This window comes from Rattus norvegicus, chromosome 15, assembly GCF_021556685.1.
Source record: "Rattus norvegicus strain SHRSP/BbbUtx chromosome 15, alternate assembly SHRSP_T2T, whole genome shotgun sequence".
Classification (NCBI taxonomy): Eukaryota; Metazoa; Chordata; class Mammalia; order Rodentia; family Muridae; genus Rattus; species Rattus norvegicus.
Window position 1 is genome coordinate 5,891,362 of NC_141548.1, and position 62,472 is coordinate 5,953,833.

The following is a 62,472-nucleotide window of genomic DNA, read 5'->3' on the forward strand; positions in this document are numbered from 1 at the left end:
CCTCTGATCTCTAAGACTTAGAAGCAATGGGGCGTGTATTCTAAACATAATATTATAGGGTTCAATCCCTCCTTGTATGGAGTACAGCAGTCCCAAAATAAGAAAAGAGCCTTTCCACCTTTCCTGGACTCTAATGAGAGTTTTCTTAGTGTCTCCTTTAATGTCTTGTTCATTATTTCCACCTACCCAGAATTCTGCACAACAAAGACTCCAAACTATTCATACATCTTTGACTGTTATTCATAGGCTTTGGCCATGAGAGCTGGGCTATTATAGGACAGCATTCCTAGTCAGTGGCAAAATTAGGAGGAAAGTTCCTAGCAGAGCTTTCTAGTTGCTCTATGATCAGTTTCAGTCCGATGTAGTGAGCTTCTACTCACCCAGAAAGGGTATCAATAAAAACAAGCAGGTACTTTTATCTGACTCTAGGAGGCCATGTGTCAGTTAATTCAGGTTCCCATAATTTATCCTAGCGTTGGCTACCTGTATGCAATCCTTTCTGGGTAAATGATCTCTGTTTTTTATTTACATAGGTGTAAATGTGACATCTGGCTTTGACATCTCCTTCTACACTGTCCAGTGTATGTAGGCGTAACATACCTTGGTGTTGGCAACTCAGAGAGTTCTGTGGACCCAAGACAAGTAGTCTGGTAAAGCTGAGTTACCAGAAACCTGCCAATTCTTTCTGGAAGAATGATCTTTCCCTCTGGTGTTCACCACTAACCTCTGGCCTCAAGCTATCCATTTGATTCTTTTGCATCCTCGCCTCTTAGTTATACTCAAAATACACAAGATCTAAGGCACAAACCACATGAAACTCAAGAAGGATGACGAAAATGTGGATTCTTCACTCCTTCTTTAAGGGGGGAACAAAAATATTCACAGGAGGGGATAGGGAGGAAAATTTTAGGGCAGAGAATGAAGGAACGGCCATTCAGAGCCTGCCCCACATGTGGTCCATATAGATAGATAGATGATAGATAGATAGATAGATGATAGATAGATAGATATAGATATAGATATAGATATAGATATATAGATATATAGATATATAGATATATAGATATATAGATATATAGATATATAGATATATAGATATATAGATATAGATATAGATATAGATATAGATATAGATATAGATATAGATATAGATATAGATATAGATATAGATATGGATATATATCCACCAAAACTAGATAAGATGGATGAAGCTAAGAAGTGCATGCTGACATGAACCGGATATAGCTCTCTCCTGAAAGACACAGCCAGAACATGTCAAATACAGAGTCAAATGCCTGAAGCGAACCACTGAACTGAGAACGGGACACCCATTGGAGGAACTAGGGAAAGGACTGAAGGAGCTGAAGGGGCTTGCAACCCCATAAGAACCAACCAGAGCTTCCAGGGACCAAACCACTGCCCAAAGACTACACATGGACTGACCCTGCGTAGGTAGCAGTAAATAACATTGTTGGGGCAACACTGGAAGGAGAAGCCCTTGGTACTACCAAGGTTGAACCCCCAGCGTAGGGAATGTTGGAGAGGGCAGTAATGGGGGTTGGACAGGGAGGGGACACCCATTTAGAACGGGAAGGGGAGGGGTTAGGGGGCTGATGGACAGGAAACCAGGAAAAGGAATAACATTTGAAATGTAAATAAGAAATGCCCAATTTAATAAAAATGGGAGAAAAAGAATAACAACAAACAAACCAACAGAACAATAAAGAAAATGTTCCAGGGGCAGTGCAGGGGAATAGTGGTGAACAATAAGGGGGATGTATAGGGGATACACATATGGGGAAGGGAGAGGGAAGGGAATGGGGGCTTAAGGATGGAAATAAGGAAGGGGAATAACGTTTGAAATGTAAGTAAAGAAATATACCTAATAAAAAATTTAAAAATATCGTTCCTCCAAAATTGCTGGAATTCAATAAATGTGCAGTTATAACCGATGCTTTATTATAAGGAATGCAGAGGCATACAGCTCTGTGTGTCCTGGTCGCTTTTTATATTCCTATACTGAATGTTTTTATTTCCTCTAATGTATTAGAGAAATACTTGTGTTTCTCCTTTGTTTGTCACTATAAAGGAAGCTAAATTTGTGAGCACAGGGATAAAGCAAGGATAATTTTCATCATGTATGTGGGATCCACAGAGCACGATACACTGTCTACATCAAGAGCACAGTTTCCTGTGCAGCTCTGGCTGCTGTGAACTGATGGTGAAGCCTAAGCTGCATGAGACTTGCAGAAAACCACTGTTGCCTTACACTTGTGCTGTTACAGGAGGAAGAACCACACACGACTCAGGACGGTCTTGTGAGTGAAGGGTTAAAGGTCACATTTTTATTTATTGGCAAAAATTAATTTATTCGAGAACATTTTAAAGTGGGGAGTCAATGAGTTCAATGTATATAGCCTTAAGAATATAGCATATTAATTAAAAAACTAAAGTTAACAAATAAATAACAAAACTTCAAACGTAAACAAATAAAACCAAATGCATAAAACCAAACTTCAAACTAAAAACAAATATAACAAGTAAATTAGTCAGCATTCAATTCCTGCTGATTCTTCAACATATAACTCCAGCCTGTTGCTGGCCTTGCAAACACAGCAGAACGGCAGGTAAGATGGTAAAAATCTCCTCAAGATGAATGTAGACCTGCCTCACTCGGAGTGGTTGGTTGTTGATGGACAAGTCGTCAAAAGGTTAAACGTGAGGCGTGTTCCAGGCCACATCTCAAGGTCTTTCAAATTTAGCCCAAGATTGGTATGGTTACAAGGACTGAGATGTGGGAGGTGGTGTCAATCTTTGCACCCTCAGTGCTCCTGGTGGACAGTTCTGTCTCTGAGAGCTGTAATCCTGCTCTGTGCCCTGGGAAAGCTTCTGCTGCAGTGTTCAGACCTAGGGGTGGAAAAGGCCTGGTGAGAACCTGCCATGTCACTTATCCCATACACAGCAGCACAATTCAGCAGGATAATCCAGGATGATCTTTCATCTGAGGTCATTCTCTCATGCCCAAGAGAGAAGGGTAAGAGATCCCACAGGCCTGCATATTTTCCCAGCTTTTAAAACTGCTAAAAATTAAACAGTGAACAGCAGATAATTCCAATCATACGTATACATTATATTTTAATATCATGTAGCAATGTCTCAATGTCAGATGAGGAGAGATATGAACAAACTAGAAAACAATAGGAAGGCCTTGGAAGTCTGGCCATCACTGAAATGAAGACTATTATTATTCCTCCAGTGCAGGAATATGCCTGGGGTCCACATGGCAACCTCAATATCTGCAAAGACCCAGAGAAACAATATCTCAAGAAGTACATGCACACTGAAGTGATATTATACTTGGCAAGAATATGCTGCATGGAAATCTTGCCGAGGGTAGGCATTGAAGTCCAAAGGAGATACTCATGCAGAAAATAAACTATACCACTCCTTTGTTTATGTGTATCGTAAAACTATTTGTGGGGAGACCTAAAGGCACTGGGCTCAGATAATACAAGAGAGCACAGACTGGAGGGATCAGTACACAATATCCAGAATCTCTATGGATCACATACACTTCATGGACGGAATTTCTTTTAAAATGGACAAGAAAAATATTCTGAGCTGCTCCTAGCTGACAGGTGCTGAGAACTATGGAGAAAGTCACACACCCAATAAGACAGTTTATAAGTACAGGGAATCTACTTGGGTCCTCTCATCCTGTGCTTTCAAATCCTCTCATTGACACTGAAATGATGCTGCATCTTCTCAGGCAAGGCCTTTTGCTCAGTGACCAGTTTTTGCTGATTCAGGGGGTCCTGCAGACTTTCCTCCATTCTCTCCTCATCCTGGTCATTAGAAGATTATATTGTCCATGGAGACATACATGTATACAGACACAGACAGACAGACACCCAGACATACACACTTTTGAACTCACCCAAATATATTTGTTCACATATACAAGCAGAGTATTTTGCAGAATGTGGTTAGTTTCCCAGTTAATGGTAATAGAAGGGTTCACCCAGTCTACTATTGTGGCATAAAAAAAAAAAACCTGGAGTGGGGTAAGTACACAGTGAGCATAGCCTAAAGACAGCTCAGCCAATAAAGTGTATTCCCATGAAAATCAGAAATTAGAAATGTGACATCTAGGCCTGTTAGCCAAGCCTGCTTAGCAAGGTCACAAGGCTGTGCACAGGAGGCTGATTTCAGGAAACAGAGCACTGGGGGGGGGGGGGGGCAGGTGAGCCTCTTCAGTCCTCTGGCCCACTGTTTCCCAGTGCATGCAAAGTGAGCTGCATTTTCCAATATGAGGTCCCTTTACCATACAGTACCTGACAGGGGAAACAAACTACCAGCACAAACAGCTAGGAAATCTCCATAACCACAATCCAAGGTAAAACTTGGACTGGGATGCTATCAGATATAATTCCAGTAAGATAAGGCTAATTCAAAGCCAAATGCTGGCAGGTATAATCAAACTCAGCCACAGTCCATGGAAGGGCTGGACAACATTGTACCTTTTCACTTTCTGACTGGTGGACATCTGGATAATTTTGCTGCATGGCTGCTCTGAGGTGAACCACTACAACACTAATGTGCCACAGTTTCTCTGCTCACACCTACTTCTTGTTCTGGAATCGCTGTGTCAAAAGGTTGAACTTTCACAAGAGTTGTACATGGCTTCTCACAGGGCTACCCATTTGACACCTCCAGCAATGTCTGAGGGTCATCACTGTTCTAAACCCTCCTTACAGATGATTTTCACTCAGATCAAATGATTTTGAATAACAATGGTTAAGATTGCCACAACACAACACAGGGTGAGTGCTTTGGACGATTTTGAGCCTAAGTTTCTGTCTGAGGCAAAGATGTGATTTCACCTCAGCATAACTCCTGGACATCTTCTGCCTGAAGATTCAACTCTAAGCAAATTAATCTTTCAATTAACAAATTCCAGGCCAAACTCCAAAGCCAAGGTATATTCAACCAATTAGGCCAATCTGGAGAGAAAGTGGTGGCAGGTAACGATTAACATAACCAGGATGCTGAGAAGACACAACAAGCCACATGACCTTCCAGTGTTACTATACACCGAGAGCAAAGAAGGCAGAAGAGCTCTGAGTCATCAGTTTCTACACTGAGGTATATAGATTTTACACAGCAGCCTCTCCTCACATCCCTGTACCCTATTCAAGTTTTCTCCAAGTAATATCAATGTTTATGAATAGTTTTCCCAGTGTAAATAGTTTGAATAGTGATCAAGACCCCATTAAGAACAGTTTAAAATGTAATTGGAAAGATTATGTTTTCTCTTCTTCTTTCTCTCTCGGAGTGTTTGTTTGTTTGTTTGTGTGTGTGTGTGTGTGTGTGTGTGTGTGTGTGTGTATACTTTTACATGTTTCTAAATATGCACATATAGACTTATACAATATATATATAAATATATATATGTGTCTGTGTTCAGAAACTTGATGACTTCACACACACATGTGAAAAAGCACACATATACACACACTTACATATATAAGACCCCCATATCACAAACAATTAAAACAAACAACTTCCAAAGTACAATATGCACCATAGTCATAAACATGATCACACATATATGTACCCACAAACACACAAAAAACACCCCCACACACAGAGTCAGAGAGAGATGGAGAGAGGGAGAGAGAGAGAGAGAGAGAGAGAGAGAGAGAGAGAGAGAGAGAGAGAGAGAGAGAGAGAGAAAACAGAAATCATAAGTGAGAAGCAGAAAAGAATGGGGAGGCCATCATGCTGGAAGAACAGTTGCTGAATACAGATTAGGCAAAGGAAATGTGTCAAGTGAGAGCTTAGACATTGCTCTCCATCCCTTATAGAGTAAACCTGTGTAGGGAATGCACTTCTTGGGCACACTAGGTTGAGAGAGCTGGAGAAAAATTTCCCTCTTATCCTCACATATCTCACACAAACCCTCACCCTGAGAGAAGTCTTTCTTACATCCCTGTTCATCCAGTCAGCTCCAGGACATAAGCCACAGGAAAGAACACTAAAACACTGACATAAAACAGGACGGACAAACTGCTTCTCAAGCTCTGTCACTGTAAACCACGATTTGGACAGGCAGAAGGGACCATTTTCAATGTACAGGGAAAAGGAGAGAAAGTCCACAAGCTCCATCATGACTGACAATGGGAGCCATTCTTTTGGCAATTGAACTGAACTCTAATCAGTTCTGTGCACTACAAAGACGGCTACCACATGGCATCCCGCTAGCATAATGGCATGTAAGTGTGCAGTGTGTGATCAACAGATCCCCCTTAAGGAAATGCATTTTCTAGTTGAGCAGGAGGATTTGGTTGTCAATCCTCCAGTTTCTTGCATGAAGCTAACATCACAGAAAGTTTTGTAAATGTTCAAAGAGATGAACAACTGGATGAGACCTAGGAGAGTGTCTGGATAAGTTGGAGAAGGTTAAACTGGTTTGACTTGGTTTATGCTTAGATATCAGGAGAACCTGCCCTTGATGCTTCATTCATCCTACCTGAGGCTGCTTGATACACGGATTTTCATACTGGCTTCCCCACAGATCCTTGTTGTTTCCTTAATGGACTCTTCCAGTGCAATCTGTTCCCATAGAAGCTCCCTGTTCTCATGCCGTGCTCTCTGGGCATTGTTCTTCAGCTCAAACAACTCAGTTAGGAGGGGGCAGAAGCTGCGGCTGAGACACAAAGAAAAAATGGTGACTCCCAGCCAGTCTCCAACTTCCTCCCACGTCTCCAAGTCCATTACTCCTTCTTGGGTCCTGATCCAAAGAGAGCCCCAGATTATAGTCCAAGTCCACAGTAGCCATGGAGCATGACCTAGAGACAGGTCAAATGGAGAAAAGAGCCACATTCCAGAAGACTCAGGGCACTTCTCAAAAACCTGACACCATTGATTCAAGTTTTTCTCAGAAGAGGACTTAATCCCTATGTGTGCTTATTTGTCCATTTTATTAGAATGTCGCTTGGAGGCCAATCTTTCTGTGTCCTGTGTGTCCTAGAGCCTTCCTTAGACACAGGCTTCCTGGTCTGCTTTAAACACTATAAAGCCTGATCCTCACTTTACTTCAAAGATAAGAATGGGCTGACACATGCTGTGCCCTGTGCTGGGGTCACAACCTTGTAAGTTACTCACCAGTACCAGTCATTTTCCAGTGTGAGGTGTGTACATTTGACCAAAGCTCTATTGACCTGCTCGCTCATTTTCTTCATGTCGGTCATCACTTCCTCGTGCTGCATCGTGAGCATCTCGGACTCAAAGTTGTTCCTGTGGTAAGGCATGGTCCAAGGATGAAATAACATTATGAATGAAGGATTCAAGAATTACATGAATTCAGACTGAATCCTGAACTACCCCAGCCTAGGACATGCCAAGCCCTTACTTCTTGGTACTGGGTCCATTTGGTATTTATTAAGTTTATTATTATGAACACGGACACAGCAGTCCAAGCAAACAAAAGGAGGGAGCTGATTTGCTTGAGCTCCCTGAGGGGGTTTGAAGGAATAGACTAGCTTGCCATGAACATTTGAGGACCCTGTGCCACGATCCAGGCTCCAACTTAAGCCCATGAAGACTATTGTCCTGTTCTTAGGTAACAATTCTCAATCATAGAATCTATTGCTACATGAAAACCCAAAGGAACATGAACAGTATTTACAGGGAAAAGAATTTATAACACGCACCAGGAGATTCCCATGTGCGTCCACCTGAGCAGATGTGAAATGTTCTACTGCTCACAGTGAGGCTCTCACCCTCATCATCATCATGCCATGGAAATTGACACAGGATAATTCTCAGGCCAAATCAGTACATAGAATACCCAGATCTTAAGTGATACACACAAACACACTCACACATGCATACACACACACACAAACTCACACAAAACACTCTCTCTCTCTCTCTCTCTCTCTCTCTCTCTCAAATACAATTAGAATGCCAATTAAATATAAGGATGTGGCATTATCTCCAAATACAATGAATAAAATCAGAGAAAACCAATGATACCCTGTTGTCAGTCCAGTCACACACTGTGAGGCACCAAGTGGGATTGGGCCCCTCCAGTTCTTCACAGGACCTATTGAACCCAAAGCACCTCCACGTCAATTACAACAATGATTGGTCATAATCAGAGCACCTAGAAATTCCCACAAGCCAACACCTGTCCAGGCTACTTAAATCACACAATGAGAGCTCACACACTACTACCCTCACTCCCAGACTGTGATTCAATCAGGCCACAGGCTATGATTTACGTTTGTAGGAATTAAAATAGCCTGTGCCACCATCCCATTCCCATCTGAACTTCACATTCTGATACAATCAGGAAAGTGCTTTTGACCATGAGGACACCCTGGAGTTGTAGCCTACTGCGATGTGAGGACATGTGGATTTAACAGAACTTGCATTGTGACTACCTGTCATTTAAATTCTTTCCCGGGTAATCCGCCAGGATTCTCCTGAGTTCATCTCTCTCCTTCTGCATCTTGTGGAGTGCAATTTTGAGGTTCTCCAGACGCTTCATTCTCTCCTCCTCAACAGGTGTTGTGGAGGGTTGGGATGATGCCTTCTGATCAAACTCTGTAGGTAGATAAACACCAGTGAACAGGCATATATGTGGACACAGTGTCAAGAAAAACTATGCTTACTCTAAACAGAAGTCTGAGGATGAACAGTTCTACAGATACAGTGAATCCCTGACAGAGCAAGAAAGCTATCTCTAAGCTGAACTCAGCTAGTTCCCTGTTCCCACCATCAGAGCCATATGATGACATATGCCATCATAGATATAGACCACACCTCCTAAAGCCATTCCTCTGGCGCTGAAATTCTAAAGCTGGCCTAAACAAGAAGAATTGGAGGACCTTCTCAGCTAATGTCTGATGTGAGGCAGGTAAGTCCTTGAGTCCAAGCTGCTTAACATCTTGAATCCCTAGTCTGTGTGTTCAAGGACAAAGTGACTGAGACCTTGATATATGACCAGGAGAGTATCCCTCTTGGCATCTATTACCCACGTAATCTACAGGACACTGCTGAGAATGAAGTGCTTCAACAGCCGATCCTGAGAGAGACACTTTGTTATTCTTACAGAGGCTCATCCTGGTATTCTTTGACACTGCCCATGATGTTAAAGAGATCCAAGGAAAGCCCCTTGACATATAACAGTTCTTGGTTTTCTGTCAAACTAATGATCAGAAATTGTGTCTGGGTCAGCCATTAGGAAGACTGGGGCTCTAAATCATACGTCCTACTCCTGGAAGGACCAGCTCAAGCCAACCTCCTCCAGGAATCCCCCTTGCCCTGCCCAGTACTCACTTGACCTCCTCCAGGACCTTTCCATTCGTCTTCTTCTCCAACGTGATGGAGGGCTGGCCTCCCTCTGCCTTGGTCTGGTCTCTGCATGGATATGATTGTCCCTCCGAAAGAGACTGAGGATCCTGGAGAACATGCCTCCTCGGGAACCCATTAGAAACTGAAGGGAAATCGCTCAGGCAGTTGGTGTCACCACAACACTGCTGACATCACAGAACATTCTAGTGTCTCCTGGATACAAGAGAATTTCCAGGGAAGACACTACCGGTGATGTCACTGGGAAATGCCATAGCTTACTTGCTAACTACCTCTACCAGACTGGCCAGTTTCTGCAGTGGCTTTTCCAGAGACTCACTTTTGAGCCAGGAACACCCATTCGCACACTCTCCTTCCAGAGCTTCAGAGTTCTCACTCCTTCATTACAACTCAGTTGCTGAGGAGAGGGAGAGTTGTATCCGGGCTTGAAATGGAGAAAACATCTTTGTTAACAGTCAAAGATCTAAAGACCGTGGATGATGGATATTCTTCTCCCTGAAATGTATAAACCCAGGGTCCATGCATGTGACATATAATCCAATTCCCACAATTTTTACTGTTCCCTAGAGTCCAATATTTTTTTTCCTACACCTTTAAATGTATGCAAGTTGGAGTACGTTGTTTCATGGATTGTGCCTTGAGAGGGGTCATGGTTTCAATATATTCACCCATGTTTTTTCCTGAAATCTTGGCCTTACCATCCCATTTTATGCAATGGAAACTCCCTTTTCCTGGCAAAAAAGCTTCTCAGGTATAGGTCAAACATCAAATTGTAATCTTTCTGTACATTCTGAAAATTTAAAATCCCCAAAAGTGAGGGAACTGAGACCCAAGTGAGAGCCATGGAGGGGCAGAACGCAAAGTGCTGCTGGCCAAGGAAGAGCAGGAGGAAGCAGAGAAGCTGTAGGACATCATGGTGCACACCTGGGCAACCTGCTGTCTTCACTCAGAGGACCTACAGGGTGCTTAACCATCATTTATAACTCGGTATCTGGTGCCTCCTCTGGCCACCGAGGGAATTGCATTCAGAGGAACCACAGACAAAAGTCAGCCAAGAACAATTCACCAAAATAAATAAAAATGAATACATTTTTCTTTCAAAAAGTCTTACAAATGTATGGTCAAGTCAAACAAAACCCAAGGAAACACAAGAAATGAAATATTTCACAACAACCCAAGAGTGCAAGAAACAGCATAAAAGCAATCTCTTAAATCTATAATAATTCTATATGTATTTCTTGAAATAGCAGTTGCAGTAAGCAACCGGGCTGTAATGCTCTTATGAGTTCCATAGCCTCATCAACCCTTGTCACAATCTCCACCTGTTTGATTTTTTCTTAATTACAAATATGTGTGAGTTAGAATCCTGAGTCTGTCTGGGATCAGACTGTAAACTGTAGTCAATGTAACACTGGCAATCATTAGCCAAAATCTTTAAGTTTCCCTCCTAACACCTGAGCACAGCCATAACTTTGGAAAGCAAAACTCACCCTCCACCAAACTATCTATCCTCCAAAATCCAGTCTCTTCAAAACACCAAGTCCATTCCTCATGCTATAAAGTATGACGGCCAAGCCTGGCATATGAAGGAACGATAGTGCAGGCTCTAATACCGAACCAAAGAGACACTGCCCTAAATTCTTTTATAAGTCCTGTTTCCATGATAAGAGTTATAGTAAAGTATTACCCAACCTAGACCTGTTTCCCTGGGTTGCCTCATGCCACGTGTTGTCTAGAATGACTCCTTTTTTAAGCCAAATTTCTGTTACCAATGTTACAAATTTTTAACCATACCCAATAACTTAAAAGCCAGTAACCTATAGCCAAGACACGTAAAGCGTATTATACATTTAAAACCAAACAGAAAAAAAATGAAGTGACTACACATATCTTTACTATTTAGATCAAACACAATTTTTACTTTTTTAGCTGTCATTTTAAAAGAAGCACCTTGTTACGTGTTGAATCCAATAATCACAGTCACAGATTTCTCTAAGAGAAACAGACACCAGCTCCCTTACCATAGAAGTTTTGAAGCTGCTGGCACCTTTAAGACCAGCTAGTGTATTTAGTCTATTTAATCTATTTAGCCAGCCCCCTGGGGAGCTTCCCCAGTGGACAGACCTAGGCTCCTAGCTACATTCCTCCATTGAGGCCTGATCCAGTCAGGGACATGCATAATAGTTAACACCAGAGATAACCAGTTATCTAGGATGCACGGCTCCAAAGGTCAATTGAAACGGTTTTTATTTATTTGTTATTTCTTGAAAGGACTTAAAACTTAATCAAGGGGAGAATCAACCAGCATTTAAAGTTTTCACCATTTTTTCTTTTAAACATGAAACACAAAACATTCAAGCAACCAGAAGAAAAACCCAGACATAAACTGACACCCGTGGATAGCTTGGTGCACCAAGGACAGACAATAGACATAGAGGGAAGGAGCTAGATGGTGTCCCACCAAAGGGACCCAGATATCCTACCTAAAGGACCCAGAACCAGAAATGAGCACTTCTCCAATAGGAGCCAGCAAGGAGGCAGGATGTCCCTAGGAGAGCTCTTAAAAAGCTTAATCTCATTTTCCTTCTTTTGCCAAAGCATCTGTGGAGAGTCTGGGAGGACTGTTTTTCTCAAACCATTTTCTCTCTTGTCTGGGGTGTAAACTGTCTCTAATCAGGGTCCAAAGCCTAAAAGCATCAATGAGAATTGACTTTGCTTCTCTAGATTTTAGCATAACTCTAAAAGAACACATACACAAAAACATTTGACCATTATTACCTTGTCCCTTTTTACAAGGTTTACTCACCACTACCCCAAATCTTTATTTTTCTTTGCATGTGTTTTCAATGCCCACGGTGCTTCTGTATCCTGCTTACTGGGACCTTTCCTGGCCCATTTTCCCCAATGCGTCCCTCCTTCACTGGCTGGTTTCCTGGGACCATCTCGTCAGGTTGTCCTCTCTTTCCCGATCTTGGTGGGACCTCCATTTGATGATGCCTGTGTCATCCAGACACTGAGATTCGGGCATAGGACTATAAGAGTTAAGAAGGAACACACACTCGGGTCATTCGTGTTAAAAGAATGCTATCCGGGCTTTACTGAGATCTCCTTATATACCAGAGGCAAAAGCCGTGGAAAAACAATAAAGCAGGCGAAAATCCCCAACCAGGAAAATAGGAAAAGGGGAAAAATCTGCATCGTGGCAAGTTCTGGCCCAACACAGGGGCGTAAACAACTTCTTAACATCAATAAGCTGAAAGGCTCAGCAAGAGGACTGGGTGCCATGGAAGGTACTGGCCCCAAATTAGGGGCCTAGAGCAGCTGCCAAAGGTGTAAACAACTTCTTGCCATAGCAGGCTGAAAGGCACAGCGAGGAGGAAGGGAAACACCCCAAGGTAGGGCCCAACAGGCTAATATAAATATATATTGGAAAAACTAAAACACTGTATTTCAAGAAAAATAATTAAAATGTGCTACTTATCTAAGCATAACATTCATAATAGAAGAAACTTAAATGACTGAGAAATTCATAAGAAATATTCAACATCCTAGTACATCACACAAATGCAAATTAAAATTACTCTGAGATCACTTTTCATATTTGTCAATATGACTAAGGTTAATAACACGTGTGACAACTCAAGCTGACTGGGTTATGGAGCAAGGGGAACATTCATATTCTCCTGGTGGAAAGGCAAACTTCTACAGCAACTTCGGAGATCAGTATGATGGTTCTTCAGGAAGGTGAAAATTGTTGTTCCTTAAGATACAACTCTAGGTCTCATGTCCAGATGTTGATTCATCATAGAATACAGACCTTTGCTCAACCATGTTCAGTGAAGCTCGTTTGTAATACTTAGAATTTGGAAATATTTAAGTTGTCCCTTAACGGATGAATGCATAAAGAAAACGTGGTGCATTTACAGATTGCATTGCTGCTTAACAATTACAAAAGGCAAAAGGAAGCATGCAATAGGCAGGACAATGAATGGATCTAGTAAAAGTCATTCTGGATGCGGTAATCCAGGCTGAAAAAGACAAATGGGATACATATTCACTTAAATGTGGATGTTAGCTGTTGATTCTTCAATCTGTGTGACTGTATGATCAGTTTAGTGTGAGGGTCTAGGGACGTGGGCCAGACTGTCCTCATTTAGGGAAGTACAAGTTCACTCATGGGTTGCTGAGGGACACTGTCAGGGATAGGAATGTGAAATGTGAAGAGACAGGGCGAGGCAGCAATGGAGGGAACATAGAGAGGGACAGCTAAAATGAGGCACTGTATCGAAGCCTAAGAGAGTAGAAACCCTAATTGCTTTTTAAATTGTGTTATAAAGGTAACTAATGATTTATTATAGGTTCAAGGAGAAAAGTTAAAATGTTGCTTGGGTTCATCTATGTGAAATTTCAATAATAAGTAAGTCACAACAATTATGGATTTTGACTTTCAATGAACCTGCTACAGATAATAAATATCTAGTCCTTATGGAGACGTCTGTTACCATCTATTATACACTAGTCATTTTATTTGTTTACATTTCAAATGTCATCCCCATCATTGATCTCTCCACTTTGAACCCCCATACCCTCCCAGTCCTCTTTGTTTCTAAGAGGGCACTCCTCCATCTACCCACCCACTTCCACTTCACCCCTCTAGCATCCCCCTTCTCTGGGACATCAAGTTTCTACAGGGCCAGTTGTCTCCCTTCCCATAGATGTCAGATGAGCCAGTTGTTGCTACACATGCTCTACACTTTATGTATCAGGAGCCATGGCCAGGACCATGTATCCTCTTTAGTTGGTAGTTTAGTCCCGAGGAGCTCTGAACGGTCCAGTTAATTGATATTGTTGTTCTTCATATTGAGTTCCAAACCCTTCATCTCCTTCAGGCTTTCCCCTGACTCTTTCATTGTGGTCCCCAGGCTTAGTCCAGTGGGTGGCTGTGAATATCTGCATCTGTGACTTGAACTTGAGAGGGTAGAAGGAAGCCTCGGACTGCCAAGTAAGGTAATAGGATGTAATTCTGTATGTGCCCAGAAGATGGCGACATAGGATGGTATTCACACACACTTGTTTCTCAGTAACCTCTTAGTTCTGTTCAGCGTGTCAGGTAAGGTCCGCAATGTGTTCTGTGAGTGAAGATTCCTTCTGCTTGCTGGAACTCGATCTGCTGCGTGGAATACTCTCGATCGGCGATGGGCGTCTGGGTCGGTGGACGCAATCACTCCAGGAACTGAGAATGAATGGACTGAGTTGAGCAGACATTGAGGGGTTGGCATCTCCAGAACCTGCAGCTTAGCATCCATGGATCCAGGAGAGCACAGTGTGCAGGGCTGAAATCAGATTCTGTAATGGGGAGGAGGGAGAAACTAAGTTTTTGAAGTATTTGTTCTTTTTGAAAGCACAAAGTGGGAGATCAGTCAGTTTTCCTCTTTTTGCAACATCTTACTCTGACCTACAGGACATATCCTGGGGTATATTGCTTTCCAGATTCAATGGGCTTTTCAGAAATTCCAGTTTCCTGAAACAGCATGGCCCTACTTTGGTGTACTGACTGGTAGGAAGTGGAAAGGTCCTCTGAGGGGCAGATGAGGATCAGAATATGAAAGGCCAAAAGAAGACGAAAGACACAGTTATGAAAGGAATGCTGGTGGGTACAAGGCAACAACAAGCATATTTCTCAAAGCCCTGTTTTACTGTAGTACTGTGGGAAGCATAACCACAAGCTAACAGAAACAAATTGTTAAAATAAACAATGCATTCGTTCCCGTTCCCCAAACTTCTCCGTTTTTTTCCACCAAGGTAAATAGAAATTTAAACCTCAAGTACACCTTCTCTTATGGTTCCATACCTCAGCAGGGTGAAAAATCTGCCAACAGGCCTTGACCTACCTTGAGTATGCCCGCAGGCAGACCTTTTCTCTCTTTCTTTTCCTCTGTTTGAGAGCAGGAGCAAATGACTTTATACAGTGGGCGATTTCCATTATCAACAAACAGAAATTTTCCTAAGTCATTAAAGCTAGAAAGCCAGTCATTGATGGGCTGGTGCGGTAAGATCATTCTAACTAAACTATCCCATGGGGAAAAGTAAAAGAGACAGCCACACCTGTGTTTAGGAAACGAGATGTCCGAAGGTGATTTGAGTATGGGTGCTGAGTGGGAGAGAAGAGGTCATGAATCTAGCTGGAAAAGCCCACCCCACTTTTAGATGTGTTTTCTTTCTTTTCTTTCTTTCTTTTTTTTTTTTTTTACTTTTCTTTTTTTCGGAGCTGGGGACCGAACCCAGGGCCTTGCGCTTCCTTGGCAAGCGCTCTACCACTGAGCCAAATCCCCAGCCCCTAGATGTGTTTTCAAAAGGCATGCAATAGAAATTGAACTGCAATAAAAGTGTGTCAGCAAATGTGCTCTAATGATAGGTGATTAGGTTTTGGGGGCCATATTGACACAGAAACTGGATTAGTGGTAATATCTTGGGAAGTAGCTTGTGTTACAAGGAGAACTTCAGTTATCCCTTGCCTAGGCCATCTACTGTCTTCTCTTCTCTTTTTCCTCTTTCACTCTTCTACCTGGGCTGATATAGCAAAAGGCACTTACCAGAGACAAGTCAAAGGAGAATTAAGGTGAAATCTTTAGCCTGTTTTCTTGGAGACACATTGGACTGGAAAGGCTGTGAGGGAACCAGGCGGGAGGAGACTGCAAAGGGCAGAACGAAGCAGTGACTGCACTGGTCGTGTTTCCCATTCTGTCACAGAAGCATTTTAAGAAAGGAGGGTTCCATTGGCTCAGAGTCGGGAAGCACAGACTCCATCCTAGAAGGGGTGAGTGTAGCCGTGAGAGGTGCAGTTGGTAGAAGTGGACTGGCTGGCAGGATGTGAATGAGACTCTTTCCATGTGGATGGAGCAGGGAGCAGAAATAGGGAAATTCTAGCTCTTAGCTTCCTCTCTGTGCCATTTAGTGCAGGCACCTGGCCTGAGAGTTATGGTGTTACCACCATTCAGAGTGAGCTTTATGTCGATTCTCTCCCCAAAACCCCTCAGAGCAACATTCAAAGGCCTGCTTCACTAACACACTAGGCAATTTTTACCTTCCTCAAATTGTCAATGACCAGCAGCAGAGCAAGGCAAGAAGGTTGCACGGCCATTTAGAGGGAGGAATCAAGGAGTGGTATCCGTGCAAGCCAGAAGAGACTTGCAGGAAAGCTGGACATCAAAGAGCCACACACATTCTCTTATGGATTCTCATGGTTTTCCCAGGGTGAGATTCAGATGCATGTGGTAGTTACAGGCATTTCTGACTGAAGCCGGTTTTCCTATGTGACATTAGGAAACAGTTGTAATAAAAGAAAGTTTCAAACACCAACCTGTTCTGACTCTGATGGCCCCAAGTCTGATACTAGGCTGGAATTCTCTTCATAACTTTCGATACTTTTGAAAATAAAGGATAGATAGTATAATGTACTCTAATCCTAAAATACTGTGAAATATGTATTTCATAAATATGCATTACATGATATTCAGTTGAAATTGCTGGGAATTGTACTTTCTTCTATCTATAACTGCTCTGCTCTGGACAGAATTACTAAAGAATATGATGACTTGGGCTGTGTGTGTCTGTGTGTGTCTTTGTGTGTTCTGTGCGTGTGTTTATGTGTGTCTCTGTGTTTCTTTAGGTAGGTATGTGTATTTATGTGTTTATATATTTATGTGAAAATGGAGGCTCTGTCAACTTATGGTATTTTTCACAGTAGCTATTGTCCACCGTGCTTTATGAGATGAAGTGTTCGTTATGGCAGATGGAGTCAGAGAGACTACAGAAAGATCAAAGTATGGGGCTGGGGATTTAGCTCAGTGGAAGAGCGGTTGCCTGGCAACCGCAAAGCCCTGGGTTCGGTCCCCAGCTCCGGGGGTGGGGGGGGGGGAGAAAAAGAAAGATCAAGGTATAGAGGAAGGGGCAGGGAAGATATCACAGCAGTTGAAATCACTTATTGTTCTTCCAGAGGATCTGGAATTGGTCCCTGGTAACCATACAAAGACTAACACCAACCTCGATAGGCAAAGCTGTCTCCCAGATTCTGCCCACACTTGACAACCTCGTGATGCATCCACCCATACAAAAGGCAAAACACAGATCTGGGTCTAGTGGCTAATAGTGACATGGTCTATCTAATCTGGAGGGGAGGAGGGTGGCAGCCAGCAGCAGCAGTGGCAGCGACAGGGGCATCCAGAACACTCCAGGCCACCACCGTCCCCACCACCACTTGTATGGGTGGCTTTAAAGAGTTGAGTAAAAACAAGCTGGTAACCAACCATGGTTGAAGGGGGATTTGATCCCTGTGAATGTATTTGCTCTCATGAACGCGCTATGAGAAAATTCATCAATCTGCTCCGGCAGTCCCAGTCCTATTGCACCAACACAGAATGCCTTCGGGAATTGCCAGGGCCCTCAGGCGACAGTGGCATCAGCATCACTGTGATCTTGATGGCCTGGATGGTGATCGCTGTGCTCCTCTTTCTACTGAGGCCTCCTAACCTGAGAGGCTTCAGCCTTCCTGGAAAGCCCTCCAGGACTCACAGTGGACAGGTCCCGCCAGCCCCTCCTGTGGGCTAACATCCTGGTGTGGGAAAGAGCGATTGTTTGATGCCCTGCACGACCGAACGACTGAAGAGAACATGGCATTACCTGTCTCTCCTTTTCCGTCTGCAGTGTGGATGGTATTGTTTTCATGAGCTTCTAGAAGTTTCACTTGCCAACTGCCTTTGTTTCCTGTGTTGCCACAGTCCTTGTTTACAGTATACCCCAGTAAATGATTTCTTTGAAAAGTCGAGGGCTGTGTTGGTTGGCCTAAGCTTAAACTTTCCACTCGTTCTCCCTGGAACCCTGACCATAGCGTCTGTGGTGGTTTCTGGCCCAACTGAAGGAAAATTAAGGTTTCTGCATTTAAGTATTTTAAGTGGTTTGGATAGATTTTAATTCTTTTCATAAGGTATATTCTGGTTGTCTGGTATGAGTGACAGAGCCATGCTGTAGTCACTTTACTGTGGCAGTTTACCTATGGGTGGCAGTTTTCTGTAGTCCTTGACACTGATACTTTAGATCATTTTCCTTACAAAGTCCAGCTGGCTTATATGGCTAGAATAGGAAAATTGATTTGGTTGTTTACTGATTTTTTTTAATTACCATTACAAATTTCTGATGGTAATACTTTAAATAAACATGATTGATTAATATTTTTAAAAGAGGTAAAACACTCAGAGACCTAGAAAACCATGGATGGGTTCCTCTTTAGTCAACTGGAGCCACAAAAATGTCAGAATCACACAGCCAATCAGAATTCACCTGAAACCAGACACTACAGAAATGGTCTCATTTACATAGAAAGAAGTGGCTGATGGGAAAGGATAAGCAAAGTTGCTCAGCACGACCATGAAAGGACTCTTCACAACTGGGCATAGTGACTCCAAGTGCCAATTTCAGTGCTTGGGATAAAGAAGTAGGTAGATTCCTGTAGGATCAAGGCCACCCTGTTTCACCCAGCAAGTCCATGATGTTTAGTTCTGCCAGATTATACTGAGAGGTCCCGTTTTTTTCCTTTTTTTTTCATACTTTTTACTTGTGTGAGTATATTGTAGCTATCTTCAAACACACCAGAAGAGGGCGTCAGGTCCCATTGCAGATGGCTGTAGGTAGCCATGTGGTTGTTGAGATTTGAACTCAGGATCTCTGGGAGAGCAGTTGGTACTCTTAATCCCTGAACCATCTCTCCAACCCCTGACAGATCCTGTGACAACATACTGACTAAAACTCTTTATACATTCCTTCAAAGGGTTAATATTTCCAGGCTTGAGTGACAATGGTGCATTATAACTTAGATGAAGTATATCATAAGTGACACTGGTCTCAGATATTGAAGTGGTGAGTAAACGATCAGAAATAGAAAGACGCCGCAGGCCACTGGATATCTATGCAGGATAGCAATAGATGTAGTTGCACTTTTTACATAAAACACACAGAGCTTTCCAAACCTATTTACTTTTATTTTAGTTTGTTTAAGATTTATGACGTATACAGCATTCTGCCTGCATGCATGCTTACAGGCCAGAAGAGGGCGCCCGATCTCACTATAGATGGTTGTGAGCCACTGTGTGGTTACTGGGAATTGAACTCCAGACCTCTGGAACAGTAGCCAGTATTAACTGTGGAACCACCTCTCCGGCACCATTACGTCTATTCTAATCTGCCTGGTGTCTCCAGTAATTTTCTTATGAATGTTCTCTTGGCATGATAAAGTTTGGTCTTACCCTGTGCGCTCAGAAGGGACACACATCTGCAATGACATGTTTATTTGGGGTTTTGTATTTGTAATCCAAGATCTTTTTGTTTGTATTTAGCATGGAACTATCTATGTAAACAAGGATGTTCTACTCCCTGCCTCTGCCCTCCTGCTTGAACTCTTGAAGTAACAGTGGACCACCACCATGAAAGGCACTTTCTTCTTTGTGTCCTAAATCCACAAACAAGCAATTATGTTTGTTACTAGGGCATACTAGGGCATTATGAAATATGCTATCACCTTAGATGGTTCATGACATGGCGTATAGATTAACAACTTGTAGCTGGGTATTTCGAGGCATTGTTCCATTGGACTAGACAGAAGACTCTGGCATGAATTTTCTACACTTGATCTTAGCCAAAAGGCTGAGAAGCGATGAATTTTCTAATGGCGTTACGTGCCCTATCATTTTTCTGAAAGTCCTTTGGACTTATGCCAGAGTGAGGGATGTGCACGAATCTCACTGGAAATTAAGTGTCCGTTTCCTTTAAGGCTGAGGTTGGGTTTCTTTTGAGAGTGGAGTGCTTGTGACTGGGATGATTCAGGAATCCTCCAGCCAAGGCAACTGTGGGAGAAGACATCCCTCAGGTGCACTGAATTCTCACTTCCACAAGGTGGCAGCCCATACCTAGCAATCCATATCCACATTTCTTCAGGACAAACACATAAGGGCCATTTGGCTAGAAGGGGTCAGAACAACACCACTCTTCTGTTCCCCTTTTATTGAGCAGTAAGTGGTGATCGCCCTTAGAGACAGCAGACTGCTGTGGTCAGAATGGAGGAAGGTGATAATTTAAGGCCTGTCACTGTAGGAATGAAAAGTTGACATTTTTATCTGCAGATAGTATAATAACATTTATGAAACATTTATGAAAATCCAAGGATATAATCATTAAGGAAAAATTTCAAGCTGATTGCCCATTAATTATTATATATCAATTGTATAAAAAATCAAAGAAAAGCTATTGCTAAGGAGTACTGATCAAAAAGACTGCATATTTTTATTTTTTCATTTTAATTTGGTTTCAAACAGTGTGTGTGTGTTCCTACATTTTAAACTGATGTGAACAAAGAGCAACTGTCCAGAGGGATAAAAAGAAATGATAGAAGAGGTGAGGAAAGGAAGGACAATGGTATTGAGAGGCAGAGATAGGCACAATATATGGTATATACATATATGAAAATTAGACACACACACACACACACACACACACACGTGCAATAGCAGCAAGGTACTCAGCAGGTAAAGAACTTGCTGCACTAGTGTGATTATCTGAGTTCAATACCTGGGACCCATGGTAGAAACATGAACTGAAAATTGTAGCATGTATGTGCACAGACACACACACATATCCACTGACAAAGAAAGCTTTGAAAATTATAAGCATTTGACTTTAGAGGCAGAAGGATCAGGAGTTGGAAATGAGGTCACCCCAACATTCACTCACCTCAGAAAACCCAAGAACCGAGATTGAGCTAAGCTAATGAGTCCGATTAAAGTGAGGCAAATGTAAGAAAAAAGAATTTTAATGTGCAAGTATGCATGGCATAAACCACAACAAATATTAGGTTAGAAATATCAAATTGCGGGCTGGAGAGATGGCTTAGTGGTTAAGAGCACTGACTGCTCTTCCAGAGGTCCTGAGTTCAAATCCCAGCAACTACATGGTGGCTCACAACCACCTGTAATGAGTTCTGATGCCCTTTCTGGTGTGTCTGCAGACAGCTACAGTGCACTTATAATAAATAAATGTTAAAAAAAATGGCTGGAGAGATGGCTCAGAGGTTAAGAGCACTGTCTGCTCTTCCAGAGGTCCTGAGTTCAATTCCCAGCAACCACATGGTGGCTTTCAACCATCTATAATCAGGTCTGGTGCCCTCTTCTGGCCTGCAGGTGCATACATGCAGGCAGAAAGCTGTATGATATATACATAATAAATAAATAAATAAATAAATAAATAAATAAATAAATAAATGTTAAAAAATATCAAATTGCTCGTCCTTTATATTAGTTGAAAGAAAGAAAGTAACAAAGAAGCAAAAAAAAGAGAGAAAAAAGAAACTAAACGACAAACTTATGAAGGGAGGTAGAAGCCATCAAAATGAGGGCAGGGAGTGAAAGAAAATGGGCGGGGTGCCATGCTTGAAGGAGGAAAAGACTCTCTGGTCTGATGAAGCTGACAAAGGTGGTGCCTGCAGGTCCTTCACAGGCGCTTTGACCCTGCCGGCTCAGCTTAGGCACAGTTGTTTGTCCTCTTGGATCCTGTGCGGATTCCAGGTAAGGCGGGCAGTGGGAGAGCCAGGTCTCCAGCTAACTGGCTAAGCTGCTGTGCTTCAGAGCACAGGGTGCCTTGTTGCAGCTTGAGCAGGAGCTCCTGAGTCTGCACAGCCGCTGCACAATGTTTCCACCACACTCCTGCTTTCCTCCCCTGTGAAATCCCCTCTGGAGTCATGTTTGCTGCTTGCTGTGTACTGAACTGCTGCCAAAGAAAAACAAGCTCGTTCCTGAAGAACTATTGCTGAACAGGTCCTCTTCCCCCATATCCTAATAACTTTTCTCTTCCATTACCTATGATGTGGGCTACTTATTAAAAGTAGTTTGCAAAAAACTTTGCCTCCATCCTGCTGTAGTAGAAATAAGAAAAAAGCAAGCAGGTCCTTTTGTAGAAAATACTTTATCAGAGGTCTTAAGCTCCTCAGGCTTCCTCAAAGAAGCTCGGAAGGCAATTTTAGGAAGTATCTAATAATATTGCATGTGATAAAAGAAGAGAGGCACTTGGGTCAACTAAAATCCAACTTTATTAGTCTGGTCTCTTAGTCTTCAGTGCATCTATCCAGGCTCTTCTGGCTTTTAGAGTCTCTAGCAAGAAGTGATGTGTAATTCTCATGGGAGGACTGACTGTGTATGTTACCAGTACTTTTACCCTTGCAGCTTTTATTACACTTTATTTGTTCTCCATGTTTCCTGTCTTAGGTAATATATGCCCAGGGGAATTTCTTCGCGACTCCAGTCTGTTTCATACTGTGTGCTCCTTTTACTTTGATAAGACTCTTGCTTAAGTTAAGGACATTTTCTTCTATGATTTCGGTTGAGAATGGTTTTTTTTTCTTGTTTTTGGTTTTTATTTTTGTTTTTTTTTGTCTTATTTGCCTTTGACCCAAGTTTATTTTCATCCTTCCTTCAGACACACCAGAAGAGGGCATCAAATCTCTTTACAGATGGTTGTGAGCCACCATGTGGTTGCTGGGAATTGAACTCAGGACCTCCGGAAGAGTAGTCGGGTGCTCTTAACCGCTGAGCCATCTCTCCAGCCCATATTTTCATCCTTCCTATATACTTTATTGTCTTTATCATTTTATTATTATATTTGTTATTTAGCAGAAAAATCCTACTTCTTGCATGTTTTCTCCCAGGATTCTCTTCCTTCCTTCCTTCCTTCCTTCCTTCCTTCCTTCCTTCCTTCCTTCTTTCCTTCCTTCCTTCCTTCCTTTACTTTTCCTTTATTCCTTTCCCCCTCCACTCTTTTCTTCCCTTTGAATTTAATATTTTCCCTCTATCTACGTATCCATTCCTTCTATCATCTCTTCAATGCCTGAGGTTCTCTATTCCATCTGTTGGAGTCTGTTATTAAGGTCTGCCTCTGAGAGACTATTTGAGTTCCTACATTTTACTCATCCACATCTCTCCCTTTATGTTTCCTTCATTCATTTCCTTCCACAGTTAGTGTTTTCACAGATTTCTTTATTTTTCTCTTTAAAGACCTCTATGATATGTGCAAATGCTGTTTTACAATCTTTTTTTATTCTTGTTCTTCAGTCATGTTGACATATTCAGGGCCTTCTGTGATAGTGTTGATGGTTCTAATAAAGATTTTAATGTCATGGCTGTTACTGGTTGTGTTTCTATGCTGGTCTGTAGGTATCTGGGCTTGGGAAGATTGTAATTCTAGGTGCTAGATCTGGTTTTGTGTGGTAGAAAGTATTTGATCTCAACCATGGATTTCTGCCCATACTTTGTCCATTTAGTTTCTGGATAAAAGGTGCACACAAGCTTTATGTTTATGATAATCCTTAATCAGCACAAGAACTGAGCAGATAGCTATCCTCTGTACTATTATGCATATTTCTCCAAAAGTTCCATTGTGTAATTTGCCATGGTTTTGTCTGAGCTGCTTTTCACTCCAATTAGCCCACTCACAAGGTTAATTATTTACAGACTCTTACCTCCTGGTGGCTTCTCCTCTATTTACGTTCTTCTTTCTACCCCTGTCTGTCATGGTCTCCCCCCACCCCCAAGCTGGAATCACCAGGGAACACCTGTCTTAATTCTGCACAGCTTTTGACTATAGGCATTTTTATTTACAATTCAGAAATAACTTGTTGGCAAGGCCACATAAGAGTATGCATTGGTGTTTTCTTTCTTTCGTTTGTTGTTGTTGCTATTTTTAATTTGTCTTTGTCTGTTTGGTTGGTTGGTTGGTTTTTTTTTTTTAAGATTTATTTATTTATTTATTTATTTTTATTTAGAGAATACTTTATTAGTTTTTGTAATCAAACCCACGTATATAAGACCTTACATATTTAATACAGTGTGTTACCCCTGTACAAATGGAAAAAACTTAAGTTCAACATTTCTAGACCAATATGGCTGTTAATTTCTGTACAGTGCCAACTCAACACAGTAAACGGGGATACTTTTTTCGAAAGTTGACAGCACAGGTAAAGTTTCAAAAAATTCAAATTATATATCTGTATATATATATTTATATTTATATAAAAAGACCAATAATAGCAGTGTGTTATGCATCAACAGCAGCAACAGCTTTTCCAGGTTCTGCAGTCATCTGAACAAAACTGTAGAGACATCCAGCACACTCCATTAAAAAAAAAAAAAAGTAAAAAAACAAAACCCGAGAAAACAGCACAGTTCTGTTACTCTTGTGGTACCTGGCACCATTTTTTTTTTAAATTAGCTTCTCAATCATCATCTGGAAAGAAAACATTCTGAACAACATCATTAAAAACAGCTCTGATAAAGCACGGTCACTACTACGTATCATAAAGCAGGTACAAGCTATTTTACATCCACAGAGGTATGATACAGTACTGTCCTACATCTATAATACTAGAGGATACAATTTAAAAGGCATTATTTGAGACTTGATTCTACTTTTCCAGCAGAGGGCCCAAAGGATGGTGTGACACAGCTTTGTAAAGAAACATACTCTAGACAGGATTTCCTTTCACTAGTGGCACACTTCTAAGGATTCATTCTCTCCATGAATGTCAGCTAAAACCGTTATTAAAAAAATGAAATATCCCTAGAACAAAACCGTATAACCACCGGATTCACATGAAGATGACCTAGTGGAGACAAGCTGGACCTCACCTTACCAACAAGCTATCAAATCTGTTATGTTTAAACAGTGAGACCTCCAAGGAAGGAGATGCCAAGTAGTGCTTCAAAGCTTCGGACCACAATCAAACACAGCATCCTTTTCAACAGAAGCAGAAGCTCATCTGAATATGCTCATGGATGCTGACATCAACATTTAATCATCTCCTCACTCATCCAGGAAGAGGGGGAGATCAGTTACTACTGTACTTTAATGTGTTCAACCAAATCACCATATTACAAAAATAGCAAGCTGCCATAATAAAAAATAAGGCTCCTCTATCCAGCACCAGATAGCATCATTTTACTTTCAAGCCTAGAAATTGCACACTTGTATATAAACCAACCGAAGATGAGGATTGAGAGTTCATCTTGGTGGATTTTTCCTTTGATGAATATGAAGTGTCCTTCCTTATCTTTTTTGATGACTTTTAATTGAAAATTGATTTTATTTGATATTAGAATGGCTACTCCAGCTTGCTTCTTCTGACCATTTGCTTGGAAAGTTGTTTTCCAGCCTTTCACTCTGAGGTAGTGTCTGTCTTTGTCTCTGAGGTGTGTTTCCTGTAGGCAGCAGAATGCAGGGTCCTCATTGCGTATCCAGTTTGTTAATCTATGTCTTTTTATTGGGGAGTTGAGGCCATTGATATTGAGAGATATTAAGGAATAGTGATTATTGCTTCCTGTTATATTCATATTTGGATGTGAGGTTATGTTTGTGTGCTTTCATTCTCCTTGTTTTGTTGCCAAGACGATTAGTTTCTTGCTTCTTCTAGGGTATAGCTTGCCTCCTTATGTTGGGCTTTACCCTTTATTATCCTTTGTAGTGCTGGATTTGTAGAAAGATATTGTGTAAATTTGGTTTTGTCATGGAATATCTTGGTTTCTCCATCTATGTTAATTGAGAGTTTTGCAGGATACAGTAACCTGGGCTGGCATTTGTGTTCTCTTAGGGTCTGTATGACATCTGTCCAGGATCTTCTGGCCTTCATAGTTTCTGGCGAAAAGTCTGGTGTGATTCTGATAGGTCTGCCTTTATATGTTACTTGACCTTTTTCCCTTACTGCTTTTAATATTCTTTCTTTATTTTGTGCGTTTGGTGTTTTGACAATTATGTGACGGGAGGTGTTTCTTTTCTGGTCCAATCTATTTGGAGTTCTGTAGGCTTCTTGTATGCCTATGGGTATCTCTTTTTTTAGGTTAGGGAAGTTTTCTTCTATGATTTTGTTGAAGATATTTACTGGTCCTTTGAGCTGGGAGTCTTCACTCTCTTCTATACCTATTATCCTTAGGTTTGATCTTCTCATTGAGTCCTGGATTTCCTGTATGTTTTGGACCAGTAGCTTTTTCTGCTTTACATTATCTTTGACAGTTGAGTCAATGATTTCTATGGAATCTTCTGCTCCCGAGATTCTCTCTTCCATCTCTTGTATTCTGTTGGTGAAGCTTGTATCTACAGCTCCTTGTCTTTTCTTTTGATTTTCTATGTCCAGGGTTGTTTCCATGTGTTCTTTCTTGATTGCTTCTATTTCCATTTTTAATTCCTTCAACTGTTTGATTGTGTTTTCCTGGAATTCTTTCAGGGATTTTTGCGATTCCTCTCTGTAGGCTTCTACTTGTTCTCTAAGGGAGTTCTTTATGTCTTTCTTGAAGTCCTCCAGCATCATGATCAAATATGATTTTGAAACTAGATCTTGCTTTTCTGGTGTGTTTGGATATTCAGTGTTTGCTTTGGTGGGAGAATTGGGCTCCGATGATGCCATGTCGTCTTGGTTTCTGTTGCTTGGGTTCCTGCGCTTGCCTCTCGCCATCAGATTATCTCTAGTGTTACTTTGTTCTGCTATTTCTGACCGTGGCTAGACTGTCCTATAAGCCTGTGTGTCAGGAGTGCTGTAGACCTGTTTTCCTGTTTTCTTTCAGCCAGTTATGGGGACAGAGTGTTCTGCTTTCGGGCGTGTAGTTTTTCCTCTCTACAGGTCTTCAGCTGTTCCTGTGGGCCTGTGTCTTGAGTTCACCAGTCAGGTTTCTTGCAGGGGAAAAGTTGGTCCTACCTGTGGTTCCAAGGCTCAAGTTTGCTCGTGGGGTACTGCCTAAGTCCTCTCCGCGGCGGCAGCAACCGGGAAGATCTGCGCCGCTCTTTCTGGGAGCCTCCGTGCACCAGGGTTCCAGATGGCGTTTGGTGTTTTCCTCTGGCGTCTGGATGTGCACAGAGTGCAGTCTCTTCTGGTTTCCCAGGCGTGTCCGCCTCTCTGAAGGTTTAGCTCTCCCTCCCACGGGGTTTGGGTGCAGAGAACTGTTTATCCGGTCTGTTTCCTTCAGGTTCTGGCGGTGTCTCAGGCGCAGGGATCCTGCCGCTCCTGGGCCCTCCCCTACGGGAACCCAGAGGCCTTATACAGTTGCCTCTTGGGCCAGGGATGTGGGCAGGGGTGGGCAGTGTTGGTGGTCTCCTCCGCTCTGCAGCCTCAGGAGTGCCCACCTGATCAGGCGGTGAGGTCTCTCTCCCACGGGGTTTGGGAGCAGAGAGCTGCTGCGGGCCGGGATCCGCGGGTGTGGGACTTCCAGGTTGGTTGGTTTTTGAGACAGTGTTTCACTACTGTATTAGCATTTTCAAAAGCCAGTTGCTTGATTAAGATATCTGGGGTCAGAGAAAGGCCTGAATGTTAGTATTCTGCTAGCAGCCTTCTGATGAAGATGTAGAACTCACAACTCCCACTACACCACACCTGCTTAGAGGGTGACATGCCCCCACCTTAAAGATATTGGACTAAACATCTTAACCTGTAAGCCAGCTGCAATTAAATGTTGTCCTTTATAAGACTTTCACTGGTCATGCTATATGTTCACAGCAGTAAAACCCTAACTTCACCGACCTCTGAAGGATCATTTCCCCAATGTAGGGGACTGCCAGGGTGTTGAGACAGGCATGAAGATCTGAGTTCAAGGTCAATCTACACAGGAAGATCCAGGACAGGCAAGCTGAGGCAGGGAAGGAGTGGAAAACAGGAAGCTAGTGATAATGGAATAAAGTGAGGTGAGCAATTCCAGCACCTCCGAGCAGCAGAAGTCAGCAGCTTTGCCCACAAAGCCCTGATGTAGTGTACAGAATAGAAGGGACTACTGGACAATTGGTGCTGGTTCACTGGAACTAAGAAATTAGTGGTGATTAAAATGAGACCAGGATCAAAGTGGTAAAATCTTACGGGGAGTGCTTTTTGAGAGCACAAAGAAGCTGTGTTATAGAAAGAGCCAAGGCTGAAGCTGGTGCTACAGCTCTCCTTGGTAAAGTCTAACAGTCACTCAGTTGGTACTGGTTTTGAAGACATGAAATGGTCATGAAGAGGAGGTGAGGCTTGACACTGTGAGATGCCATGGAAGGCCATTAGTGAAGGTGATGACTCCATTTTTCTTGATGGCCCAGGACTTCAGAGGTCATGCAAAGAATCTGGGACTGGGCACCACGAAAAGAGCCTATGTAAGGCTCTGGTGAAGCTTAGTTGCAGTGAAAGACCCCAGTACATTGGGAATTCCAGTGCCACTGGATGATCACCAAGAACAGAAGCATCAGTGGTATGGATCAACCAGAGGTTAGAGTGCTACAGAGGGCAGAGCTGGAGACGTGACCCCAACTCTTCGGAGGAGCCCAGATCATGTGTGGGTCCCAGATATTGAGGGAAGAAGCTGGAACATTGAAGTCGCCTTGGAGACATACAGATGTTTGAGATGCCAGAGCCATGGACTCTCTACTGAGGAAAGCTGCTAACAGGGAGTGCAAACAGCACAGCAGGAAACTTTTCTTGCAACCAACAAAGATCAAAAGGGAGTTGGAGATCTGAAGACCACATTGACATCAGACATGGAGATGCAGAGTTTAAAGTTTACGCAGCTGGGTTCCTGTCTAGTGTGGGTGTTACAGCTAAGTGCTTGGATCAATCTCAGATGAGACGTTCAACTTTACACTGAACATTTTTAAAACTGCTATGAAGTATGGGAATTCTGGAAGTTGACCTAATGGATTTTGCATTGTGCTATGTTTAGATGTGGCCCCCATAGTCTCATAGGTTTGAAGAAGCCTCTGGAAGCCTCAGAGTGGAATGTGAAGGTTTGTATATGCTTGGCCCAGGGAGCGGTACTATTATACAGTATGGCTCCTTTGGAGTAGGTATTTCCTTGTTGGGTCAGGTGTTTCGCTGTGGTTCTGGGCTTTAAGACCCTCATCCTAGCTGCCTGAAACTGAGTATTCTGCTAGGAAACATCACATGAAGATGTAGAACTCTCAGCTCCTACGGCACCATATCTGCTTAGATGCTGCCAGGCTCCCACCTTGATGATAAAGAACTGAAGATCTGAACCTTTAAGCCAGCTCCAATTAAATGCTGTCCTTTATAACATTTGTCTTAGTCATGGTATCTGTTCTCGGCAGTGAAACCCTAACTTAAAAACTTCACATAGACGCCTGGAAGTCTAGATTATTAGCATGCAGACCCCATAAATGTGTCCCTACATATCTCAAGAAACACTTTGTTCAGGTATGATCCATTGCCACAAATAAGGAACACAATGAAGGACAAACGTCCACGGTAGGGGCTGGAGAGATGGCTCATCATTTGAGAATTTGTTTCTCAAAAGACCTGCAGGGCACCTAACAATCCTCTGTCACTTAAGTTCCAGGTGAAACCCAATGACCTCTTCTGGCCTTTGGGGAACAGCATGCAGAGACCTACAGAAGGCAAAACACTCATGACTATAAAATAAATCAACGACAACAACAAACAAAAACAAAAGCACCCAAAGGAGGAAAAACAAAGGAGAAAACTCATAGGGCACCTTTGCCTGGATATTTTGTCCAGCTTTTAAAGAAATCTAGAAACTGAATTGTAAACTATGTGATCTGCTTGAGTTGAAATCCCAAATGGAACATAGTACATTGTCAAGAACAAAAGTCATCATCCTAATCAAGAACAAGAAAACAACCAACCATAAAAACCCTATCCCCTGAAAGGTCTTGCAATTTATTATCTCTTCTGTGCAGTTACAATTGATATCATGTTTGAAGGAAACCAAAAGCAAGCAATTCTGTTTCATGACTGCTTCTATACTCCCTATAATATGGTTTTATTTCCTGGGAGATACTAGAGAAAGCCTGATGAATATTCCATTAATATGTTCAACACTCTCATCCACAAAAGAGTATATTTTAGCGGTCGCTAAATATTTGATAAGGATACAGCGTTGATAATTTTTTCATCATGAAGTTGGTATTCAGAGTTGGACACACAATCTACACTGAAAGTACAATTTTCTTTGTATCTCAGTCTGACTGGGAAGTCATTATGATGCCCAATCCCTGTGAGAATGCAGAGATCCATCTCTGCCTGAGAGCTGTGGGATTTCAGATGGTTACATCACACTTCAATAAAGAAGGTTCTTAAGAGTGACGAGTTCGAGATCACTGTTTGATTCACAAGGATACATTCGATTTACTCAAAAGTACAGGACACAAGGATTCAATATCTGTGGTGTAGATGGTCTTGCTGGCCTCCTCACAGAACCTCTTTCCCTCCTCACAGGATGCTTGCAGTTCAGTCTGCTCCACCAGCAGTTTTCTGTTCTCATTCATCAAAATCCTTACATTCTTCTTCAATTCATTGCATTCATTCAGGAGGTGGAAGTTTCTGATGCTGAATCAAAAACAAATAATGGTAAATCCCAGGCAGTTTCTATTTGCCTGCCACTCCTGCAAGTACAATCATCCCTTCAAGGGCCCCATCCCCAGGCATCTCCAGACTAGAGCCACAGTTTGCATGTTAGCACCAATTAGAGGCAGGTCAAATCCCGAGTCCGCATTCCACGGGATTCAAAGTACTTCAGAAAATCCTGACACTAGAGGGTATATATACCTCAAAGCAGAGGAAATGTTGCATACGGGTGCTTATGTGTTCATGGTATTCTAAAGTCATTGGCAGGTAGAGGGCCAATCCCCTCTGAGGGCTGATAGAAGACCCAGCAGCTATACAATCTTCCCACGTGTTTCTCATGGACCACAGATCTTTTTTTCAAAGTCATAGCTGGACAGAAATATTCCCCACCTAGTGCTGGGGTCTCCTTTCTGTCAGTGACTCACCGGTAGGAATTGTTCTCTTGTGTGAGCTCCTTGTACTTCTCCATGGCATCACTTATCCAGTTGGTCATCTTATGCATATCCATCGTTCTCATCTCATGTTGGGATTTAAGCATTGGCAATTCAATGTTCAGCCTGTGTTAGAACATGGCCCAAGGAACAAATAACTGTCTGAACTCATGATTTCACAATTAGATGAAGTGTAAATAAAAAATTTTCAATAAAAATTCAAATTCAAGGAATGGGGGCTAGGGAAGAAAGTGGAAAACTCAAAGACCACAGCAAAAACACAACAGTGAGACTCAAACCATCACTCTTCCATAGAAAATATTTCTCTGCAAGTCAGCACACATTTGTTTTGAAATAAGTAATCCTTAAAAGGCTGGTGAAGTATGGTCCTATAAAGACCCTCTGTATAGGAGGGGGGAAATTCTGAGAGCTGCATGTTTGGGAATAACAAGTGCCAAGAATTTATTCCCACAGTGACCTTTTCTAGGTCACAGTAAACCATCCTTGGATAATTAAAAAAAGAAAATAAAGTTCAAAGCAGGAAAATAAATAAATAAATAAATAAATAAATAAATAAATAAATAAATAAATGAAATCAGACTGTTCTCTGGCCTACCTAAGCCCAGTATATAACACAAACTTGCTCCTTCCTATTGGTGCTGGTTAAACTCATTATCCTGGGCATTGGACGGCAGAGCCAGGGGACCAAATGGAGGGAACAGACCTTCAAGATCTGGCCAGGTAAGCATGAAGGAATTGAACAGTTGTGTACGAAGTATAATATGTTTCCTCCAGTCTGTGCCATAGCCTTGGGTCCAACAGAAAGATGTGATGACATTTCTCTTGTTTTGAAAGCAGGGATTCTCAATCCTTGTTACATGACTCGCAGAGGCCGTAACTACTTTTTACAGGGAAGAGGATTCATAACACCTCCTCCCCTCAGGAGAGCCCTATGTGCCAGCACGGTAAACAGAAGGAGCAAAGTGCTCTGTTGATCAATGACGGCCTCCACGCACTCATCACTATCATGACCTGCAAACTGTTCATCAAACAAATCCTCAGACCCAATCAAAGGTCCCAGACTCCCTGATCCTGAGCAAAACACACACAAATACTTTCACATCCATACGTACATACCAACCCATATACAAACATAATTAGAATGCCAACTTTATCGTGGAGGTGCCATAGAATCAGTGTATAACGACCAAAATCAGAGTAAGAGTGAGGACATTCAGGCATTTCATTCACACACTTAGATGCAGCAAGTGTGACCAGGTCCTTCCAGCTGCTGAAAAAATCCAATCCAACTCCAAGGAGCTCAGGGTCAAGTACAAGAGAGGTTGACCCTAAACACACAGCACCTAGCTTCTCTCACAGGCCAGCACCTGCCAAGGCTCCTTAAAGTCCAGGATGAGAGGTGAAACACTTTCTGGATGTCTCTTGGCTTAGCAGAGAGAGCACAAGACAGTCAATAGGTTTCAGGGCATAATGACTACCTGTAGTTCAAACCATCATTGACATAAAGGTCCAGGATTCGAGAAAGTTCATCCCGCTCGAATTTACACTTCTGGATTTCAGATTTTAGTTCCTCCAAATTCTTTATACGCTTTTCATGGTTACTGATGAAATTTTCTGATGATGCCTTCCGAATAAACCCTGTAGATAGATAAACACAAATGAATGTACATATTGGATAGCCCATGGGTAGAAAAGACCATTCTGAGTCTCAAAATGGAGGTTGAGGAAGAGGAAAGGCTGGAGACTTGTTGAATCCCTGAAAGAGAAGAAAAGCTATCTCTAATGTGGACTCTTAAGCTATTTCCCTCTTCTCAACCTCCATTGCCATACATAAGCCTCACTCACTATTACATGATCCCTCATACTGAAAGATAGAATCTACCTCAGACATAAAGATTTGGGACATTGTCAGCAGATATCAGACGTGGAGCAGGTCAATCCTGGAGTTCACAGCACCATCAAACCCTAATCGTGTGTTCAAGCTTAAAGTGTCTGCGACCTCAATTCATGACTAGGGGGTGCATCCTTCCTTGTTCTTGTCATCACAGACTTAGTAACCTACAGGAATCTAGAGGATGAAGTGCTTCAGCACCCAACCATGAATGGGCACATTGTTATCCTCATAGGGCTTCCTCCTGGCATTCCTTGGCAGTAGAAATTAAAAAGCTCATAGAAAAGAAGCTGCAGGCCTGCCAATTCCTGGCTCTCTGTCAAATTACTCATCAGGACTCTTGACTCTTGGTCTGCAATTGACAAATTCCAAGGCTCCTGCTTGTAAGGCCGACTCCTGAAAGGCACAGCTCAAACCTACCTCCTGGAGGAAGTTCCCCGACTCTACCCAGTACTCACTGTGCCTTCCCCAGAATGATTTCATTCTTCTGTACTTACAAGACAGGAGGCCAGCTTTCTTCTGCCTCGGTCTGGTCTCTCCTTGATCTCCCCTCTCCTTCTGAACTAGCTTGAGCAGCTGGTGAAACATGCCTGTTTGTGAACCCAAAAGGCACCGAGGGAATCCCACAGGCAGTTTGTGTCACCACAACACTGGTGACGTCACAGAAGATTCTAGTGCTCTCTTAGATACAAGAGATTGTCCAAGGAAGACATTACTGATGATGTCACTGGGAAGTTCTATGGCCTACCTGCTACCCAGCTCTCCCAAAAGCAACCAATTTCTATGGGGCCCTTTTCTGCAGCCTCTCCTGTGACCCAGGGAATATCCTTTGGCAACTTCTCCTCCAGAGTTAGATATTTCTCTCTGCTTCATCAGATGTCATCAATGCTCTTGATGGGGAGAGTTGATTACAACCCTGAATTGGAGAAGAGATTTTTGTTGGTATCTAAATCTCTAGGGACCACAAATGAGGACGATTTCTATCAATAATAAATCTACACCTGAGACGATGCACATACATACAGTCCAATTCCCAAAGTTTTCCTGTTTCCTAGAGGCCAATATATTTCTCCTATAATTTTAATTTTATAAAACCTGGATAATATTAGCTTATTGTGCATTCCTTGATAGCCAGTACTATTTCCACATACACGTCCATGTATTTCACAAAGTCAATGTTAATAATCCTACTTTTTTCAATAAAAACTCCCTTCTCTTTGGAATATAGGGGATCAACTACAGGGTAAATATAAAATCATAAATTTCTATACCTTCTTTTACATATTAAGTAGGTCATCATCCCTTTCTCAAATATCGCCAGACAATTAAATTGGTCATCAGTGAGTAAAGGTCAACCTGGACTGCGTGTTCCTACATTGTAGCCCGACAGCCATCACTTCTCCAATATCTGTCTTCCTTAATTTCCAAGTCCAGGCATGAGGATATTGGGGGTTGCCCCTTGATACTTTACTCCTAGCAAACATAAGAATCAGCAGGATGGGCAGGGAGTCAAAGGGCCTGAGGTCAGGTTAAACCTCAATTTTAGTGGGTCCATAAGTTCAGGGGAAAGTCCATTTGGCATTGTCATCTGTGGCTTCTGTGTTCTTCTCCTAGGTTAGCTCAATCTGTGCTATGACGCCTCCTAACCTCACAGACGTAAGAGTCAAAAACACGTCTGTCTTCTCTGGGAAGGGCTTTGCCTCTGACTCCCACCTGGAGTTGGACAACATGGCTATACAAAGCTCAAAACAGAGGTGTGGAGATGATGGATGCTTCAGAAGTTTAGGGTCATTTCTTCCAAATAAGGCACATATTTTTCCAATGTAATTTTTCCTTTGTTCTTTCACTCTTGGTGGCTGGCTTCTTTCCTGGCCTGAAGTATACTGGAGTCCAATCTTTTGGATGACTGAAGCATCTTTTTTTGAGATGACAGGCCCACCAAGGGGCCTGCTGCATACAGGCTCCTATCACCAAGGAAGTTGTTGCTACAGAATCATAGCATGGTGGTAGCAGCACATGATCTCTCACAGTCTTCTCTGCTGCACTTGCTAAAAGAATAATCGGGTTTTTTTGTTTTTTAATATTTTATTGGAAATACCTACAATGCTGGTCAGAGTTGATACATGCCTTTAATCCCAGCACCCATAAAGTTTTTTTTCTTTTTTCTCTTCTTTCTTTTGCAATTGTTGTTAGAATTCCTGTTGTTTTCTTTGGTAATTCCCTCTATTTGCTCTGTACCTAGAATGTTAAGTCCACACTCTTCATGGCCCTATTCTTCATGGTAAAGATTTTGCTCATACCACCCACACCACACATGATCACATTATTTACTTTCAAAGAAGGAAAACAGGCATGAAGAAGAGAGTTAACGTGTATGGTCTCAGGTAATCAACACATCATGAGTGCAGGATGGCATCCTAGGGTTTTGGATTACCCAAGCTTCTGGTTTTGAGATTGACAGGCCTCTGCAGAAGTCTCCAGTTGAGTAGCAGAGAGTCTGGAAAGGCTGAAATAATGGCTTCCCACGCATGGAAAAGGCTGCCCTTCAGTGCCTCTGCAGCCTGAGCAGAGGTCTACCAAGAGCATAAGGGCACTTGACCAGAGCTGGTAAGGGACTGCCTTTTGGATGATCTGTGAGACCTGGATGAACAGAGGCCTCCAGAGTCCTGATAAAGGGAAGGAGAGTCACATAGATGTGCTGGAAACAATCGATCTTTGGGCTGCAAGTCGTGCATTTATCTTTGCTGTGTAAATAGTATTTGTAAGTGACAGAGGCATCCTACTTTATCATGTCTAGTCACTCTAGTTGTTAAAGTGTTAGCTAGTGTAAACATAGTAGAGTTACTACAACATTACACTGTGTCCCATTTTGTTAAAGAACTTTATTTTATTTTTTATTTATACATATTTTACTTATTCACATTGCAAGCTGCTCACTGCCCCCTGACACCCGGTTACTCTCTCCCACAATCCTTCCCCAACTCTCCTAGTATATTCTTCTCTGGGTGTATGAGGGCCAGCTATCACAGTAGATCCCTTCTTCCACCAAAGCCAATTTACCCTGTCCTGGGGCAGGTGCTGAGGATGCTGGTAATGGATGCCTTGGGCTTTCTTCATGCTCCAATTTGCTGGCTTTGGGAAGTTCATGCAGATCTGTCTGTGAACTTGGTACTTCATATAGACAGCACACAAGAAGCACTGATTTGGATAATGTTCTTGAGAGTATATTTCAATCAAACTTACTCCCACTAATATCCTAAGAATGACAAAGGTAATGGGACACTATACATCTATTCCAGGAGTTTCCATTTCTGAGAGCAGCAGAATAGAAGCCCACAAATTGGCAAAGTTAAGTGAGGTCACACAGGGGACCTAAGAGCACACTGCTGCTTTCCTAGAGTGTATCCTAGAGGCTTATGGTATCTATACACCCACAGATCCATATGCACTGAACACCAGGCTATTCATTGCTTTTGTCACTCAGTTTGCCACAAATATTAGAAATCCCAAAAGTCAGAGAATTTTGGAGGTATGAATAAGTCCCAGGGGCTGGAGTAAGCTCAAAAAGTCTGTGACAACAAAGAACTGAATGAGAATCAGAGAGACAAGATGCTCATCAAGACCATAGTCGTATCCCATTAAGAAAATATGAATAATAAGCCATCAGGTGAAAATATAAAGTAGGAGGTCAGAGCCCTAGGAGGTCTATCCTTTGCCCTCAGGGAAGCAGCCATTCTCTCAGCCATTCCAGGCCCTCGGCCACACAATCAGAGACTTCCCCAACAACTCACTGACCTTTCTCAAAGACCTATCTGGGCTTCTCCCTGAAGAATAGGACATGCAGAGTCCTTGAGGAGCCGCCAAGAGGCCTCCTCCACACAGGCTCTTTGTGGGCAAAGGAAAATGTTCCTGCGAATCTGCCATGGCAGCAGGAGTTTCAACCAGGCTGCTCTTAGTTCCAGCTCACTGGATGCAGGCCTGAGGCCATGGGGTGTCTTGGAAAGGAAGAAGCACACACTACCTCACAGCTCCCTCTGCTGGCGACTGCTAGAACTGTGATAGGACGTGTGTGTTTATTAGAAGCATCCACAAAGCTGATCAAAGTCAGCACACGCATTAATCCCAGGATTCAAAATTTATGTTAATCGTTGATGTTATTGTTTTTTGTTTGGTTTTTGTTTTTAATTCCCCCTCCACAGCTAATTGCTCTATACCTAGAATATTAAGCATATGCTCTGGAGGGACCTATTCATGTTAGGCGATGCTTTTATTCTTACTAACCACTCCACAGATGATCCCATTATTTACTTTCAAATAAGAATACATTCATAGAGAAGGAGTTAACCAGTATGCTCTCACAGAAGAAACACATCACGACTATGGAATGGCACCCCAATCTTTTGCATTTGTTATGCCTTTTAATTTTTTTCATTCTTTATTTGTTTTTAGTTACATTCAGATGTTATAGCCTTTCTCTGTTTCACACCCATATCCCCCTACCCCATCCCCCTCACCCTGTTTCTCTGAGGGTGTTCTCCCCCCCACCCAACACTTCCTGCCACCCTGCCCTGACATTCTCCTATACTGGGGCATAGAGCCTCGCAGGACCAAGGGCTTCTTCTCTCATTGATGCCCAACAAGCCAATCCTTTTCTACACATGCTGCTGGAGCCCTGGGTCTGTCCATGTGTACCATTTGAATGGTGGTTTAGTCTCTTGGAGCTGTAGTTGGTTGGTATTATTGTTGTTATGGGGTTGCAAACCCCTTCAGCTCCTTCAATCCTTTCTCTGCCTTCTCCATTGTTCTCAGTTCAATGGGTGACTTCAAACATCCGCCTCTGTATTTGTCATGCTCTGGCAGTGCCTTTCAGAAGACAGCTATATCAGGCTCCTGTCAGCTCGCACTTCTTGGCATCACCAATATTGTCTGAGGTTTGGTGGATGTATATAGACTGGATCCCCAGTTAGGGCAGTCCCTGGGTAGCCTTTCCTCCAGTCTCTGCTCCAGACTTCATCTCCACACTTCCTCCTGTGAGTATATTTGTTCCCCCTTCTGAGAAGGACTGAAGCTTCCACACTTTGGTCATCCTTCTTGAGCTTCATGTGGTCTGTGGATTGCATCTTGGGTAATCTGAGATTTGCGGCTAATGTCCACTTATCACTGAGTGCATACAATGTGGGTTTTCTTGTCATTAGGTTACCTCATTCAGGATCATATTTTCTGGTTCCTTCCATTGCTGTAAGATTTTCATGAAGTCATTGTTCCTAATAGCTGAGTACTACTCCACTGTGTAGATGTACCCCATTTTCTGTATCCATTCCTCTGTTGAAGGGCATCTGGGTTTTTCCCAGCTTCTGGCTGTTATGAATACGGCTGCTATGAACATAGTGGAGCATGTGTTTTTGCTGTATGTTGGAGCATCTTTTGGGTATTGCCCAGGAGAGGTATAGCTGGGTGCTCAGGCAGTGCAATGTTCAATTTTTGAAGAAACTCCAGACTGACTTCCAGAGAGGTTGTCCAGTTTGCAATCCTACCAACAGTGGAGGAGTGTTCCTCTTTCTCTGCATTCTCGCCAGCATCTGCTGACACCTGAGTTTTTGGTCTTAGCCTTTCTTACTGGTGTGAGGTAGATACTCAGGGTTGTTTTGATTTGCATTTCCCTGATGACTGAGGATTTTGAACATAACAGAAAGCATTTTAAGAAATGATGCTACCCTAACTGGTGGTCTGCATGTAGTTGAGTGCCAATTGATCCATTTCTATCTCTTTCTACACAGTTCAAGTCCAAGTGAATCAAGGAAATCCACATAAAACCAAACATGCAGAAGCTAATAGAAGGGAAAGTGTCACAAAGGGCCTAGAACACATTTGCACAGGATAAAGTTTTCAGAACACAATACCAAAGGGTCAGGCTCTAAGATCAACAGTAAATGTATGAAATCTCAACATTCTGAAAACTTTCTTTAAAGCAAAGGACACTGCCAATAGGTAAAACAGCAAGCTACAGATTCGGAGAAGAGTTTTACCAACCCTACATGTGAGAGTGTGCCAAAATTAAAAATAAACAAAATACTCAAAAAGGTAAACTCCCAGACAAACAAATAACCCGACTTTTAAACTGGGATAGAGAGCTAAACCAAGAATTCTCAACTGAGGTATCTCAATGCCTGAGAAACTCATCAAGAAATGTTCAACATCCTTAGTTATCAGAAAAAGGTAAATCAAACGAACCTGAGATTCTTCATTACACCAATCAGAATGGCTAAGATAGAAAACTGAGGCAGCAGCAGAGTGGGCTAGGATGTAGAGAAACTGGAACACTCCTCCATAGCTGGTGCGATTACTGGCTGTATATCAATATCAACTCTGGATATCAATGTGGAGGATCAGGAAACATTGCAAATAGCTTTACCTGAAGACCCAGCTTTACCACCCACTTCAGCGCATATACTCAAACATGATCCACAAATGACAAGGATGTGTGGATGAATATGTTCATAGCAGCCTTACTCATATTAGTCAAATGCTGGAAACAACCACGATAGACCTCAACTCAACTGAGGAATGAATATAGAAAGTGCGCTCTATTCAAACAGAGGAACAGTACTCGGGTATCAAAGATGAATACACCAGGAACTTTATAGGCAAAAGGATGGAACTGGAAAATAGTGAAGTAACAGAGATCGAAAAAGACATAACATGGGATGTATTTAGTGACAAATGGATGTTAGCCCAAAAGTACAGAAGACCCACTATACAATTCATTGATCACACGAAGGGTAACATGTCAGAAGGCCAAATTGTGGATGCTTGAACCCACTTAGAAGGGGAAGAACATAATCATGGGAGGCAGAAGGATGGAAGGACCTAGGTAGAGGCAGGGAAGGATGGACAAGGGGTGGGGGGAGTAGCAACAATGAAAAGAGACAAGAGAGAAACCCAGAGGAAAAGTGGGATAAATAACAATAAGCATCAGTGGTGGGTGGTGAACTTGGGTAACCCAAATGAAAAATGAAGAAGTCAAAATCTTTTCATTTGCAGATGACGTGATACTATTTTTAAAACTAAAAATGTATCACCATCTCTCTTTTTTTTTCCTTTTCTTTTTTTTCGGAGCTGGGGACCGAACCCAGGGCCTTGGGCTTGCTAGGCAAGCGCTCTACCGCGGAGCTAAATCCCCAACCCCAATATCACCATCTCTTAAGACTGATAAATACATTCATAAAAGCACAATACAATGGGAACACACAAAATTTCTTAGCCTTCCTTTATGCCAATCCAAATCATACCATGAGAAAATCTGGGAAAAATTCCCCTCATAATCATCTGAAAATATAAAATGAAATAATGTGGATTGAAATACTTAAAATGCAAAGACAAATATGAATTAGTTAGAGGTGATCCTAAATAGAGACAACTTGTCTCTAAAAAATTAAGTTTCTTAAAGCTGAAAATACATTCATTAAAGTAGTAGAATGCAAAATAACACACAAAACTCATTACCTTTCCTGTATACCAAAAACCAACTATGGGAAAGAAATCAGGGAAATATTCTACTCAAAATAGTCTTAAAATATATAACAAAACACCCTGGATAAGCACACTTATAAAGCATACTATTAGTAAGAAGACATATAAAGTGCCTTGTCCATATGAAGCCAGACAAGAATTTGTGGATCTAGAAGACAAGGTATGAAGGACTGCGTGTAAATCCCAGTGACTGAGAAAGCAGCCTGGAGCCAGTTGTGTTACTGAGACTTCAGACAGCTTGGCCTTTACACATGTGAGACAGCAGACTCCCATGAGCAAATCCTTAGCCTGGAAGATGTAGTTATGGTAGCCAAGAAAACACACAACTGTCCCCTCTGTCTGCCTCTTACTACTCTGATGTCCCACATCACAGGAGGGTGAATGGTCTTCCGCATACCCTGGGATGCAGCTCACAAGGGACAGCACCTGTCTTCAACAGAGCTTCATCTGAGCCTGCCCTTGGCCTGTGGTGGATGTGCAGGAAGTGAGCTGACAGGTGAAACGTAGCCTGGCTGGGTCTCAAAGTGCAGCTTGAGACTCACCCACTGTGATTGTCAACACTTCCATGTCTCCATTGGGAGGGCAGTGTCACAATGTCCTCCTACTGTCTTCTCACTCCATTCACATGCTTCGTGTGACACAAGCTCATTCACAGTTCACAGGAGGCAGCATAGCTTCAGAGCCCTCATGTCTGGCCACAGAAGCCAAGAGAGCAATGTCACAGTTCACAGTGACAATGTAGATAAGCCAGGGCATTTCCTCCAAGTTTTACTTTCAAGTGTATCCTTTTATTGCAGTTTATGCTACTCTTTCTAGAAGGCCATGTTTCGGGAGAGCATTTGGATTTTGCCCCATCCACAGTTTACAGATTACTTACATAGACTCCTAGAGGATTTCAGTGGCAAGGTTTCCCTAAAGTTGTATGCAAACTAACTGTATACACACACACACACACACACACACACACACACACACACACGGTGCAAGGATAATAGAGACGCGCATGTTGAAGTAAAGTTAGGACAGTGGATCTAGAAGGTAAGATGTGAAGTGTTGTGCTAAAATCTAAGACCCTAGGACGGAGGATAGGAAACAATTGTGAGTGGTGCTTTCCCACAACTTGGCCACATGAACAATGAAGTATGAGACAACAGACCTGCATGGTCAAAGCCAAACCCCAGGAATGCACACAGTCTATTGAATGAGATTGCAGCTCATCTCTCTGATCTGTAAACACCTGTTCAGGTGTTTCCCACACACACTGCTATATAGCACCTGAGGGCAAGCACCTCTCCTGCATACTACTTCATTATAGTCCACCCCTAGCACCCTGAAGGGTATTTAAGAACGGACCTGATAGGTGATCTTTTGACCTAGCTGAATATGTAGCTGAAGCTGAGGATGTCAACATTCCCAGAGCTCTGTTGAGCAGTGGGTGCTGATTTACTCTGGCTCCCTTAGTAATACTTCAGAAAACCAAGGAGACAGCCTCCTCAGGCCTATTCACAGCTGCACAGGATGGAACTTGGCTTCAGAACACCCTAGTCTGAGGTATAGAAGCCAGGATGAAAACTCCATCAGCACTCAGTTGCTATGGAGATGCCCAGAATCATGGATAGATCTCTCTAGATCCCAGGACTGTAGATATAGATGCCTTGTATTGGTAGAACATGATCGTTTAGTACACCCACTTACTGCTCAGGACACCTAGAGAAGTCAGGAAGGAGCCAGTCCCGGTTCTGGTTCACTGACTAACAGTTCTTCACTGCACTAGAAAACTGCATGACACTCACACGTGTTGACTCAGAAATCTAAGGGGACCACTATCAGGGAATGGTAGTCAGAATAACTCTAGTGGAAAGCCTGAGATGATGAGGTCTCATCTAGAAGTTCTTCTCTCTCCCAGATATTAGTGTCAGACACAAACTGAACCAATCCAAAGGGGGAAGAGTCAGCTCTGAGCCGAGGATACCACACTAGTCTCTCCCTTCTTCCTAAGGACCTTTGTCTTCTAGATAAAAGGAGTAAAAGCCATGAGCTCTCAGGAAAACAGTGGTGCCCTTCCCAACTACTGGCTTCTGAAATAGAGAAATTAATGATGTAAAGGCTCTGAGTTCCAGGAACCATAACAAGCAGGAAGTCCAGCTGCTTCTTATAAGCTCCCGGCTCCAGATTTCCATACCTGGAAGCCTCAGCTCAAGGCTCTCTCCTCAAGGAACCTCCTCACCCATTGCCCAGAGCTCACTGAGCTTTCCCAAGGACCATTTATTTCTTCCTTTTTTACAACAAGACAGGAGGGCAGCTTCCTTCTCCCCAACTCTCATCTCTTCATGCTCTTTGTTCTTTCTCACAAACGGCTGCTTAGCCTGGACAACAGGTCAATTAGTGAACCATAGAGACACCGAAGGAACATCCCACAGGCAGTTGGTGCCACCACAACACTTGTGGCATCACAGAAGATGCTAGGGCTCTCCTGGATACAAGAGATTGTTCAGGGAAGGGTCTACTGACGACGTCACTGGGAACTGCCAGGGCCTCCTGCTAACCAGCTTTCCTTATGGTGACCAGATTCTGAGGTGCCATCTCCAGGAGGCTCTCCAGTGACACAATGGAACCCTTTCCATGTCTCCTCCCTCTAAAGCTAGAGATTTCTCTTTGCTCCATTAGTAGTTACATGCTCTGAAAGGGCAGATTGCGTCAGGGACCTGGCATGGGGAGAAAGATCAAGGGACATGGGGTGGAAGATTCTTCTGGATAATAATTTTATTCCCAGATCCAGTTCTGTGACATACATTCCAATTTCCTAGGTTTTCCTGTTTCCCAAAAGTCAGTATTTCCCTCCAGACCTTTAATTTATTGGATATTGGATTTCATTTTCTTATTGTGCATTCCTTCCAAGGTGTCTTTCTTTTTATATATTCATGGATGTGTACTCACAAAGTCTCTGTTTTGCATCCCTCTGTTGCAATGATCTTGGTAACATAGTTAATCCAGTTACACAGTGAATATACACCTTTAAATGTTGTGCACCTACTTCAGATGATAAACTTCCGGATCCTTTCTCCAAAAAATAACCAGATATCAGTGAGCAAAGGACAACGTGGACGGAGATTGGTCCTCTGCAGTTCCATTAGACGTCACTTCTCTAGTGTCCACCTTCCTGAGTTCCCAGGGCCAGGCCTGAGGGTGTTAGAGTTTGGACCATGATCCTGTATTCATGCCAAACGTAAGATCCAGGAGGTTGGGCAGGGAGTGGAAGGGCTTGAGGTCAGGTGAAAGCTAAACTTTAATAGGTCCAGAAGTTCTGGAGGGAGTCTATTTGGCATTGTCATCTGTGGCTTCTACATTCTTGACCTAGTTGTGAGGAATCCATGTTAAAATTCCACCTAACCTCATAGCTGTAAGAGTGTAAAACATCGCCACGTAGGTCCTTTGCAAATTGCTTTGTCCTTTTCGATGCCCAGTTGGCTCATGCAGTTTCACTACCACTAGGTCCAAATTAGGGGATATTGTTGATGGATTTGGAGGTTCACTGGGTCTCTCTGATAGTCAAAGTCATAGACTTTATGGAGAACTGGAAGGACAGGATTTCAAGAATAAAATAGTTGAAGAATTCTGCCAAGTGCTGACCTCTAAGACTTAGAAGCAATGGGGGGGTGTATTCTAAACATATTATTATATGGCTCAATCCCTCCTTGTATGGAGTACAGCAGGCCCAAAATAAGAAAAGAGCCTTTCCACCCTTCCTGGACTCTAATGAGAGTTTTCATAGTCTTTCCTTTAATGTCTTGTTCATTATTTCCACCTGCCCAGAATTCTGCACAACAGAGACTCCAAACTGTGCATACATCTTTGATGGTTATTCAGAGGCTTTGGCTGTGAGAGCTGGGCTATTATATGGCAGCATTTCTAGTAAGTGGCAAAATTAGGGGGAAAGTTCCTAGCAGAGCTTTCTAGTTGCTCTATGATCAGTTTCAGTCCGATGTAGTGAGCTTCTACTCACCCAGAAAAGGTATCAATAAAAACAAGCAGGTACTTTTATCTTACTCTGAGGCCATGTGTCAGTTAATTCAGGTTCTCATAATTTATCATAGCGTTGGCTACCTGTATGCAATCCTTTCTGGGTAAATGATCTCTGTTTTTTATTTACATAGGTGTAAATGTGAAATCTGGCTTTGATATCTCCTTCTACACTGTCCAGTGTATGTGGGTATAACATACCTTTGTGTTGGCAACTCAGAGAGTTCTGTGGACCCAAGACAAGTAGTCTGGTAAAGCTGAGTTACCAGAACCTGCCAATTGTTTCTGGAAGAATGATCTTTCCCTCTGGTGTTCACCACCAACCTCTGGCGTCAAGCTATATATTTGATTCTTTTGCATCCTCGCCTCTTAGTTATACTCGAAATACACAAGATCTAAGGCACAGACCACATGAAAATCAGGAAGGATGAGCAAAAGGGGATGCTTCACTCCTTCTTTAAAGGGGGAACAAAAATATCCATAGGAGGGGATAGGGAGGCAAATTTTAGAGCAGAGAATGAAGGAACAGCCATTCAGAACCTGCCCCACATGTGGTCTACACACACACACATATATATATATAGATATAGATATATATAGATATAGAGATATAGAGAGAGATTGATATAGATATAGATAGATAGATATAGATAGATAGATAGGTATAGATATATAGATATACATAGATATATAGGTAGATATAGATATAGATATAGATATAGATATAGATATAGATATAGATATAGATATAGATATAGATATAGATATAGATATCCACCAAAACTAGATAAGAGGGATGAAGCTAAGAAATGCAGCCTGACATGAACCAGATATAGATCTCTCCTGAAAGACACAGCCAGAACATGTCAAATACAGAGTCAAATGCCAGAAGCGAACCACTGAACTGAGAACGGGACACCCATTGGAGGAATTAGGGAAAGGACTGAAGGAGCTGAAGGGGCTTGCAACCCCATAAAAACCAACCAGAGCTTCCAGGGACCAAACCACTGCCCAAAGACTACACATGGACTGACCCTGCGTAGGTAACAGTAAATAGCATTGTTGGGGCAACAGTGGAAGGGGAAGCCTTTGGTACTTTCAAGGTTGAACCCCCAGTGTTGGGAATGTTGAAGAGGACAGTAATGGGGGTTGGACGGGGAGGGGACACCCATTTAGAACGGGAAGGGGAAGGGTTAGGGGGCTGATGGACAGGAAACCGGGAAAAGGAATAACATTTGAAATGTAAATAAGAAATGCCCAATTTAATAAAAATGGGAGAAAAAGAATAACAACAAAAAAACCAACAAAAACAATAAAGAAAATGTTCCAGGGGCAGTGCAGGGGAATAGTGGTGAACAATAAGGGGGATGTATAGGGGATACACATATGGGGAAGGGAGAGGGAAGGGAATGGGGGCTTAAGGAAGGAAACAAGGAAGGGGAATAAAGTTTGAAATGTAAGTAAAGAAATATATCTAATAAAAATTTTAAAAATATCGTTCCTCCAAAATTGGTGGAATTCAATAAATCTGCAGTAATAACCGATGCTATATTACAAGGAATGCAGAGGCATACAGCTCCGTGTGTCCTGATCGCTTTTTATATTCCCCTACTGAATGGTTTTATTTCCTCTAATGTATTAGAGAAATACTTCTGTGTCTCCTTTGTTTGTCATTATAAAGGAAGCTAAATTTGTGAGCACAAGGATAAAGCAAGGATATTTTTCATCATGAAGGTGGGTTCCACAGAGCATGACAAACTGTCTACATCAAGAGCACAGTTTCCTGTGCAGCTCTGGCTGGCTGTGAACTGATGGTGAAGCCTAAGCCGCATGAGACTTGCAGAAAACCACTGTTGCCTTACACTTGTGCTGTTACAGGAGGAAGAACCACACACGACTCAGGACAGTCTTGTGAGTGAAGGGTTAAAGGTCACATTGTTATTTTTAGGCAAACATTAATTTATTCAAGAACATTTTAAAGTGGGGAGTCAATGAGCTCAATGTATATAGCATTAGGAATATAGCATATTAATTAAAAAACTAAAGTTAACAAATAAATAACAAAACTTCAAACGTAAACAAATAAAACCAAATGCATAAAACCAAACTTCAAACTAAAAACAAATATAACAAGTAAATTAGTCAGCATTCAATTCCTGCTGTTTCTTCAACATATAACTCCAGCCTGTTGCTGGCCTTGCAAACACAGCAGAACGGCAGGTAAGATGGTAAAAATCTCCTCAAGAGGAATGTAGACCTGCCTCACTCGGAGTGGTTGGTTGTTGATGGACAAGTCGTCAAAAGGTTAAACGTGAGGCATGTTCCAGGCCACATCTCAAGGTCTTTCAAATTTAGCCCAAGATTGGTATGGTTACAAGGACTGAGATGTGGGAGGTGGTGTCAATCTTTGCACCCTCAGTGCTCCTGGTGGACAGTTCTGTCTCTGAGAGTTGTAATCCTGCTCTGTGCCCTGGGAAAGCTTCTGCTGCAGTGTTCAGACCTAGGGGTGGAAAAGGCCTGGTGAGAACCTGCCATGTCACTTATCCCCTACACAGCAGCACAATTCAGCAGGATAATCCAGGATGATCTTTCATCTGAGGTCATTCTCTCATGCCCAAGAGAGAAGGGTAAGAGATCCCACAGGCCTGCATATTTTCCCAGCTTTTAAAACTGCTAAAAATTAAACAGTGAACAGCAGATAATTCCAATCATACATATACATTATATTTTAATATCATGTAGCAATGTCTCAATGTCAGATGAGGAGAGATATGAACAAACTAGAAAACAATAGGAAGGCCTTGGAAGTCTGGCCATCACTGAAATGAAGACTATTATTATTCCTCCAAGCAGGAATATGCCTGGGGTCCACATGACAACCTCAAAATCTGCAAAGACCCCGAGAAACAATATCTCAAGAAGTACATGCACACCGAAGTGATATTATACTTGGCAAGAATATGCTGCATGGAAATCTTGCCGAGGGTAGGCATTGAAGTCCAAAGGAGATACTCATGCAGAAAATAAACTATACCACTCCTTTGTTTATGTGTATCGTAAAACTATTTGTGGGGAGACCTAAAGGCACTGGGCTCAGATAATACAAGAGAGCTCAGACTGGAGGGATCAGTACACAATAGCCAGAATCTCTATGGATCACATACACTTCATGGACGGAATTTCTTTTAAAATGGACAAGAAAAATATTCTGAGCTGCTCCCAGGTGACAGGTGCTGAGAACTATGGAGAAAGTCACACACCCAATAAGACAGTTTATAAGTACAGGGAATCTACTTGGGTCCTCTCATCCTGTGCTTTCAAATCCTCTCAGTGACACCGAAATGATGCTGCATCTTCTCAGACAAGGCCCTTTGCTCAGTGACCAGTTTTTGCTGATTCAGGGGGTCCTGCAGACTTTCCTCCATTCTCTCCTCATCCTGGTCATTAGAAGATTATATTGTCCATGGAGACATACATGTATACAGACACAGACAGACAGACACCCAGACATACACACTTTTGAACTCACCCAAATATATTTGTTCACATATACAAGCAGAGTATTTTGCAGAATGTGGTTAGTTTCCCAGTTAATGGTAATAGAAGGGATCACCCAGTCTACTATTGTGGCATAAGAAAAAAAAAACCTGGAGTGGGGTAAGTACACAGTGAGCATAGCCTAAAGACAGCTCAGCCAATAAAGTGTATTCCCCTGAAAATCAGAAATTAGAAATGTGACATCTAGGCCTGTTAGCCAAGCCTGCTTAGCAAGGTCACAAGGCCGTGCACAGGAGGCTGATTTCAGGAAACAGAGCACTGGGGGGGTGGGGGGGGGAGCAGGTGAGCCTCTTCAGTCCTCTGCTCACTGTTTCCCAGTGCATGCAAAGTGAGCTGCATTTTTCAATATGAGGTCCCTTTACCATACAGTACCTGACAGGGGAAACAAACTACTAGAACAAACAGCTAGGAAATCTCCATAACCACAATCCAAGGTAAAACTTGTACTGGGATGCTATCAGATATAATTCGAGTAAGAGAAGGCTAATTCAAAGCCAAATGCTGGCAGGTATAATCAAACTCAGCCACAGTCCATGGAAGGGCTGGACAACATTGTACCTTTTCACTTTCTGACTGGTGGACATCTGGATAATTTTGCTTCATGGCTGTTCTGAGGTGAACCACTAAACACTAATGTGCCACAGTTTCTCTGCTCACACCTACTTCTTCTTCTGGAATCGCTGTGTCAAAAGGTTGAACTTTCACAAGAGTTGTACACAGCTTCTCACAGGGCTACCCATTTGACACCTCCAGCAATGTCTGAGGGTCATCACTGTTCTAAACCCTCCTTACAGATGATTTTCACTCAGATCAAATGATTTTGAATAACAATGGTTAAGAGTGCCACAACACAACACAGGGTGAGTGCTTTGGACGATTTTGAGCCTAAGTTTCTGTCTGAGGCAAAGATGTGATTCCACCTCAGCATAACTCCTCGACATCTTCTGCTTGCAGATTCAACTCTAAGCAAATTAATCTTTCAATTAACAAATTCCAGGCCAAACTCCAAAGCCAAGGTATATTCAACCAAGTTTAGGCCAATCTGGAAAGAAAGTGGTGGCAGGTAACGATTAACATAACCAGGATGCTGAGAAGACACAACAAGCCACATGACCTTCCAGTGTTACTATACACCGAGAGCAAAGAAGGCAGAAGAGCTCTGAGTCATCAGTTTCTATACTGAGGTATATAGATTTCACACAGCAGCCTCTCCTCACATCCCTGTACCCTATTCAAGTTTTCTCCAAGTAATATCAATGTTTATGAATAGTTTTCCCAGTGTAAATAGTTTGAATAGTGATCAAGACCCCATTAAGAACAGTTTAAAATGTAATTGGAAAGATTATGTTTTCTCTTCTTCTTTCTCTCTCAGAGTGTTTGTGGTGTGTGTGTGTGTGTGTGTGTGTGTGTGTGTGTGTGTGTATACTTTTACATGTTTCTAAATATGCACATATAGACTTATACAATATATATAAATATATATATATGTCTGTGTTCAGAAACTTGATGACTTCACACACACATGTGAAAAAGCACACATATACACACACTTATATATATAAGACCCCCATATCACAAACAATTAAAACAAACAACTTCCAAAGTACAATATGCACCATAGTCATAAACATGATCACACATATATGTGCCCACAGACACACAAAAAACACCCCCCCACACACACAGAGTCAGAGAGAGATGGAGAGAGGGAGAGAGGGAGAGAGGGGGAGAGGGGGGGAGAGAGAGAGAGAGAGAGAGAGAGAGAGAGAGAGAGAGAGAGAGAGAGAGAGAACAGATATCATAAGTGAGAAGCAGAAAAGAATGGGGAGGCCATCATGCTGGAAGAACAGTTGTTGAATAGAGATGAGGCAAAGGAAATGTGTCAAGTGAGAGCTTAGACACTGCTATCCATCCCTTATAGAGTAAACCTGTGTAGGGAATGCACTTCTTGGGCACACTAGGATGAGAGAGCTGGACAAAAGTATCCCTCTAATCCTCACATATCTCACACAAACCCTCACCCTGAGAGAAGTCTTTCCTACATCCCTGTTCATCCAGTCAGCTCCAGGACATAAGCCACAGGAAAGAACACTAAAACACTGACATAAAACAGGACGGACAAACTGCTTCTCAAGCTCTGTCACTGTAAACCACGATTTGGACAGGCAAAAGGGACCATTTTCAATGTACAGGGAAAAGGAGAGAAAGTCCACAAGCCCCATCATGATTGACAATGAGAACCATTCTTTTGGCAATTGAACTAAACTCTAATCAGTTCTGTGCACTACAAAGACGGCTACCACATGGCATCCCTCTAGCATAATGGCATGTAAGTGTGCAGTGTGTGATCAACAGATCCCCCTTAAGGAAATGCATTTTCTAGTTGAGCAGGAGGATTTGGTTGTCAATCCTCCAGTTTCTTGCATGAAGCTAACATCACAGAAAGTTTTGTAAATGGTCAAAGAGATGAACAACTGGATGAGACCTAGGAGAGCGTCTGGATAAGTGGGAGAAAGTTTAAACTGGCTTGACTTGGTTTATGGTTAGATATCAGGAAAACCTGCCCTTGATGCATAATTCATCCTACCTGAGGCTGCTTGTTACGTGGATTTTCATACTGGCTTCCCCACAGAACCTTGTTGTTTCCTTAATGGACTCTTCCAGTGCAATCTGTTCCCATAGAAGCTCCCTGTTCTCATGCCGTGCTCTCTGGGCATTGTTCTTCAGCTCAAACAACTCAGTTAGGAGGGGGCAGAAGCTGCGGCTGACACACAAAGAAAAAATGGTGACTCCCAGCCAGTCTCCAACTTCCTCCCACATCTCCATGTCCATTACTCCTTCTAGGGTCCTGATCCAAAGAGAGCCCAGATTATAGTCCAAGTCCACAGTAGCCATGGAGCATGACCTAGAGACAGGTCAAATGGAGAAAAGAGCCACATTCCAGAAGACTCAGGGCACTTCTCAAAAACCTGACACCATTGATTCAAGTTTTTCCCAGAAGAGGACATAATCCCTATGTGTGCTTATTTGTCCATTTTATTAGAATGTCGCTTGGAGGCCAATCTTTCTGTGTCCTGTGTGTCCTAGAGCCTTCCTTAGAGACAGGCTTCCTGGTCTGCTTCAAACACTATAAAGCCTGATCCTCACTTTACTTCAAAGATAAGAATGGGCTGACACATGCTGTGCCCTGTGCTGGGGTCACAGCCTTGTAAGTTACTCACCAGTACCAGTCATTTTCCAGTGTGAGGTGTGTACATTTGACCAAAGCTCTATTGACCTGCTCGCTCATTTTCTTCATGTCAGTCATCACTTCCTCGTGCTGCATCGTGAGCATCTCGGACTCAAAGTTGTTCCTGTGGTAGGGCATGGTCCAAGGATGAAATAACATATGAATGAAGGATGCAAGAATTACATGAATTCAGACTGAATCCTGAAGTACCCCAGCCTAGGACATGCCACACCCTTGATCCTTGGTACTGGGTCCATTTGGTATTTACTAAGTTTATTATTATGGACACAGGGACAGCAGTGCCAGCAAACAAAAGGAGGGAGCTGATTTGCTTGAGCTCCCTGAGGGTGTTTGAAGGAATAGACTAGCTTGCCAAGAAATTTGGAGGACCCTGTGCCACGATCCAGGCTCCAACTGAAACCCATGAAGACTATTGTCCTGTTCTTAGGTAACAATTCTCAATCATAGAATCTATTGCTACATGAAAACCCAAAGGAACATGAACAGTATTTACAGGGAAAAGAATTTATAACACACACCAGGAGATTCCCATGTGCGTCCACCTGAGCAGATGTGAAATGTTCTACTGCTCACTGTGAGGCTCTCACCCTCATCATTATCATGCCATGAAAATTGACACAGGATAATTCTCAGGCCAAATCAGAACATAGAATACCCAGATCTTAAGTTATACACACAAACGCACTCATATACAGACACACACACAAACTTACACAAAACTCTCTCTCTCTCTCTCTCTCTCTCTCTCTCTCTCTCTCTCTCTCTCTCAAATACAATTAGAATGCCAATTAAATATAAGGATGTGGCATTATCTCCAAATACAATGAATAAAATCAGAGAAAACCAGTGATCGCCTGTTGTCAGTCCAGTCACACACTGTGAGGCAGCAAGTGGGATTGGGTCCCTCCAGCTCTTCACAGGACCTATTGAACCCAAAGCACCTCCACGTCAATACAACAATGATTGGTCATAATCAGAGCACCTAGAAATTCCCACAAGCCAACACCTGTCCAGTCTCCTTAAACCACACAATGAGAGCTCACACACTACTACCCTCACTCCCAGACTGTGATTCAATCAGGACACAGGCTATGATTTACGTTTGTAGGAATTAAAATAGCCTGTTCCACCATCCCATTCCCATCTGAACTTCACATTCTGATGCAATCAGGAAAGTGCTTTTGACCATGAGGACACCCTGGAGTTGTAGCCTACTGTGATGTGAGGAAATGTGGATTTAACAGAACTTGCATTGTGACTACCTGTCATTTAAATTCTTTCCCGGGTAATCGGCCAGGATACTCCTGAGTTCATCTCTCTCCTTCTGCATCTTCTGGAGAGCAATTTTGATGTTCTCCAAACGCTTCATTCTCTCCTCTTCAACAGGTGTCGTGGAGGGTTGGGACGATGCCTTCTGATCAAACTCTGTAGGTAGATAAATACCAGTAAACAGGCATATATGTGGACACAGTGTCAAGAAAAACTATGCTTACTCTAAACAGAAGTCTGAGGATGAACAGTTCTACAGATACAGTGAATCCCTGACAGAGCAAGAAAGCTATCTTTAAGCTGAACTCAGCTAGTTCCCTGTTCCCACCATCATAGCCATATGATGACATATGCCATCATAGATATAGACCACACCTCCTAAATCCATTCCTCTGTCACTGAAATTCTAAAGCTGGCCTAAACAAGAAGAATTGGAGGACCTTCTCAGCTAATGTCTGATGTGAGGCAGGTAAGTCCTTGAGTTCAAACTGCTTAACATCTTGAATCCCTAATCATGTGTGTTCAAGGACAAAGTAACTGAGACCTTGATATATGACCAGGAGAGTATCCCTCTTGGCATCAATTACCCAAGTAATCTACAGGACACTGCTGAGAATGAAGTGTTTCAACAGCCGATCCTGGAAGAGACACTTTTTTATTCTTATAAAGGCTCATCCTGGTATTCTTTGACACTGCCCAGGACACTAAAGAGATCCAAGGAAAGCCCCTTGACATATAACAGTTCTTGGTTTTCTGTCAAACTAATGATCAGAAATTATTGTGTCTGGGTCAGCCATTAGGAAGACTGAGGCTCTAAATCATACATCCTACTCCTGGAAGGACCAACACAAGCCAACCTCCTCTAGGGAGCTCCCCTTGCGCTGCCCAGTACTCACTTGACCTCCTTAAGGACCTTTCCATTCGTCTTCTTCTCCAACATGATAGAAGGCTGGCCTCCCTCTGCCTTGGTCTGGTGCCTGCATGGATATGATTGTCCCTCCGAAAGAGACTGAGGATCCTGGAGAACATGCCTCCTCGGGAACCCATTAGGAAATGAAGGGAAATCGCTCAGGCAGTTGGTGTCACCACAACACTGCTGACATCACAGAACATTCTAGTGTCTCCTGGATACAAGAGAATTTCCAGGGAAGACACTACCGGTGATGTCAGTGGGAAATGCCATAGCTTACTTGCTAACTACCTCCACCCAGACTGACCAGTTTCTGCAGTGGCTTTTCCAGAGACTCACTTTTGAGCCAGGAACACCCATTCGCTCACTCTCCTTCCAGAGCTTCAGAGTTCTCACTCCTTCATTACAACTCAGTTGCTGAGGAGAGGGAGAGTTGTATCAGACCTTGAAATGGATAGAACATCTTTGTTAACAGCCAAAGGTCTAAAGACCGTGGATGAGGGATATTCTTCTTCCTGAAATGTATAAACCCAGTGTCCATGCATGTGACATATAGTCCAATTTCTACAGTTGTTACTGTTCCCCAGAGGCGAATATTTTTTTCCTTCACCTTTAAATGTATGCAAGTTGGAGTATGTTGTTTCATGGAGTGTGCCTTGAGAGGGGTCATGGTTTCAATATATTCACCCATGTTTTTTCCTGAAATCTCTGTCTTACCATCCCATTTTGTGCAATGGAAACTCCCTTTTCCTGGCAAAAAAGCTTCTCAGGTATAGAGCAAACATCAAATTGTAAACTTTCTGTCCATTCTTAAAGTTAAAATCCCCAAAAGTGAGGGAGGAACTGAGACCCAAGCGAGAGCCATGGAGGGGCAGAATGCAGAGGTGCTGCTGGCCAAGGAAGAGCAGGAGGAAGCAGAGAAGCTGTAGCACATCATGGTGCACTGGGAGCTAGAATTGGAGTTCGACCTGGGCAACCTGCTGGCTTCACTCTGAGGACCTACAGGGTGCTTAACCATCATTTATAACTCAGTATCTGGTGTCTCTCTGGCCACCGTTGGAACTGCATTCAGAGGAACCACAGACAAAAGTCATCCAAAGAACAATTCACCAAAATAAATAAAAATTAGTACATTTTTCTTTCAAAAAGGCATACAAATGTATAATCAAGTTAAACAAAACCCAAGGAAACACAAGAAATGAAATATTTCACAACAACCCAAGAGTGCAAGAAACAGTATTAAAACAATCTCTTAGGGGTTGGGAATTTAGCTCAGTGGTAGAGCAAGGCCCCGGGTCGGTCCCCAGCACCAAAAAAAAAAAAAAAAAAAAAAAAAAAAAAAAAAAAAAAAAAAAAAAAAAAAAAAAAAGAAAAGAAAAGAAAAAAAAGACCAATCTTTTAAATCTATAATAATTCTATATGTATTTCTTGAAATAGCAGTTGGAGGAAGCAGGCTGTCATGCTCTTATAAGTTCCATAGCCTCATCAACCCTTGTGACAATCTCCACCTGTTTGATTTTTTCTTAAGCACAGATATGTGTGAGTTAGAATCCTGAGGTCTGTCTGGGATCAGACTGTAAACTGTAGTCAATGTAACACTGGCAATCATTAACCACAATCTTTAAGTTTCCCTCCTAACCCCAGAGCACAGCCATATCTTTGGAAAGCAAAACTCACCCTCCACCAAACTATCCTCCAAAATCCAGTCTCTCCAAAACACCAAGTCCATTCCTCATGCTATAAAGTATGACGGCCAAGCCTTGCATATGAAGGATCGATATTGCAGGCTCTAATACCTCACCAAAGAGACATTGCCCTAAATTCTTTTACAAGTCCGGTTTCCATGATAAGAGTTATATTAAAATATTATCCCAATCTAGACCTGTTTCCCTGGGTTGGCACATGCCACGTGTTTTCTCGAATGACTCCTTTTTTAAGCCAACATTCTATTACAAATATTACAAATTTTCAACCATACCCAATAACTTAAAAGCCAGTCACCTATAGCCAAGACATGTAAAGCTTATTATACATTTAAAACCAAACAGAAAAAAATGAAGTGACTACACATATCTTTAGTACTTAGATCAAACACCATTTTTACTTCTTTAGCTGTCATTTTAAAAGAAGCACCTTGTTACCTGTTGATTCCAAATATCACAGTCAAAGATTTCTCTAAGAGAAACAGCTAACAGCTCCATTACCATAGAAGCTTTGAAGCTGCTGGCACCTTTAAGGCCAGCTAGTGTAGACATTGAGCCAGCCCCCTGGGGAGCTTCCCCAGTGGACAGACCTAGGCTCCTAGCTACATTCCTCCATTGAGGCAGGATTCAGTCAGAGACACACATGACAGTTAACACCAGAGATAACCAGTTATCTAGGATGCTGGGCTCCAAAGGTCAATTGAAACTGTTTTATTTATTTGTTCCTTTCTTGAAAGGACTTAAAACTAAATCAAGGGGGAATCAACCAGCATTTAAAGTTTTCACCATTTTTTCTTTTAAACATGAAACACAAAACATTCAAGCAACAAGAAGCACAACCCAGACATACATTGACATCCATGGACAGCTTGGTGCAACAAGGACAGACAATAGACATAGAGGGAAGGAGCTAGATGGTGTCCCACCAAAGGGACCCAGATATCCTACCTAAAGGACCCAGAACCAGAAATAAGCACTTCTCCAATAGGAGCCAGCAAGGAGGCAGGATGTCCCTAGGAGAGCTCTTAAAAAGCTTAATCTCACTTTCCTTCTTTTGCCAAAGCATCTGTGGAGAGTCTGGGAGGAATGTTTTTCTCAAACCATTTTCTCTCTTGTCTAGGGTGTAAACTGTCTCTAATCAGGGTCCAAAGACTAAAAGCATCTATGAGAATTAACTTTGCTTCTCTAGATTTTAGCATAACTCTAAAAGAACACGTACACAAAAACATTTGACCATTATTACCTTGTCCCTTTTTACAAGGTTTACTCACCACTAACCCAAATCTTTATTTTTCTTTGCACGTGCTTTCAATGCCCACGGTGCTTCTGTATCCTGCTTACTGGGACCTTTCCTGGCCCATTTTCCCCAATACATCCCTCCTTCACTGGCCGGCTTCCTGGGACCATCTCGTCAGGTTGTCCTCTCTTTTCCAATCTTGGTGGGACCTCCATTTGATGATGCCTGTGTCATCAGGACACTCAGAACCGGGCATAGGCCTATAAGAGTTAAGAAGAAACACACACTCGGGTCATTCGTGTTAAAAGAAGGCTGTCCACGCTTTACTGAGATCTCCTTATATACCAGAGGCAAAAGCCGTGGAAAAACAATAAAGCAGGTGAAAACCCCAACCAGGAAAATAGGAAAACAGGAAAAATCTGCATCGTGGCAAGTCCCGGCCCCAACACAGGGGCGTAAACAACTTCTTAACAATAATAAGCTGAAAGGCTCAGCAAGAGGAATGGGTGCCATGGAAGGTCCTGGCCCCAAATCAGGGGCAGAGAGAAGCTGCCAAGGGTGTAAACAACTTCTGGCCATAGTAGGCTGAAAGGCACAGCGAGGAGGAAGGGAAACACCCCAAGGTAGGGCCCAACAGGCTAATATAAATATATATTGGAAAAACTAAAACACTGTATATGAAGAAAAATAATTAAAAAGTGCTACATATCTAAGCATAACATTCATAATAAAAGAAACTCAAATGACAGAAATTCATAAGAAATATTCATCATCCTTCTACATCACGCAAATGCAAATCAAAATTACTCTGAGATCACTTTTCACACTTGTCAGTATGACTAAGGTTAATAACACATGTGACAACTCAAACTGACTGGGTTATGGAGCAAGGGGAACATTCATACTCTCCTGGTGGAAAGGCAAACTTCTACAGCAACTTCGGAGATCAGTATGATGGTTCTTCAGGAAGGTGAAAATTGTTGTACCTTAAGATACAACTCCAGGTCTCATGTCCAGATGTTGATTCATCGTAGAATACAGACCCTTGCTCAACCATGTTCAGTGAAGCTCATTTATAATGCTTAGAATTTGGAAATATTTAAGTTGTCCCTTAACGGATGAATGCATAAAGAAAACGTGGTGCATTTACACACTGCATTGCTGCTTAACAATTACAAAAGGCAAAAAGGAAGCATGCACTATGCAGGACAATGAATGGATCTAGTAAAAGTCATTCTGGATGAGGCAATCCAGACTGAAAGAGACAAATGGGATACATATTCACTGAAATGTGGGTGTGGGTGTTAGCTGTTGATTCTTCAATCTGTGTGACTGTATGATCAGTTTAGTGTGAGGGTCTAGGGACGTGGGCCAGACTGTCCTCATTTAGGGAAGTACAAGTTCACTCATGGATGGCTGAGGGACACTGTCAGGGATAGGAATGTGAAATGTGAAGAGACAGGGAGAGGGCAGCAATGGAGGGAACATAGAGAGGGAGAGTAAAATGAGGCGCTGTATCGAAGCCTAAGAGAGTAGAAACCCTAATTGCTTTTTAAATTGTTTTATAAAGGTAACTAATGATTTATTATGGGTGCAAGGAGAGAAGTTAAAATGTTGATTGTGTTCATCTATGTGAAATTTCAATAATAAGTAAGTCACAACAGTTATGGATTTTGACTTTCAATGAACCTGTTACAGATAATGAATATCTAGTCCTTATGGAGACATCTGTCACCATCTATTATACACTAGTCATTTTATTTGTTTACATTTCAAATGTCATCCCCATCATTGGTCTCTCCACTTTGAACCCCCATACCCTCCCAATCCTCTTTGTTTCTAAGAGGGCACTCCTCCATCTACCCACCCACTTCCACTTCACCCCTCTAGCATCCCCCTTCTCTGGGACATCAAGTTTCTACAGGGCCAGTTGCCACCCATCCCAGAGATGTCAGATGAGCCAGTTGTTGCTACACATGCTCTACACTATATGTATCAGGAGCCATAGCCCGGACCATATATCCTCTTTAGTTGGTAGTTTAGTCCCGAGGAACTCTGAAGGCTCCAGTTAATTGATATTGTTGTTCTTCATATTGGGTTCCAATCCCCTTCATCTCCTTCAGGCTTTTCCCTAACTCTTTCATTGTGGTCCCCAGGCTTAGTCCAATGGTTGGCTGTGAATATCTGCATCTATGTCTTGAACAGAGGCACATGCGAGGCTAGAAGGAAGCCTCAGACTCCAAAGTAAGGTAATAGGATGTAATTCTGTATTTGCCCAGAAGATGGCGCATAGGATCGTATTCACACACACTTGTTTCTCACTAACCTCTTAGTTCTGTCCAGCATGTCAGGAAAGTTCTGCAATGTGCTCTGTGACTGAAGAACCTTCTGCTTGCTGGAACTCGATCCGCTGCGTGGAATACTCTCGATCGGCGATGGGCGTCTGGGTCGGTGGACGCAATGACTCCAGGAACTGTGAATGAATGGACTGAGTTGAGCAGACATTGAATTCATCTGAGGGGTTGGCATCTCCAGAACCTGCAGCTTAGCATCCATGGATCCAGGAGAGCACAGTGTGCAGGGCTGAAATCAGATTCTGTAATGGAGAGGCGGAAGAAACTATGGTTTTGAAGTATTTGTTCTTTTTGAAAGCACAAAGTGGGAGATCAGTCAGTTATCCTCTTTTTGCAACATCTTACTCTGAGCTGCAGGACATATCCTGGGGTATATTGCTTTCCATATTCAATGGGCTTTTCAGAAATTCCAGTTTCCTGAAACGGCATGGCCCTACTTTGGTGGACTGACTGGTAGGAAGTGGAAAGGTTCTCTGAGGGGCAGATGAGGAAAGGCCAAAAGAAGAGGAAAGAGACAGCTATGAAAGGGCTGCTGGTGGGTACAAGGAAACAACAAGCACATTTCTCAAAGCCCTATTTTACTATAGCACTGTGGGAAGCATAACCACAAGCTGACAGAAACAAATAGTTAAAATAAACAATGCATTCGTTCCCATCCCCCAAACTACTCCGTTTTTAACCACCAAGGTCAATAGAAATTTAAACCTCAAGTACACCTTCTCTTAAGGTTCCATACCTCAGCAGGCTGAAAAATCTGCCAACAGGCCTTGACCTACCTTGACTATGCCTAGCAGGCAGACCTTCTCTCTCTTTCTTTTCCTCTGTTTGAGAGCAGGAGCAAATGACTTTATACTGTGGGAGGATTTCCATTTTCAACAAACATAAATTTTTCGAAGTCATTAAAGCTAGAAGGCCAATCATTGATGGGCAGGTGTGGTCAGGTCACTCTACCTAAACTATCCCATGGAGAAAAGTAAAAGTGACAGCCATACCTGTGTTTAGGAAACAAGATGTCACAGGTGATTTGAGTATGGGTGCTGTGTGGGAGAGAGGAGGTCATGAATCTAGCTGGAAAAGCCCACTCCACTTTTAGATGTGTTTTGAAAGACATATAATAGAAATTTAACTGCAACAAAATTTTGTCAGCAAATGTGCTCTAATGATAGGTGGTTAGGTTTTGGGGGTCATATTGACACAGAAACTGGATTAGTGGTAATATCTTGGGAAGTAGCTTGTGTTACAAGGAGAACTTCAGTTATCCCTTGCCTAGGCCATCTACTGTCTTCTCTTCTCTTTTTCCTCTTTCACTCTTCTATCTGGGCTGATGTAGCAAAAGGCTCTTCCCAGAGACAAGTCAAAGGAGAATTAAGGTGACATCTTTAGCCTGTTTTTTTATAGACACATTGGACTGCGAAGGCTGTGAGGGAACCAGGCGGGAGGAGACTGCAAAAGGCAGAAGGAAGCAGTGACTGCACTGTTCGTGTTTCCCATTCTGTCACAGAAGCATTTTAAGAAAGGAGGGTTCCATTGGCTCAGAGTCGGGAAGCACAGACTCCGTCCTAGAAGGGGTGAGTGTAGCCGTGAGAGGTGCAGTTGGTAGAAGTGGACTGGCTGGCAGTGAATGAGACTCTTACCATGTGGGTGGAGCAGGGAGCAGAAATAGGGAAATTCTAGCTCTTAGCTTCCTCTCTGTGCCATTCAGTGCAGGCACCTGGCCTGAGAGTTATGGTGTTACCACCATTCAGAGTGAGCTTTACGTCGATTCTCTCCCCAAAACCCCTCAGAGCGACATTCAAAGGCCTGCTTCACTAACACACTAGGCAATTTTTACCTTCCTCAAGTTGTCAGTGACCAGCAGCAGAGCATGGCAAGAAGGTTGCACGGCCATTTAGAGGGAGGAATCAAGGAGTGGTATCCGTGCAAGCCAGAAGAGACCTACAGGAAAGCTGGACATCAAAGAGCCACACACATTCTCTTATGGATTCTCATGGTTTTCCCAGGGTGAGATTCAGATGCATGTGGTAGCTAAAGGCATTTCTGGCTGAAGCCGGTTTTCCTATGTGACATTAGGAAACAGTTGTAATAAAAGAAAGTTTCAAACAGCAAACTGTTCTGATTCTGATGGACACAAGTCTGATACTAGGCTGGAATTCTCTTCATAACTTTCGATACTTTTGAAAATAAAGGATAGATAGTATAATGTACTCGAATCCTAAAATACTGTGAAGTATGCATTTCATAAATATGCATTACATGATATTCAGTTGAAATTGCTGGGAATTGTACTTTCTTCTATCCCTATAACCACTTGGCTCTGGACAGAATTACTAAAGAATATGATGACTTGGGCTGTGTGTGTCTCTGTGTGTCTTGTGTGTTCTGTGCGTGTGTTTATGTGTGTCTCTGTGTTTCTTTATATTTATGTGTTTATATATTTATGTGAAAATGGAGGCTCTGTCAATTTATGGTATTTTTCACAGTAGCTATTGTCCACAGTGTTTTATGAGATGAAGTCTTCATTATGGCAGATGTAGTCAGAGAGACTACAGAAAGATCAAAGTATGGGGTTGGGGATTTAGCTTAGTTGTAGACGCTTGCCTAGAAACCGCCAGGCCCTGGATTCGGGTCCCCAGCTCCGGAAAAGAAAAAAAAAAAAGAAAGATCAAAGTATAGAGAAAGGGGCAGGGAAGATATCACAGCAGTTGAAATCACTTACTGTTCTTCCAGAGGATCTGGAATTGGTTCCTGGTAACCATACAAAGACTAACACCAACCTCGATAGGCAAAGCTGTCTCCCAGATTCTGCCCACACTTGACAACCTCGTGATCCACCCACCCATACAAAAGGCAAAACACAGATCCGGGTCTAGTGGCTAAGAGTGACATGGTCTATCTAATCCGGAGGGGAGGAGGGTGGCGGCCAGCAGCAGGGCAGCGACAGGGGCGTCCAGAATACTCCAGGTCACGACCCTCCCCACCCACCACTTGTTTGGGTGGCTTTAAAGAGTTGAGTAAAATCAAGCTGGTAACCAACCATGACTGAAGGTGGATTTGACCCTGTGAATGTATTTGCTCTCATGAACGCACTATGAGAAGACTCATCAATCTGCTCCGGCAGTCCCGGGCCTATTGTACCAACACAGAATGCCTTCGGGAATTGCCAGGGCCCTCCGGTGACAGTGGCATCAGCATCACTGTGATCTTGATGGCTGGATGGTGATCGCTGTGCTCCTCTTTCTACTGAGGCCTCCTAACCTGAGAGGCTTCAGCCTTCCTGGAAAGCCCTCCAGTCCTCACAGTGGACAGGTCCCGCCAGCCCCTCCTGTGGGCTAACATCCTGGTGTGGGAAACAGCGATTGTTTGATGCCCTGCACGACCGAACGACTGAAGAGAACATGGCATTACCTGTCTCTCCTTTTCCATCTGCAGTGTGGATGGTATTGTTTTCATGAGCTTCTAGAAGTTTCACTTGCCAACTGCCTTTGTTTCCTGTGTT

At 42.6% G+C, this 62,472-nt stretch overlaps 3 protein-coding genes and 1 pseudogene across 3 annotated transcripts; 1 reads left to right on the plus strand and 3 right to left on the minus strand.

Annotated features, from left to right (window-relative positions):
* Positions 1-2,314: 2,314 nt before the first annotated feature.
* On the minus strand, positions 2,315-9,876 carry LOC134482073 (disks large homolog 5-like). The gene is made up of 5 exons (XM_087586973.1): positions 9,349-9,876; positions 8,451-8,613; positions 7,168-7,299; positions 6,533-6,709; positions 2,315-2,907 (listed from the first exon to the last, which is right to left on the minus strand). Exons 1-5 carry the CDS (start codon positions 9,497-9,499, stop codon positions 2,823-2,825), a joined length of 708 nt encoding a protein of 235 aa, XP_087443099.1. The 5' UTR covers positions 9,500-9,876; the 3' UTR covers positions 2,315-2,822.
* A 7,812-nt stretch (positions 9,877-17,688) lies between these two features.
* On the plus strand, positions 17,689-17,988 carry LOC134482237 (small integral membrane protein 14-like; annotated as a pseudogene).
* A 12,306-nt stretch (positions 17,989-30,294) lies between these two features.
* LOC148000724 (uncharacterized) lies at positions 30,295-33,818 on the minus strand. The gene is made up of 4 exons (XM_087586974.1): positions 33,643-33,818; positions 32,733-32,892; positions 31,228-31,359; positions 30,295-30,784 (listed from the first exon to the last, which is right to left on the minus strand). The coding sequence occupies exons 1-4, from the start codon at positions 33,731-33,733 to the stop codon at positions 30,565-30,567; spliced, it is 603 nt and encodes a 200-aa protein (XP_087443100.1). The 5' UTR covers positions 33,734-33,818; the 3' UTR covers positions 30,295-30,564.
* Positions 33,819-45,940: 12,122 nt separating this feature from the next.
* On the minus strand, positions 45,941-54,197 carry LOC134478853 (uncharacterized). Its single transcript, XM_087586975.1, has 5 exons — positions 53,669-54,197; positions 52,766-52,928; positions 51,475-51,606; positions 50,841-51,017; positions 45,941-47,195 (listed from the first exon to the last, which is right to left on the minus strand). Exons 1-5 carry the CDS (start codon positions 53,817-53,819, stop codon positions 47,111-47,113), a joined length of 708 nt encoding a protein of 235 aa, XP_087443101.1. The 5' UTR covers positions 53,820-54,197; the 3' UTR covers positions 45,941-47,110.
* Between the last annotated feature and the right edge of the window lie 8,275 nt (positions 54,198-62,472).

Bases quoted from the DNA above. Each gene is read 5' to 3' on its own strand.
- LOC134478853 (XM_087586975.1), bottom strand. From the start codon at position 53,819: ATGGGTTCCCGAGGAGGCATGTTCTCCAGGATCCTCAGTCTCTTTCGG. The intron at 52,929-53,668 runs GTGAGTACTGGG...ATCTACCTACAG, and splicing joins AAGGTCCTTAAGGAGGTCAA to AGTTTGATCAGAAGGCATCG. The intron at 51,018-51,474 runs GTGAGTAACTTA...TTTGTGTGTCAG, and splicing joins CTGGAAAATGACTGGTACTG to CCGCAGCTTCTGCCCCCTCC.
- LOC148000724 (XM_087586974.1), bottom strand. From the start codon at position 33,733: ATGTTTCACCAGCTGCTCAAGCTAGTTCAGAAGGAGAGGGGAGATCAA. The intron at 32,893-33,642 runs GTAAGTACAGAA...ATCTATCTACAG, and splicing joins GAAAGCTGGCCTCCTGTCTT to GGTTTATTCGGAAGGCATCA. The intron at 31,360-32,732 runs GTAGTCATTATG...GTTCTAACACAG, and splicing joins AATGATGGTTTGAACTACAG to GCTGAACATTGAATTGCCAA.
- LOC134482073 (XM_087586973.1), bottom strand. From the start codon at position 9,499: ATGGGTTCCCGAGGAGGCATGTTCTCCAGGATCCTCAGTCTCTTTCGG. The intron at 8,614-9,348 runs GTGAGTACTGGG...ATCTACCTACAG, and splicing joins AAGGTCCTGGAGGAGGTCAA to AGTTTGATCAGAAGGCATCA. The intron at 7,300-8,450 runs GTAGTCACAATG...GCCTTACCACAG, and splicing joins GGAAAGAATTTAAATGACAG to GAACAACTTTGAGTCCGAGA.